The sequence below is a fragment of the Chelmon rostratus genome, chromosome 23 (assembly GCF_017976325.1).
Source record: "Chelmon rostratus isolate fCheRos1 chromosome 23, fCheRos1.pri, whole genome shotgun sequence".
In the NCBI taxonomy this organism is placed as follows: Eukaryota; Metazoa; Chordata; class Actinopteri; order Chaetodontiformes; family Chaetodontidae; genus Chelmon; species Chelmon rostratus.
Window position 1 is genome coordinate 15,658,962 of NC_055680.1, and position 60,948 is coordinate 15,719,909.

Below are 60,948 nucleotides of genomic sequence, written 5' to 3' on the forward strand. Positions count from 1 at the left end.
CGGGCATGTCTAGCAAAGGCAGAAACTAACTCTACTGGGAGTTTGCTCAACAATCGCTGAACATGTGAAGCACAAGCTAGTTCTGCAGCACCCTCTGTTGAGTTGAGTGACTGTAACATGCCGACTAATGACCGTACTCTCACTGCGAAATTCTGAAACCCCTCAGCATCTCCTAGGGCCACTTTGGGGAGGCTTAACATGGTCTGTATCTCTTTCAGGGCTAATTGATGTGGTTGGCCATACTGGCGCTCTAAGGCAGCTAATGCCATGGTGAAAGGTTGTCTATTGTGGGCATAGGAAAGGGCAATATGACGTGCAGAGGGTAGGCATAAATGATCTAACAGGATGTGAAATTTGTACAGTTCAGGTTCTTCAGCTGGTAGGAGGTTAGTGAAAGCCATCTTCAACATCGTGAACTCGTGAGGGTCATTATGAACAAAATAGGGGAATGAGGGGCCCTCAATACGTGAGGGATACCTTGGGCTTGCTGTCTGTTGTACAGAAGCTACAGGCAAAGAGGAGCTTGGGTTCAAGGGGACACCAGGAAGCTGTGTGGCGTATGAAACTGGAATCGACTGTGGCACAAAAGACATGGGTTGAAGCTGCTGCTGAGGCTGCTGGGGAAATTGTTGGAACTGATAGGAAGCTACATTACTGAGATGGTAAGCAGCCGGCGGTGGACCAGTTGCCAGAGGGTCAGGAAGGGGGGGAGGTTGTATTGGATAGGATGGGGTTTGGACCCCCGAAGCTGGCGGTAACTGATTGTGAAGGCCATAACCTGCTGGAGCTGTACCATTTGGTGGGATCATCCCACCAAAACACGACTTTATCTCTTTTCACTCTATGAACATTTCATTTTATGAAAGATAACATGATTAAAAAATGAAAAAAAGGAGTGACCAACCACATAATATACGTTAATTGATATTTATTATTTTCATTCATTTTATTGTTATTACAATGAACCAAATTATTTCCATTTCACATATTTAAGTCAAGAAATAATTAGTAAAGTTTAAAATAAAAAAAACCACAATGTAAGTTAATTGTTAATTATTATTACTACTAGAATAATTATCACGAATATACCTAACACTATACTACTACAACTATTATTATTATTACTATTAAGCACTAAAATAAAGAGTAAAACTACATGAAAATGACAAAACGGGCTATAATGTGTCTTCAAACTCTAGTTTAAGAACAAGTGTTTCAGACACCAAAAATAAAACCTAATTCATGTTTTTGTTTTTTTAAAGGAGAAACCGGAGCACCCGGAGTAAACCTGCAGAGCCAGTGTGAACCTTCACAGAGCACCGAGAGGTCCCTCCCGGCCTGTGAAGCCACGGTGTGAGCCACTTCCAGTCTTTTCATGCTTCATTGCATCGCAGTCCTCGTCGACCTGCAGCTGCTGGTGTCCTGCTTTACAGGAGCAGCAGCATTAAAACCGAGACGACAATCAACGCTGCAGAGAACCCCAAGAAAATCCACCGATCACTAGAAGTCCACTGGCCGGGTTTGGCAGCCTTCCTGTTGAGCTCTGTGATTCGGGCCTGCAACGCCTTGAGGACGGCTGCGTGCACGGCTGGATCCCGGGCTCTGAGTAGGGACCCGAGCCGGTGCCGGTCGCCAAACTGCCGCTCCAGGTCTTTCAGGGCAGCTTTACACAGTTTCTTGGCGTTTTTAACGTCTGGGCATCTTTCATCTGAGAGCCCCTCCACCGTCTGTGTCACTAGATCCTTTATCTGGTCGGCCCAATCCTTCTGGTCCCGGACACCAGGACACCAGAACACCAGAGTAGTGTCATTGACATTCTAGAGGAGATTCAGTCGCAGTAACTTGATCTGTTTTGTCGCTGATCGCTGGATTCTTAATCTTTAATGAGAGAGACAATCCTGAATGTGGGAACTGTGTGGTACTCATGGCCTGTTTGCTTTCATCATAAACGTCACAAGAACACGTAACGTCAACACTCAAGACTCAATACTAATGCGCATGCGCAGACAGACGCACTGTCAAGTCCTAAACTTGACAAATTATATAATAATTATAATTAACCAAATTATTCCCATATCACATATTTAAGTCGAGTAATAATTAGTAATTTTTAAAATTTTGTTTAAATTTAGGATTTGATAGCGCGTCTGTGTGCGCATGCGCGCACGTTCTCTCACACAACATACTAAAGCGCATGCGCAGACAGACGCGAGTCCTGAATACCAAATGTATGTCTTTTTTTTTTTAAAGCTTGTGGTTATGACTTTGAAATAACAAAACAACAGTTGATGCCAAAATGATCCGGATATTATTTCTGTGTGGCTTCAGTTGCTTTTTGTGAAATGTGAATGTAGTTTGGGTCCCTGACTACTTGACAGGCCGGCCACAGTCTGTCCGTCTGGGCAGCGGGCTGTCTGATGTGGTGGTCAGTGATACAGAAGCTTCACAGGAGACTGTGCTTTCTCCCTTCCTCTTCACCTTATACACCACTGACTTTAAGTACAACTCTGAGTCATGTCACCTGCAGAAGTCCTCTGATGACTCAGCTGTTGTCGGGTGTATAAGAGAGGGAGAGGAGGGGGAGTACAGGACACTGACAGACAACTTTGTTGAGTGGTCCGGACAGAACCACCTGAGGCTGAACATCAGCAAGACCAGAGAGATGGTGATCGACTTCAGGAGGAAGAAGACGCCTTCACAGCCACTACGGACGTTGGCACGGATATATTTCAGTGTGTGTTTGCACGTTGTGACTGTTTGGTCCAGAGGAAAAAAAAAACTGCACACGTGTGGAAAGTGGGCGACACTGCGCGCGACCAGGTCGGGGTGGATCATCACTTTCTGGCAGCACACCTGTTCCACTTCACCTCATGTTTGTCACGATCTGTAACTAAGTTTGGACTTAACTTTGCTTAACTGAACGCAACTATTTGTGCAAAATTACATATTTTCGATCGTGCAATACAAAAACACTGTATTTTATCATCCGTAGTTTATATAGTTGATTTGAATTTGTATCTTTTTTTTTATTGTCTATTTGTTCTTTTTCTGCATCTTTTTCTTTTTTATTCTTGCTGTCACAAATAGATTTCCCTGTCGTGGGCTTAATAAAGTTTTATCTTAACTGATCTTATTTGCGCAAACACCTGCACACTCACACAAACACGTAGAGCACCTGCAGAAAACGGAATTGGCACATATACTGACTTTAAATGCATTCACTTGAATGATCTTGTTCATTAGAGACAGACTTCACAGCTTTCTGCTCCGTGTACTTAATTATACAGGAACGGGTTAAAAAAAACGTTGTGTTTGAAAGCTCACCTTGAATGAGACAACTTAGCAAAACACGTTCAATGTGAAATGTTTTTTTCTGTCAGTGCATCCATCCACCAGCTTTCCATTTTCAAATCACTGTCAAATTAATTAGAGAGGCGACAATTTGAGAGATGTTCAGGTGCAACCATTCGTTTTATTGGTTCCATGATACAGGAACAGTGCCCCTACAGGAAACCAAGGAAATAGCATGCATTTCCTCTATATGTCAAACTATTATTGACCACATTATTTCCATTTCACACATTTAAGTCGAGTAATAATTAGTATTTTTTTTGTTTGTTTAAGTTTGTGTTTATTTTTTTCAAATAACAAAACAACAGTTAACAGCAAAATGATCCGGATATTATTTCTGTGTGGCTTCAGTTGCTTTTTAATGTGAATGTAGTTCAAGTCTGCAGTTTGAATAACTGATCTGAACCGCATTGAACCCACAGCTGCGATTCTATCATTATATACCTTTAGAAACTTGATAACCTTCAGTTATTCTGTCATTATTTCTTCTGGTCGCCTTTGACGCTCATTCAGTGCTATCATAATGAGGTGTTTTCTCTATTAATATATTTTTATTATTATTATTATTGCTATTATTATTTTCTGTGAAAGTATTATATCATGGCATCAGATAAATAAAAGGGATCCTCCCCCCAAAACACCACTTTATCTCTTTTCACTCTATTAACAATGTAAGGGAACACATTTTATGAAAGATAACATGATTAAAAAATGAAAAAAAAGGAGTGACCAACCACATAATATACGTTAATTGATATTTATTATTTTCATTCATTTTATTGTTATTACAATGAACCAAATTATTTCCACTTCACACATTTAAGTCAAGAAATAATTAGTAAAGTTTAAAATAAAAAAACCACAATGTAAGTTAATTGTTAATTATTATTACTACTAGAATAATTATCACTAATATACCTAACACTATACTACTACAACTATTATTATTATTACTATTAAGCACTAAAAGAAAGAGTAAAACTACATGAAAATGACAAAACGGGCTATAATGTGTCTTCAAACTCTAGTTTAAGAACAAGTGTTTCAGACACCAAAAATAAAACCTAATTCATGTTTTTGTTTTTTTAAAGGAGAAACCGGAGCACCCGGAGTAAACCTGCAGAGCCAGTGTGAACCTTCACAGAGCACCGAGAGGTCCCTCCCGGCCTGTGAAGCCACGGTGTGAGCCACTTCCAGTCTTTTCATGCTTCATTGCATCGCAGTCCTCGTCGACCTGCAGCTGCTGGTGTCCTGCTTTACAGGAGCAGCAGCATTAAAACCGAGACGACGATCAACGCTGCAGAGAACCCCAAGAAAATCCACCGATCACTAGAAGTCCACTGGCCGGGTTTGGCAGCCTTCCTGTTGAACTCTGTGATTCGGGCCTGCAACGCCTTGATGACGGCTGCGTGCACGGCTGGATCCCGGGCTCTGAGTAGGGACCCGAGCCGGTGCCGGTCGCCAAACTGCCGCTCCAGGTCTTTCAGGGCAGCTTTACACAGTTTCTTGGCGTTTTTAACGTCTGGGCATCTTTCATCTGAGAGCCCCTCCACCGTCTGTGTCACTAGATCCTTTATCTGGTCGGCCCAGTCCTTCTGGTCCCGGACATCAAATGCGAAACACTTTGTGAACAGTTTCACCGTCATCATGGAGACAAACACGCGGAGCTCCTTCTTCTGTGCCTCATGTGTGGCCTCACACCCGGCGGAGGGCGGGCCAGCAGAGACGGTGGTAGTCTGTACCGGTTCCATCAGATCTGATGTCACCAGAGCACCCGAACACCAGAGTAGTGTCATTGCCATTTTAGAGGAGACTTGATTGCAGAGTTTTCAGTCGCAGTAACTTGATCTGGTTTGTCGCTGATCGCTGGATTCTTAATCTTTAATGAGAGAGACAATCCTGAATGTGGGAACTGTGTGGTACTCATGGCCTGTTTGCCTTCATCATAAACGTCATAAGAGCAAGTGACGTCACACACTCAAGACTCAATACTAATGCGCATGCGCAGACAGACGCACTGTCAAGTCCTAAACTTGACAAATTATATAATAATTATAATTAACCAAATTATTCCCATATCACATATTTAAGTCGAGTAATAATTAGTGATTTTTTAAATTTTGTTTAAATTTAGGATTTGACAGCGCGTCTGTGTGCGCATGCGCGCACGTTCTCTCCCAACACTAAAGCGCATGCGCAGACAGACGCGCTGTCGAGTCCTGAACACCAAATGTAAGAGTCATTTTTTTTTAAGCTTGTGGTTATTACTTTGAAATAACAAAACAACAGATGATGCCAAAATTATCTGGATATTATTTCTGTGTGGTTTCAGTTGCTTTTTGTGAAATGTGAATGTAGTTTGGGTCCCTGACTACTTGACAGGCCGGCCACAGTCTGTCCGTCTGGGCAGCGGGCTGTCTGATGTGGTGGTCAGTGATACAGGAGCTCCACAGGGGACTGTGCTTTCTCCCTTCCTCTTCACCTTATACACCACTGACTTTAAATACAACTCTGAGTCATGTCACCTGCAGAAGTCCTCTGATGACTCAGCTGTTGTCGGGTGTATAAGAGAGGGAGAGGAGGGGGAGTACAGGACACTGACAGACAACTTTGTTGAGTGGTCCGGACAGAACCACCTGAGGCTGAACATCAGCAAGACCAGAGAGATGGTGATCGACTTCAGGAGGAAGAAGACGCCTTCACAGCCACTACGGACGTTGGCACGGATATATTTCAGTGTGTGTTTGCACGTTGTGACTGTTTGGTCCAGATAAAAGCAGCTGCACACGTGTGGAAAGTGGGCGACACTGCGCGCGACCAGGTCGGGGCGGATCATCACTTTCTGGCAGCACACCTGTTCCACTTCACCTCATGTTTGTCACGATCTGTAACCAAGTTTGGACTTAACTTTGCTTTTCTGAACGCAACTATCTGTGCAAAATTACATATTTTCGATCGTGCAATACAAAAACACTGTATTTTATCATCCATAGTTTATATAGTTGATTTGAATTTGTATCTTTCTTTATTGTCTATTTGTTCTTTTTCTGCATCTTTTTCTTTTTTATTCTTGCTGTCACAAATAGATTTCCCTGTCGTGGGCTCAATAAAGTTTTATCTTATCTGATCTTATTTGCGCAAACACCTGCACACTCACACAAACACGTAGAGCACCTGCAGAAAACAGAATTGGCACATATACTGATTTTAAATGCATTCACTTGAATGATCTTGTTCATTAGAGACAGACTTCTCAGCCTTCTGCTCCGTGTACTTTATTATACAGGAACGGGTTAAAAAAAAACGTTGTGTTTGAAAGCTCACCTTGAATGAGACAACTTAGCAAAACACGTTCAATGTGAAATGTTTTTTTCTGTCAGTGCATCCATCCACCAGCTTTCCATTTTCAAATCACCATCAAATTAATTAGAGAGGCGACAATTTGAGAGATGTTCAGGTGCAACCATTCGTTTTATTGGTTCCATGATACAGGAACAGTGCCCCTACAGGAAACCAAGGAAATAGCATGCATTTCCTCTCTATGTCAAACTATTATTAACCACATTATTCCCATTTCACACATTTAAGTCGAGTAATAATTAGTATTTTTTTTGTTTAAGTTTGTGTTTATTTTTTTCAAATAACAAAACAACAGTTAACAGCAAAATGATCCGAATATTACTTCTGTGTGGCTTCAGTTGCTTTTTAATGTGAATGTAGTTCAAGTCTGCAGTTTGAATAACTGATCTGAACCGTATTGAACCCACAGCTGCGTTCTATCATTATATACCTTTAGAAACTTGATAACCTTCAATTATTCTGTCATTCTTTCTTCTGGTCGCCTTTGACGCTCATTCAGTGCTATCATAATGAGGTGTTTTCTCTATTAATATATTTTTATTATTATTATTATTGCTATTATTATTTTCTGTGAAAGTATTATATCATGGCATCAGATAAATAAAAGGGATCCTCCCCCCAAAACACCACTTTATCTCTTTTCACTCTATGAACAATGTAAGGGAACACATTTTATGAAAGATAACATGATTAAAAAATGAAAAAAAGGAGTGACCAACCACATAATATACGTTAATTGATATTTATTATTTTCATTCATTTTATTGTTATTACAATGAACCAAATTATTTCCACTTCACACATTTAAGTCAAGAAATAATTAGTAAAGTTTAAAATAAAAAAACAATGTACGTTAATTGTTAATTATTATTACTACTAGAATAATTATTACTAATATACCTAACACTATACTACTACAACTATTATTATTATTACTATTAAGCACTAAAATAAAGAGTAAAACTACATGAAAATGACAAAACGGGCTATAATGTGTCTTCAAACTCTAGTTTAAGAACAAGTGTTTCAGACACCAAAAATAAAACCTAATTCATGTTTTTGTTTTTTTAAAGGAGAAACCGGAGCACCCGGAGTAAACCTGCAGAGCCAGTGTGAACCTTCACAGAGCACCGAGAGGTCCCTCCCGGCCTGTGAAGCCACGATGTGAACCACTTCCAGTCTTTTCATGCTTCATTGCATCGCAGTCCTCGTCGACCTGCAGCTGCTGGTGTCCTGCTTTACAGGAGCAGCAGCATTAAAACCGAGACGACGATCAACGCTGCAGAGACTCCCAAGAACCTCCACCGTTCATCAGAAGTCCACCGCCCGCGATTGGCAGCCTTCCTATTGAACTCTGTGATTCGGGCCTGCAACGCCTTGATGACGGCTGCGTGCACGGCTGGATCCCGGGCTCTGAGTAGGGACCCGAGCCGGTGCCGGTCGCCAAACTGCCGCTCCAGGTCTTTCAGGGCAGCTTTACACAGTTTCTTGGCGTTTTTAACGTCTGGGCATCTTTCATCTGAGAGCCCCTCCACCGTCTGTGTCACTAGATCCTTTATCTGGTCGGCCCAGTCCTTCTGGTCCCGTACATCAAATGCGAAACACTTCGTGAACAGTTTCACCGTCATCATGGAGACAAACACGCGGAGCTCCTTCTTCTGTGCCTCAGGTGTGGCCTCACACCCGGCGGAGGACGGGCCAGCAGACACGGTGGTAGTCTGTACCGGCTCCATCAGATCTGGTGTCACCAGGACACCAGAACACCAGAGTAGTGTCATTGACATTCTAGAGGAGATTCAGTCGCAGTAACTTGATCTGTTTTGTCGCTGATCGCTGGATTCTTAATCTTTAATGAGAGAGACAATCCTGAATGTGGGAACTGTGTGGTACTCATGGCCTGTTTGCCTTCATCATAAACGTCATAAGAGCAAGTGACGTCACACACTCAAGACTCAATACTAATGCGCATGCGCAGACAGACGCACTGTCAAGTCCTAAACTTGACAAATTATATAATAATTATAATTAGCCAAATTATTCCCATATCACATATTTAAGTCGAGTAATAATTAGTAATTTTTAAAAATTTGTTTAAATTTAGGATTTGACAGCGCGTCTGTGTGCGCATGCGCGCACGTTCTCTCACAACCAAATACTAAAGCGCATGCGCAGACAGACGCGAGTCCTGAATACCAAATGTATGTCTTTTTTTTTTAAAGCTTGTGGTTATGACTTTGAAATAACAAAACAACAGTTGATGCCAAAATGATCCGGATATTATTTCTGTGTGGTTTCAGTTGCTTTTTGTGAAATGTGAATGTAGTTTGGGTCCCTGACTACTTGACAGGCCGGCCACAGTCTGTCCGTCTGGGCAGCGGGCTGTCTGATGTGGTGGTCAGTGATACAGGAGCTTCACAGGAGACTGTGCTTTCTCCCTTCCTCTTCACCTTATACACCACTGACTTTAAATACAACTCTGAGTCATGTCACCTGCAGAAGTTCTCTGATGACTCAGCTGTTGTCGGGTGTATAAGAGAGGGAGAGGGAGTACAGGACACTGATAGACAACTTTGTTGAGTGGTCCGAACAAAACCACCTGAGGCTGAACATCAGCAAGACCAGAGAGATGGTGGTCGACTTCAGGAGGAAGAAGACGCCTTCACAGCCACTACGGACGTTGGCACGGATATATTTCAGTGTGTGTTTGCACGTTGTGACTGTTTGGTCCAGATAAAAAAAAAAAAAAACTGCACACGTGTGGAAAGTGGGCGACACTGCGCGCGACCAGGTCGGGGCGGATCATCACTTTCTGGCAGCACACCTGTTCCACTTCACCTCATGTTTGTCACGATCTGTAACTAAGTTTGGACTTAACTTTGCTTTTCTGAACGCAACTATCTGTGCAAAATTACATATTTTCGATCGTGCAATACAAAAACACTGTATTTTATCATCCATAGTTTATCTACTTGATTTGAATTTGTATCTTTCTTTATTGTCTATTTGTTCTTTTTCTGCATCTTTTTCTTTTTTATTCTTGCTGTCACAAATAAATTTCCCTGTCGTGGGCTCAATAAAGTTTTATCTTATCTGATCTTATTTGCGCAAACACCTGCACACTCACACAAACACGTAGAGCACCTGCAGAAAACGGAATTGGCACATATACTGACTTTAAATGCATTCACTTGAATGATCTTGTTCATTACAGACAGACTTCACAGCCTTCTGCTCCGTGTACTTAATTATACAGGAACACGTTAAAAAAAACGTTGTGTTTGAAAGCTCACCTTGAATGAGACAACTTAGCAAAACACGTTCAATGTGAAATGTTTTTTTTCTGTCAGTGCATCCATCCACCAGCTTTCCATTTTCAAATCACCGTTAAATTAATTAGAGAGGCGACAATTTGAGAGATGTTCAGGTGCAACCATTCGTTTTATTGGTTCCATGATACAGGAACAGTGCCCCTGCAGGAAACCAAGGAAATAGCATGCATTTCCTCTTTTTGTCAAACTTGGTAAAATGGCGCCATCTGGTGGAAAACAGTAAAAATGACCAATTTGAAGCGAGGGCTCTCTGTTGACAGCCTGGTGTAACAGAAGGCGTGACTCCATGATGAAATGGCTGTGGGATCAAAAATTGCAGTTTTAACAGGGACATTGTCTCGTTCATGTGCTGTGTTGCACTATTTTGAGTTTATTCTTGAGTTATTGTCGGAGCTGAGGTGGAAATTCAAAAATGATAGAAGAAATTCACACTCTGCTGAAATTCATGCCATATGTATAACACACAGCCAGACTGATCAAACACTAAACCAGATGAAGTGGAAAAATACCCCTGATGAGGCACAAGTGTTCAGCAAGCAAGCCCAAAGCTGCTTCCTTATGTAGCTTGTTAGCTCCAGTAGCGAGAGCAACAGCAACGATAACTTCACTGCTGTCGCTTTTTAAACACAGGACACAGACGCACGCTAAGATTCACCTGGCTAGCTAGGCTGGGTTTGAACATGTTTTATTACTCAGAGCCGTTTGGCAGTGTTAGCTAGCGCCTCTTGCCTAGAGTAACTAGCGAGTGGCTAGCTTCTGCTGCTAACAATGGCTGAGTAATGAGCTCACAACCAAGTCCAGCTAGTAGTCGTTATCCAGGTAGTTTGGTCGCATGAGTAGCCTTATTAAGCTACATTACATGTGACTTTTTTCCTTAATAAACTGAGTATTTTAAAAACAATAGTTCCTACCACTACTACTTTATTTAAAACCATCTAATTCACTTTAACATTGCATTGATGAGGAATAACCAATATGTTTGGCCAACGCAATGCTATCTCAGGATGAGGTTGCTGGACTGTAATATTCAGGACAGAACCGATAACATGAGACATAGCCTAGTAGCACCGAAGACTGGTTTTCATGTTGAAGTCTCAACTTAACCTTAATGTAACACCATCCCTAACCAACTGCAGAGTGGGCTATAGTCGGAAATAGTATTTTAATCGGAAGGAAAACCTCTTTGAAGGGGGGACAGGATTCGACACAGAACGGCTTCCATGTAATGTAGGCTGGCTAGCTAGTGAGCTAGTTAGCCGGACATGCTAATGGTTTACATTCGAGGATAAACACACTGTTGCATCTATTCCTCATGTTCTTCTCTTGTATTATTGGTTTTAGAAAGGCTACAAAGAGACTGGTGATGATTTCAAATGTTTTAAACTGCTGGTCAATAAATATAAACTTGAATGAAATAAAGGGATTTACCATTTTCCTCCCAGAAGTGTTTCCTGGTAGTGTGGAAAAGACTGAAAATATGATTGATACTTTGATGAGTTTGTTGTGGCAATAAATGCCAATGCAAAAACACTAAACTGAAAAATGCTTTTGTCCAATATTTGTCCAAATGTGCTGATACAGACAGCAGCTAGTTAGCTTAGCATAGCACAAAGACTGGAAACAAGGGGAGACAGCATATTTCCTTTTACCATAACAAATGAAAAAAACAACATTCTTGTTATCTCTCTGTTACTCATGATTTTCTTCATTATTGATTTATTTTATATTTATTCAATTGATCCACAGTCATTTAGAAAAACAGCATCAGTTACTCATGAATCAATAAGATAGAAAAGATTGAAGTCAACCTCCAAATTATTTGAAAGGCCTGTCGAGGTCTTTCAGTACAGTAAATGTCCAGCAGATGGCAGCATTACAGCACAAACTCAGAGGACAATCAAACATTGGAAATGTTGTGTGTAGACATGAAGGAATAATACTCATGAGTCATTAGGACCTTTCTTAACATGTCTCAGAAAATGTATAAATGCAGGCCCTCATGAACATGTAATGCTGAGACGTTGTAGCTACAGTCAATACATTTTTGGGGAGTATTCATTCATCAGAGTGCATTTTCTTTATAGTTTTTGGCTTTTTGCCATCGTACCTCAGAGAATACTGAGTGTGCGCACGCTAATTTAAGTCCTTCACTTATAAAATGGTGCAAATTCATGATGTGGAACAACACATCTTCATATTAAAGCCACAGCTTGTATCAAGCAATGAAAAAAGGGAAGTTCAAACCCAACATCACAGCATCACCTCCTTCATAAAGTCGGTGCTGATAATGTGCATGAGGCCAGCCTTTGTTTGCCCTGGTGGACACTCATGTTTGAAATGCACAGGTGGCCTTATGTGTTCAAAAATAATGCACAAAACACAAAATTACTCTAGAAGTTAAAGCCATGGAGGCCAAATATTGGAAGGTTTCTCCTTTCGCTTTTCTTTTTCTCTGTGTGGTTGCTGCAGCTACTGTTTTGGTTTCTTAAGCCGTTTGAGGCTACAGGCTTTCTTGGCTCATCTACTTCCTGATTCGCATTGGCTGAGCTGCAGAGACCAGAGGTGGTCCGTGTGTGTGCATCCAGCTCTGTTGTCTCGGCTCTCTGAGATGTTTAGAGCTACTCCTGCCTGCCGCTTCCTGGACAGACATGCTCGTCTTTTGTCTGAGCGTGTTTCCCCGGCTTCCCCGCACAAAAGGTGAGTTTGGGACGCACAAGAGCGAAGCACAAAAGCAGCTGGGAGGTTCCTCGGCGGCGCGAGAGCCCATCCCATTACCAAAAAAAAAAAACAGATTAAATGCTCTCTGTCCTGCCAAAGTGTCCTCAAGCAGGATCCAGAATCCCTGCAGGATCGGGGTAAATCACAGGAGGATCATCAGCTCGTGTGCAGGTATATTCACACATGAGCCACACTGTGAAAGTGTGCAGATTCTGGTCCAAACAGGATTTTTCTAGCTAAAAAGTTTGTGTAATAAAGCTATAATATCTTTGATGAATAATCCCAGTGACTCGGAGGTGAGATTTGTATGAAGAAACACCTGAGAAGCCCAATTTAGGGCAAAAGAATCTCCCATCTACTGATGGTTCAACACGAAAAGGGATTCATTCAGCATTTATTTCCTGTTACTTCTTATTTTATACTTTAGGAGTTGTGCCAGCAGACGGCTGCGGGTTTGTGGGCCCTCGAAATCTCCGACTCACACAAATAAATCAAATTTCCTGACTAGAAATTAGAGGTTGAGGACAGTTGTTCCTCCACCTCCAAAGTGGTCATACATGGTTTGATGCTTCCTGCATTCGTCCATTCAAACCTTTATTCGCTCCTCACTGTCGGACAGAGTGACACGCAGAGGGCAGCAGCTCCACTCGTCTCAACATGCCTGCTGGCACTGCTGTGAACGGCGGAAGGTTTTGGGCGAGCTCTCTCTGCAGCGGTGCAACATGATCGTCGGGCCTGTCGTTTATATTATCGGCTAAATGTGCAATAAAAGCGTGATTATCGTGTCAGCTCTGATGTGGTTTCCGTCGCCAGCCTGTGGCTCACACTGAGCTGCTGAATGTAAACCAATAATAATCAATCATTCATCTTTAATGAATTCATATATAATAATTCATATACTGTGATTGATTATGTTACGTTGAAACGTGTGCACATGATATTCTCGATGGCGCCATCAGTTATTCACAAAACCCGTCAGGATGCAGACGCTGAGGCGGCGTCTCCGTCGTGACCTGACGCCCGTTCAGTCCTCATTCTGCCGGCGTGTTTCAACCCCCCGATGACATCTCGACGTCATCTTTTTGCCGGGAACCTGAGAGCGGGACGTGGCCTCACCTCCCCTCATGGCGTGTGTCAATGTCAGCCATTATTCACAGGCGGGGGCACCTTCCCTTCCAATACACATCTGATAAGAAGACGGCGCCTTTGGCCTCTGCTGTGGAGGTTTCCTGGAACTCCCCCTCCCTCGCTACCTAAATAGGAAACCGTTCCTGTTGATGGATGCTGCCGAGCATCAACAAGGTCAGCCTCCCGCCGGGCGTCACGGAAACGAGATGCGGGCAGGTGAACCTCTCTCGTCGTGGGGAAACCATCTTGCGGCGTGTGTGCGGGATTCCAGGCATTTTAAACGCACCCCCTGACGAAGCTGCGCTGATAGCTGAAGAGTCGCGCGCATCAGATCCGCGAGGCGGGCCCCGGTCCTCAGGCCGCGTCGTGCACATAAACACATACTGGGCGTTGTTTTGAAACTCAAGCACCAGTCTGCGTCCCCAGTGGGCCCACTGGTTCGTCCATCAGTAACGAAACCCTAGCAGGTCACATGCTGGTGTTGAAAAGCCCCCCGCTTGGCGCCCTCATCGTCCACACACTGACACAAACACTTGCACACATCATCGTGTCTCTGCGTCCCTCCGGGCTCTGGCTGTGGGGGTCTGTCAGTCAGCAGGGGGGCGACACGGGGCGCACCTGGGCCAGGTGCATACGAGCCGCGAGCACACATTTTTTTGGTTCCTTTTCTTTGTTTTCACGCTCATCCATACAAGCTTGTGCTGCTTGTGCTGCTGGGCCGGCGGCGTGAAGGGGGTTTAATCTCCCAGGCGCCTGACACGCAGCTACTCGGACACGCCATTTTTCGTAACGCAAATATTTGAGATGTGCTGTGTCTTATCTTGGCGTGGCGGCGTTCGGGGTTTGCTCTGCGAGCCGCTCCAAAGAAGCTCGTCGCCTCAAATCAGAATGTCAATTCAGGAGAAAGGCCGGGTATCTTGAAAACACGCGTGCTGACGTGCTGAGGAGCCCAGCTGTCGTCAGAGGAAGTTTCTGAACGGAGACCGGAGTAAAACTGAATATCAAGCTTTGATCCATGAGGGCCTTCAAAGCCAAGAAACACACGTACTTTTACTAGAATGAGCGATACCAGATGTGGCCTCTCAAACTCGACCCTTTCTGTGCGCTCGGCAACGAGGCCGAAAAGCTTCTGTCAGTCGGTTTCTGACCACTCACGCCGTTTCAAGCCCAAAACCGGCGCCTTGTCAGGTGAAGAGGAATCGATGTTTGCCTTCCTGTTCAAATCTGGGCCTGAAACACCGTTCTCTTTCTGGTTCAGAGTGGCTGCAAGTCACCTGGAGACAGAAATTTACGATCAGTGTGAAGACTGTGGGTGTGATCGAGTTCTCAGAGACACAAACACTTTAAGTGATTAGTCAGTTTCCTCTCATATGATTTAAAAGTCGTGTAAAAATAGTTTAATGGACGAATCTATAACTGATCTTAGTATTATGGTGATATTGACATTGTGTGTGGAATAAAAAAGGCAGCTGTTTATTTTATTGATGTGCAGGCAGAAGGCAGGAAAGTGGAACAGCCGCCTGCTGCCTGTGGTGGATCGGGACTCTCCTCTCAGCTGACCGCCCCTCATGACCAAAGTGAACTTTGGATTGTTTTGACGGTTGGACTTTGAGACGCCGGGCCGGTCACCTGGCCCGGATAAACACGGTGTGTCATCGGCCGGGGAAAAAAAAACTGCTCGTCTGCGAAAAAGAGCCTCAGGAATGAGGAAACGAGCGGCTGTTTTCTCGTCTCAAAGGGTCACGGCAACCCAGCGCAACGCACCGGTGGTTCGGTTTCCACGACAACACCGGTGTGTGAACACCTTCTTTCATTCATAATGCAGTCTGGATTTTATTTGAGGGCCCTTTTGTTTATATGACTGGGTTTAATCTGCATCAATAAAGCAGACATTAGAGTTTATAACAGGGACTAAACAATAATATAAAACAAATTAAACTCAGATCTCTGACTCAGCAGTGTCCAGCTCTGGACTGAGCGGATTGACATCAAAATGATCAGCAAAATGAGGCGCGAATGTGTGATGTGTATGCGCCACATAGGAGACAGGAAGTGTATACATTTTTAACATTGGTGCAGATTTATTGGGTAATCTCAGTGAGATCATCTTTACTGTTGTTCATCAAGAAACTGTCACAGGAAGTTATTCCTTTGTTCCCAGGGTCCGACGTTCCCAGGGTTGGCATGTGTCAACAGTATATTGAACCTTACAACATTTGTCGATACTCTCTGAACTCACGGCATGAGGTGCAGGCAGGTGTCAGAGATCTGGGCTAGCTGTTTTCAGCCTTTGTGCTAAGCTAATCGCTTGCTAGCTCCAGCTCTGTGATGTTTCTTAACCCAATGGCAGAAGATGGACATCGCCCAAACTCATCATGAGGTTTTTCTTAAACTTTTTCCTTTAAAGGTACCAGCTGTGAGCGTGTTAGCATGCTAAATGCTACATATTAGTTAGCATATAAACATTAGCAGATTGTTGACGTATAGCTCTGACTCAGATTTCCTGCCATACGAAGGATAAAACATTTGTTTTAATTAACATGTAAAGATCGAATAACAATAATAATAATTTCCATCCATAAAACAAACGTGTTTGTTTATCTGCGGCTCACAAACATCCCAAACAAACATCAGGACTGCTGTCTGCAGTGTTGGACTTGGTGACGTCACCGCGCTGAGCCTCGCTCCTCACTATCAGTGTTGTTTTGAAAGGTTTTATCAGACTGAAGCTATCGGGAACTTTCTCAACCTGTTCATGAGTCATGTGCTGCTTCAGTGTGCAGGAACACGTTCAAAAACATGTTTTCAGGTGGTTTTCTTCTTCTTCTTCTTCGCTCCTCCAGGTGCTGAGGTGAACTCAAGATGCATTAGAGCCACAGACATGAGTGTGTTCAGCAAACACACACACACACACACACACACACACATAAAAAAGCCAGCAGAGACCACAGCGGTTACATGAACACATTTTTATTGCAATAGCTCTATCGAAAGCAAAAAAGTCTTGATAAATATAAACACTATGCCGATGCTCAAATCGCTTCTGAGTACCCCTCCTACCCCCCCTTTCCCTCCACGAGGAAAAACAAGAGAGAAAGAAAGAGAAGGAAATAAAACAAAAAACGGGGCGCCTGCCGCGGCGCCGATCAGAACATGAAAAAAGCGACAACTTGAGTTTTCCTTATTTACAGAGGGAGGATTTCCATTTCCACCACAGTTTGCTCTTTTTTTCAAACTCTTTTTTTTCTTCTTTTTCGTATATAGGACGTACGTCGCTGAAAAATAATGCACATACGAAGGATACACACCTCCACAGTATTTTTTTTTAACTCTTTCTCTTTCCTGTAAAGCTAATAAACAACAGCATTCAACTCGGAAACTAAGAACACAGGGAGCAGGGTAGAGTGGGATTTGCTTTTTTTTTTTCACCCCCCCACCCCCTCCACCGAAATCCTCCGAAGTTTCGGAAGCATTCAGGGAAAAAAAAAAAACAGACCCGCGCCCGCTAGCAGGGCTAATGAACATCCTCTTCATCGTCGTGGTTGCCTTTGACAGCATTTCCAACCGTTAACTGTACTACACAGCAGCAAATAAACTGTAATATAGTTACAAAAAATAAACATTAGGCAGAGGTTGTAGTTCATTTCTTTATACAAATAACTGCAAAATGCCTATGTACTCTTAAAAAAAATACTACCCTTGTATCACTTCGTTTTCAGAGAAACAAGGTCGCCCCGATCCAACAAAACAACCAAAAATAAGATGATTATTTTCCCTCTGTAAACTACAATACAATATAAACCAAAAGATTAGAGGAAAAAGGAAACAAAAGTTTGCATAATGATGCAGTACCCTAAGTCTTCTCTGCGAGGATTATATATATTTATATATATATATATATATATATTACGTAGGTCTCATTTCTTTCTCAATTCTCCAACCCAACAAGAAAAAAAAAATCATAACAGCTGATTCTCAACATCAGAATTGATAACATCGAGGACAGTTTTGAGGTTGAATTGTTGCCAAAATAAACACAAATTCTGCGTAAATGAATTCAGTCATGACACGGAATTAAACAAGGGGTCAAATTCATCGTGAAGGCGATCGGACGTAAACGACATAGATCCATTTTCGAACAAAAAAAAAAAAAGAAAAAGAAAAAAAGCTTCAAATAAATTAAGGGGGATTCTTCCAAAACCCACCAAAATCTAGCTCTACCATTTTTTTTTTGTTTTTGCCGTAGCGTTAAAAAACTCAAAAGCAACACGTTGCTGTAGCAGAGAAAGTCCACAAAACACTTTCCGAACAGAGGGAACGAAAATGCTCTGGTTTGTCGCGCAGCCTAAATATTCGTAGATTCCGTTTGTTCGCTCGGAGGGACGGTGGGGAGGGAAAATATGTCTGATTGTGGGTGGGTGGGGTGGGTGGGGGGCTTCAAGACTCCGACCCTCCAGAGGGAAATCATAGTTTCACCTCTCTGTACCGATGCTCGCATTAACCTCCACGTTTTGAGCCACACAGACACTCCTGATGAAGATGAGCATCTGTGTCCTGTTGGGCTTCGTCGTCTCTACGGGTTGAAATAAAGGGAGGTGGGACGCAGGGAAGGGGTGAGGGGATTTGGAAATTAGCTTTAAGCGGAGCTCCTTGTGGGCGGGATTGTGTCAGTCCTTGATATTGATTGAATACCCGGCTCGATGCAGTAAAACTCCGCCTGTCTGTCAACGCAAGTGAAGATTGATGAATCCTTCAGCCATCGAGCAGAAATCACTACTTTCAGCTTCTCAAATCGAATTTGCTGGTTTTCACTTATTTTTAATATCATTTAAATTAAATATCTTTGGATTTTGGACAATTTGTTCGACAAAATAAGGCGTTCACTGTTTTTTAAAACTAATTTAAATAAAGAAAAAATAACAATGTCTTTTAATGAAATGACTTTGGATTTCTGCAGTTTGTGTCTTCAGACTTTAAAAAGTTGTTTTCTACGGGCCAAAGCTGTGTTTGACCCTCACATGTGCACCAGCAGTGATCCAGCCAGGACAGCTGCCAATCACAGCCAGCTGACCTTCGGCGTGAGATCACAGAGCCGCAGAAACCCTCCGCCGCCGCCCTCTAAACCAGACTTTAAGTAAGATGTAAAGACACCTCGGCCTCCCCCGCTGTGTGGGAGCCCGAACGCGACGACAATGACGCGTCCCACACAAGCACAGCGACAGTGACAGGCCTTCATCCGTCCAAACAAGTTAAAAACGCCAACAAAAAGAGTGGGCCGATTAAAAAAAACAAAAAAACAAACAAAAAGGAAGCAGGGCAAAGATAGATTAGACGACTGAACACTGAACAATTGCGATTCCGTGGGCTACATCAGCTGTCAGTCTTCGTCGCTCGAGCACATTTCTTTCTATGAAAACAGTCGTGCGGGTAATAGTCGTGGGAGAGTAGCGCGAGTAGAAATGCTGAATATGGGCGCATCGGTCTGTTAAAGTGTGAGAGAGAGGGAGAGGGGGAGAGTTGTAACGGGGCAAGTATGACCAGCGCGCTGCACCTGGGCCGGCAGCTCAGGTTACTGGAAACCTCCGTACGTCACCCGCGGCCAATGACGAACGGCCCAGCACGCAAGTGTGTGTGTGTGAAATATCCCGGACGTCATCGAGAGCCGCTGACAGAGAGCAGGACGGGGGGAGGGGGGTGGGGGTGGGGGTGGGGGGGTGCACGCAGGAGTCGCCCTCGCCTAAATAGGCCTGCATGGCTGCCGGTGTGTGCGTTATGAGAGGAGGCATGGGGGACGCCACATGACCGGGACATGTGTCCTTGTGACGTCTGCGGACGCGCCACTGTCCTGCAGCGTATGCTCCACTAGCACGGATCTCGTGTGTGTGTGTGTGTGTGTGCATTGGTCTTGTGTTTGCATCCCAGTGTCAACGTCTGTACTTTGTGCTTTCACCCTTCACAGCGTTGCAGCGTGTGTGTGTGTGTGTGTGTGTGTGTGTGTGTGTGGCGCCACTCTCCCTCGCTAACCTGAACTGTGCTACGGACCGTATGAGGTAAAAGCCTAAAATATATTTTTTAAAAAGAGAGAGAAATATCCTCTAACCTCGGTTTACTAAACAGTTCCTCGCGCAGAAAACTGGAAAACAGAAGCGAGCATCAGGGCGAGAAACACCGGCCATAGCAGCTGAGTCTCCAAAACCTCCACAAGCCACTTCAATTACTTCCTGATGTCCTTCAATGTCCTTACTTTTTTTTCTTGCCAGGTGTTAGATGAGAAGATTGATCCCACTCTAATATACGACTGTTCAATATGCAGCTAGAGCCAGTTAGCTTAGGCTAGCGTAAACACTTGAAACAGGGGGAAACGGCTAGCATCCACCCATCAGCTACTCTAAAGCTCACTAATTAACGTGTTGTATCTCGTTTGTTGAACTCAAGTGTAAAAACTACAATAGTCCTGTACATAACACACAGGGTGTTACATTAAAACGGCTAATTGCCATTTCCACACTTTGGTTTTCGTCTGGGTTTAACAAACAAGATACAACATGTTAATGAGTGCGCTTGTCAGTGCTCTACAGGTGTACTTTGAACTTTTTGCTCTGGTAGCAACAGCGTGCGGCTATTTAAATCATAAACTAGCAAAACATTTCTGCTGGGTTACATGAACAATAGCTAACTTACGCTAACGTTACTCCGCGTGTTAACTTTCTTATCCGGACCACGGAGGTCCGAGCACGACGCAAACCTGATTCGTCTATCCCTTCAAACACCTCGGTTTGATTCAGTCGTCGGCGAAGTGGCTTGAAGAGGAGACAGACTTAAGACGAATCAATCTTTCCAGCATTCGATTGGTGGCCGGCGTCCTTTCCCCGCCCCGCTGAGTACCGTCTCCGCCGGGGGACGCGAACAAAGAAATGTACCGGAATATCTGCAACAAATAAATAAAATGTGCGACAGGGTACGAGGAGAGTAATGCTTTAAGGTTTCTTACCGGCGCAGTACCGTAGCTCTGCTGCCCGGCTGTGTTTGGAACTGTTAATCCAAAAGGGGGGCCGAGTTCTGTGCCGTACCTGACTCGGAGAAGCATGGGAACAAGCTCGGTACCTGTGCGACGCCGCGTGTTGATCCAGCCACGAGCTCGCACCGTTTAAGGGGCAATGCATTCAAAAAAATATACATTTCTACTACAACTTTGTCCACAATGTAATAACTGTACGGTACCGTGTGGAGGATGGATTATGCACGGGGGGGAAAAAATACAAATTCATATTTTAAGTTCAACATACGTCTGTACCTTAATGCCTTTTCTTAGTATTCCAGCCTCCCTTTTTAATACCATATGGAGAAGCAGAACCACCTGATAATAAGATCTGTGGTTCTGTTGACGCCCCCCTTAAAGTTCACTGACCACTGTCTGTTGAATAAGTCTGTTGGACATTCGGGGGGGGAAAGCAGCGCACACTGGCAGCGTCGGTTGTGAGGGAAGGAGGTGATTTAAAAAAAAAAAAAACAGGACAGGATATGCATATAAAACACAAGAAAATAAAAGATGAAAAACACTTAAAAATAAAAAACTGCAAGCGTTTGTGTCATCTGTTGTGACGTTGTTGTTGTTTTCTGCATCCAGAGGGGAGCGGCTTCTCGGTCCGGGTGAAGAGGTCAGAGGTCGCCGGCGGGGGAGGCCAAAGGTCACAGGCAGAGTCAAGTGCCCAGAGCAGAGAGATGATGATGATGATGAGGAGGAGGAGGAGGAAGGGGGTCGGGAACCTCTATCGTCCCGTCGTTCAGTCTGAGGGAGGAAATCAGACAGAAACAGATCAGAAGTCAGCTTTCAGTGTAAACATGGAGGCAAAAACACAGCAAACATCAGGCTGAGGTGTGATTGAGCCGCAGACACTGACTCAAGCTAAAGAAAAAAAAAAACACACCGATAACAATATAATGACTGATGTTAAATGTTCTATATCAAAAATTGTGCAAAAGTAACACGAATCACATACATTTACTGAATAACTACATTTTCTAACGGACTTTGGCTGTTCACGTACTCTCCTGCACACCTGCCTGAATACAGGCGTGAAAAAGAAACTTTTCGACCCCATTCACACCTGGTGTTAAAGCGTGATCTGTATCTGGACGTGTTGTCCGTATAAGGAAGCGCACGTTTTTTACAACCTGGACTTTATTTGTAGCATTTATTACGCCCATTTACTCACCCAGACAACTTTGGTGGCATTTGGAGTCGTTTTGAAGAAATTAGCCCCAGAGGAGCGGCGCGTATATCCGTGTAATGCGAGTACTCGGGGCATCCATGCGCAGCCTCTATATAACGCATAATCTGCGACGAAACTCGTTCATATTCCAATATTTTGTTATGATATGCTGGTGCTATTCCCCTCTGAGCCGGCGGTCGTCTAGTTTAGCTGTAGTTTGGCACAGCTATGGTTCGTTATTGCGTATTTGTAGCCGACCTCTGCAGAGTTAGCCGTGTTGTGGCTGGCTGCTCGCAGCGCGCGGCGTTCGGAAATGACATCATCCACGTCAGAGGTAGTTGTCTAGAGACGCTGGATGTTGATAACATGCCACCACGGGCTCAGAGGGGAATAGCACCAGCATATCATAACAAAATATTGGAATATGAACGAGTTTCGCCGCAGATGATGCGTTATATAGAGGCTGCGCATGGATGCCCCGAGTACTCGCATTATACGGATATACACGCCGCTCCTCTGGGGCTAATTTCTTCAAAACGACTCCAAATGCCACCAAAGTTGTCTGGGTGAGTAAATGGGCGTATTTAATGCTAGAAATAAGGTCCAGGTTGTAAAAAACGAAAGTTATCCTTTAATGCTGCGAGTATGACGGTGTGTGCTGCACTCGTCTGCACGGCTCATCTGCTGCTAACAAGGCGAATAATTCTGCCAATCATAGAGCAGCCGACATGCTGGGGGTGCAACACGCACATTTCTTATAAAGAGGAAGGAATAACTTAATGGGTTACATTTGCCGAAGGGGGACAATTAATCAAGACGTTGTCATTTACAGCTTTTCTTAAAAGTTTATAAAGTTCGGCCGAACTCAACAGCTCACAAAACAGTAGGATTTTTCAAGGGAGTCTGGGGCCGATTCGCTGCCAACTCCAATTACTCGGGCGCAGGTTTCGCTCTGGAGGACAAAGAGCTGATCTCAGAGAGGACGACGAGAAGGCATTAAAAATACCAGGTGTAGACACAAAGGCAAGATCGCATCCGTTATTGTCCGAGGAACGGATCTGGTTACAGATCCCGCTTTGATACCAGGTGAAAATGGGGCGTTTCTGCACACGGACACAATGATCGCAGCATTAAAATAAATAGCAGTGCTTTTAGCTTCTAAACTGTGGTGATTTGCTGCTTTTCTTCATCTCATGTGACAGTAAAATGAGTATCTTTGGGGCTTTGGCTCGAGCAAAATAAAGTGATTTTCTTTAAGAAATCACCTCAAACTTAAGACACTTTCTCTTTTCTCATGTTTTATAGACAGAACAGAATACAGTGACAGCTACTGTGGCTGACGCAAAGAGGACGGTTGTTTTCTATTTGCCTGACCCACACACACACACACACACACACACACACACAGAAAGAAGCTGGAATGTGGCTGGGTCACTGACAGCGGTTTTGGACTGACAATATTAGTTGTTTTTGGACATTTCGAAGCCAAGCGGTGCTGACTAATTTTGACTGGAATCTGTCTGGCTTTGGACTCGGCCTTCTAAACACAGCTGCGGGAGGGCGAAGACCTCGCTTCTCCCGCTTTGTGGGGATTTGGGGCAAAACTGCACATGTTGGCGTCCTCCCACCTGACAGCAGGGTTGAGCAGCGCCCAACAACGCGCTGATCGGTGATGTAAAAGAGGCCGCGATGATGGAAACAAGCCACAGATTCCCTCACAGCTCACAGTCACAGGAGTATTTCAGTTTACTGAGGTGTGTTCGAGCTTTTCAAAGACGCAGCACAGATTAAGACCTCTCTTGGCGGCTTGGCTCAAACTACTCGCTGTATAAAAAAAACTGTTTGTCTGGTAAATAAGTGAGCGTGGCCGGTGAACTTTGGATTCGGTTTGCTGCCAGCAGACACACACACACAGTTTGTTTCCTGCCCTGCTATCATGGCCGGGCCCGGGCTGTCAGGTCGGCTGTTTTGGTGCAGTCCGGCGGCCCCGAGTGACCCTGGCGATGGCCGCCGTCCAGTTGGGTTATTCCACTGAGAGCGAGGCTTTGTCTGACACAACAATGTGAGCAGCACGCCACAATACAGATGCTTTGACAGGGGGCACTGCTGGAATGCCGCTCCTCTGTTTGTTAGCCACGGGGATGGAGGGACGGATGAACGGACGGACTAATAGAAAGACACAGAGCAGAGGAGTAACGGTGCTCACTCTCAGCACCGCCTAAACACCATCTGCTCCGACCAAATTACAGCCAAAGGCAGAGACGAGCCCATCCACCGCTGGACGTCTACTACAAACACTCCACGCCAACAGTTACCAGAAACTGAGCCAGGCACTGACCGCAACTGGGGGGACACAAACAAACCTGGCAACCCAAACAAGTTCTGCCAGCGAGAGGAGGCGGAGGAGGAGCTACGCCTCCTGCTACAGTGATACACTGCGGCCTGCACCAAGACAGGCGCTGTCCGCCAAAATAAAATTCAAACACCGCGAGTTCGACACACTCGCAGACCTAAACAAAACTCAATATTTACTTGACGGTGTAAAACATGTCAGAGGCCGAGAGGAAACGAGTGGACGCACAAAAGAAACTGAGCCGAGCTCCTTCAAAATCAGCCTCCTCTTCTTCTATGGTTCTCAGCATTACACTAAACTGTCATACTACAGCTAATCCCATCATATACATGCTTTTATTTATTCCTTCATGATTGTTCACCACGAATAGCTGCATTTCATAACAGTATTTGATGCAGTGCAGTAGTTTAGTCACACCTATTACGTATATACTAAGTGTTTATTGTTTAGTAATGTATACAGATGGTCACCACATTGAGTCTTTTCATTGGTGAGCCTTTTATTTTGAAGCAGTCACAGGAAATGCACTGTTTTCATCACCGTGGATACACAATGAGACATGTACCTTTTCAGCAAGTTCTTAAGCCAATCAGATTTAAACGTCGCTGCGAGGATGCAAGAAGTGTAAGAGACACGTCTGCAAACGGCATTTATGTTTGTTTCACTCAAATGACGAAGGTTACAGTCTCCTCATCGCTCCACACAGATCTAAAATATATATACATCTGAGACAGAGACAGAGACAGACGGAGGGGAGACACAGAGAGAGAGAGAGACAGAGAGAGACAGACAGACAGAGAGAGAGAGAGACAGACAGACAGACAGACAGAGAGAGACAGACAGAGAGAGAGAGAGAGACAGACAGACAGAGACAGACAGACAGACAGAGAGAGAGAGACAGAGAGACAGACAGACAGAGAGAAAGAGACAGAGAGAGAGACAGACAGACAGAGAGAGACAGAGACAGAGAGAGAGAGAGAGAGACAGACAGAGAGAGAGACAGACAGACAGAGAGAGACAGAGACAGACAGAGAGACAGACAGAGAGAGAGACAGACAGACAGACAGACAGAGAGAGAGAGACAGAGAGAGAGACAGACAGACAGAGAGAGACAGAGACAGAGAGAGAGAGAGACAGACAGAGAGACAGACAGACAGAGAGAGAGACAGACAGACAGACAGAGAGAGAGCAGGTTGAGGTCTTTGGGGTTCTCTGCAGTCCAGGACTTTGATCAAAACAACGCTCTGAGGACAGGAGCCTGGCTGACCTGAGCTGACCTCAGTTAAACACACACACACACACACACACACACACACACACACACACACACACACACACACACACACACACCACAAAATCGGGTTATAACAACACAGTTGGGCGAACACCTGCATTAGCTAACAGCTTGTTGTGCGGTTGCGACACAGGCAGGTGTTCGGAGCCGTGAGCGTCTCTCTCTCTCTCTCTCAGCCTCTCTGTCCTTAAACCCCATTCACCCAGCTGGGGCAACAGATGAAAGGCATCATGGGAGCGAGCGGCGAGCGTAACGTGTTGACCTAACACGGGCTGGCGTGACAGCTGGGGCGACGGCCTTTTAAGTGCAGATCGGGGGAACGAAAATTTGATCGGATCGTTTCCCTCCTCCCAGATCTGGATCGCCGTTTTGTTAGGGTCGCTGTAGCAACGAATGGGCGCGGGACTCGTCATCTTTGGATTATTGCGTCGATCGGGGGGATTCCAGACACGTACGACTTCAAATCTGTATCAACAGACAACAAATGAATCAGACCTCTGAACCGCTGTCATTTAAAAAGTCATCAGAGACGTCACTTCCTGTGCCACAGGCTGTAAAACAACCACAAAAAAAAGCCGCGTCTCCGAATGCATGCATGTCAATGGAGGCAGGAGGTCCACCCATCATCAAAAGTATCAGAACTCGCTGAATTTTCAACTAATCTTCCAGCAGACTGTTACAAATGCCACGCATGTATTTATGAGGCAGGATGCTTGGTTAGATTAAAAAAGCAGGGTTTAATTTCGCTCTGAATTTTAAATAGATAAAGATTTAATCGACAAAAGAGACACAAAACTTGATTTAATAGAGCAAAACCGTCATGTGCTGTTGTCATTAAATCAAATGAGTAATGTAAATCATGCACAAAAACAAAAGTCACTTCTAATTCTAGCGTTTTTTTGGCCCATTTTGCAAATCCTGGTGATCACTTTTCTTTTGCAGACAGACAATTAGACAGTGTTTTTATAAACAAATACATTTTAAAAGAAATCTGTGGACAAATGAAATCATCGCCATCTCAAAGACTTCTGCTCAGACTTCTAGTTTCCTGCAGCATGAAAACATTTTGGATTCATTCTAGTTTGTCCGAACCAGCAGCCGCAATCCAACACGCGAACAAAAGTTGCGTCGCTTTAAAAGTCGCTTTATCTCTACAGCGTGTTCGAGAGAGGCGGCGAGAGGCTGAACGCAGGAAAGAGAGAGAGAGGCGGGATGGAAGGAAAGAAGGAGAAACGAGAGTTCCTGCATGTTTGGGAGCAACAGGAGCCTCGGCGGTTGAGTAATGCTCAGGACCACCTATGAAATCCACACTGACGAGGAACTAAAAACTCCACATAGCTGACAGTGTTTAGGTCCATTTATTACTGACGAGACGCAACATTTCCCCTTGAGTAAGCACGGCGGGAGGTTAGACACGACTCAAGGAGCTCAATCTTTGCTTGGGACTTTATTTAATCTGCATGAAAAGTTCATCAAAGTTCAGAAAACCTTTCTGTAGAGGAGGACAACAGCTAATAAAAGCATGTAAAATGTGCAAATAAAGATTCTTTTTTTAATTGTCTAGATTAATGAAAAAAAAGTCACAATTTCTTCCTAAAGCCAAAGGTGACGTCAGACAGTAACTCTAAATCTCAAAGATATTATCTTTACCGTCACATGACATGAAGAAAAGCAGAAAATGCTCACAATTTAGAAGCTGGAGCGAAAAATTAAGGAGGAATTGTCGCCTGGAAAATGACCTAAACGATGAATCAATCACCAAAGCTAATTTTCTATCGATCAGCAGGTCACCAAACTTCCTCGAAAAGCAGAAAACTGATCCCACGGAGCGGCTCTGAACTGAAATTCAAACTTCTGGGAAACACCTCCTTAAATTCTGTAATACTCCAGGAATCCACTGACCAATGGGAACCCTGCTGGCACCAACACGTCCAGGGTTACGGGATCAATTCCCTGTTTGGCTCGATGGACACCGGCACTGCTGGGTTTATAGATTCCCATGCCTCTCGGTGCAGGCCACCCATGCTAAAAGCACATCCAGCATGTCAGTGCTGTGAATTAGGGTGCTCATCGTACGGTGCGACTTGTTTTAACATTATTTATTTGCTAAAAGGACGGTAAAGTGGGCATCAAAGGCAGGACTTCAGCCTCCGGGGGGCTTTTACAGAGCTGCAGTGACAGTCCCAACGGCTGCTTACACTCAAAGTTGCTTTGTGTGCTATGCATGATGGTTAATAATTCTAACATCTGTGGGCATATATACGAGGCCATCTGAGAGAGAGAGAGAGAGAGAGAGACCTCTGCCTGCAACACACACACGCACACAGAGCAAAAAGGGGGGTCCTGTTACGAGCATGCCTCAGACCAGCCCATAAATTCATGTCAGTCTGGAAATAGACCTGTAAATATAGAAGGGCCTGGCCGTGGAGGTGGGAACGAGAGCGGAAAGGGCAGCCTCGTACCATCTTCTCTCACATCTACCCCCCCTTCCCACCCCTGCGCCTCACACTCTGCCTAACCCTTTACCGCAGGGGGAGGGAGCGGGAGGGGGAAAAGGGCAGGTTCCCACCGCTGTCACTTACATCCTCTCCTGACCCAACTCTAACCTTCTGCCTTCTTACATCCACCTGATCTAACGGGACTGAGGGTGGGCTCTTTCCCATAATCCTCCTGTGTTTCCCCTTTGATTAGTGAAGGCTGCACCACAATGAGCAAAATGTTGAGAATGTATTGCTTTCCATCTGGCAAACCTGCATTTACAACCTTTAAAAGGTGATTCACCATGACATGACACATTAAACTGTTTGATCCAGCATCTGATAATTAATTAACCCCCTGATTACTAACTCTTCATTAATATTTGAGGCTATAATATGCCACAAAGTGGAGAAAATGCTGATCAAAACTTGACAGAGCCTTCAAACTGCTTATTTCTTTTGAACTCAACTCAATAAAACACCCAAAATATTCATTCACACTGATATGAAGCATCAGATCTTCGCATTTCTGAAGCTGGAACCAGACGAGCATTTTGGTGCATAAAAACACATAATTGATTATCAAGACAACTGTCAATCAATTAATTCCTTTCAACTTTAAGTAATAGATTTATAATACATTTGCAAGCCAAGAGAAGGTGTTGTACAGCGTTAGACAGCGCTGCAGATGCAGGATCAAACAAAACACGTGAAAAAAGGTGCTTTATCCACAGTGTTCGGCGCACAAGAAATCTCTTTTATCATCACAGAACAAAACAAGCCTGCGAGTGGCAGGGAAGTCTGGGAGTTGCCCAAGTTGCCCAAGTGTCGAGGAGAACGAACACGAAGCAGGCATCACGCTCTGAGTCACCGTCTTTATGATCCGAAAGCCGAGCCGCGGGGACAGCGTGGAGGCACGGCGCCCATCCACCCCGCTCCTCGGCCAGACTCACTCAAAACGAGTGAAAACGTTCAAATCCAGCCGAAACAACCGCCTGCAGCTTAGTTAACAGTTCCAGAGTAACATCTTCAAGTTAGCAACAGTCCAAAACACACAAAGATAATCTGACTTCATGAGAAGCAGCAAAATGTTTGACATTTTCTTTAATAAATCCTGATTTTCAGGAAGTGTTGATGATTCATTTTCTGTTGATTAATAAGTCAATTAAGCGACTCCACGTCACACAACAGCTGCATGAAATGCTTTCAATTCTGTGACACAACAGCTCAGTTCAGTTCAGTTCAGCAGTGTCGATGTTGACGTGCAGGAAACAGAACGACAGCGCAGCCCAAACGCAGACAAACACAAGATGAAACTAACCAGCAGGGAAATGTATAAAACTGCTGAAGCCCACTGCAAAAACCTTAAAGCTGCAAAGATTAACTGAACAGATATTATCTGCAGATATTTTGATAATTTACTCACTGTTTCAATCATTTTTTTTAAAGCAAAATATGAAATATGCCCTCTTTGAATTGTTGGAAGACGCCAGCTTGGGCTGCACAAAATGGAAAAGTCCTGCTCACCTTTACAGCGAAGTAAAGACAATCTCAAGCAGTATGCTGCTATGTTTTTATGTCTCACACACACACACACAGTCAGAGAGCTCCAGCGTGCTAACAAGATCTCATCACTTCAACGAGCTCTCAGAACTGCAACCACAGAATAATGCAACTTTTTGACAAAGTCACTGATATTCATTAAATCCTGAATACTTTCTTATTGAATTGGTTTCTCTCATCCAACAGATGATCAAACACTCTTTCTAATGCAACAGTGTTCTCATACTACTACTCATAATAGGATTAATAAAGTTTTATTTTATCTTATCTTAATGAGAAAATGTGCCTACATCAGAAAATACAGAATTTAGAAAACTTCAAATGGAAAATGTGGGAATAAAGCAGATTTCATTGGATCCTTGGTGACAGTTCCACCCCTGGTACTTCCAGTTTCAGTAAGTCCGTCTCAGCTGATGCAAATGCACCGAATTCATGCTTGATTTAATATTTATAGCAGCGTTTCCGAAGCTTGACAGCTGGACTGAAAGCTGGTCTCCCCCTCCCCCCTTCTCTCCTCTGGGTCAAGGATCCAGGTGTGCCTGTATCAGTTCAGCACCGCAGCTGAGAGGAAGTGCATTCCTGAGTGATGATGATGCGTTTCCTCTCAGCCCCGCTGTGTGCCTTGACACGCTGCCGCCGCAATTACGGCGCCACATCAAAGGCTGCCTGCCATGACTCAGCACGTACAAACACACACACACACACACACACACACACACACACACACACACCTACTTAGAAGCAGAGCATGAACTGTAAACACACCGACACACACAGACTAAGACTGATCATACTCAATGAGTGTGTGTGGATTCATTTCTGAACTCTACCTTGAACTGCATCAACCAACACACACACACATACACACAGACAAACACACGCACACACTTAATGAACCTGCTGGCAGTGGGTGAAAACAAAGTACACACAGACAGACGGACAAACACAAACACACACAACAGGATGTGTTCCAGTGCTTTGAGTGTCAGTTGATCTCCTGCGTTAGCAAGCACACATTCCCATTCTGCAGATTTAACACACACACACACACACACACAAGCTCTTTCATCTCCGTTCAGCAACGCGATAAACAAATGAGTCAGTCGGCGCTCGCAGACGATCCTGACTCATGCTCATGCAAACACGCACGAACTGGCGGAGAAAAACGGCCGTCCGGGGAGGAAGCGAGGGGGGGGAAAGGAGGGAGGAGAGAACACGGGAGAGTACGAGTGGGTGAAAGAGAAAAGGAGGCGATCAAAGAGGAAGCGAAAGACTGAAAGTGGAGTGAAAGCATCACCCTGATCCGTGCACGCCGTCTACGACGCCGACCGTAGACCTGACCTCAGCAGTGACACACACACACACACACACACACACACACACACACACACACACACACACACACACACATCCATGTCTGGACGCTCAGATGTGTCTGAGCATCTCCATGAAAAAACATCATCGCTGCCTTTAAAGCTGCAGCAAACTCATGTCTCACTGCTGGCTGCTGCTGAACCACACCACCAACATCTACACCCGCTGTACAATGAGGGTGTAATGGATCTGAAACCGAGACCAGGACCCATGCTCACGTGTGGAACACAAATTTTAGCAGTGCACCAGCTGTAGCATGCTAGTAGGTTTGCCACCATTAGTCAAGCTAATTTGGATTTATGTATCTACAACCAAAATACATTTCTGCAGGTTGTGATTAAAAACTGAACCGTTCTACACACATGAAGATTATGGATCTCATTTAAAGCTCAACAGTAAAAACAATCCGAACATCAGTTTGCATCTTTAATGCGATTTTGCATACATTTGCTTTTTTGTGATATATATCAGTATCGGAAACATTATTGACATGATAACGATTTCAACTACACGCCCCTGTCATGGATACTAGTGTGCATGTAGTATTGGGAATTTTGTGTCCTAAAAAAACATCTAAAACAACTATTAATATCCAAAAAGCTTGCACATGATCTTTTTATTTGCACTGCATGTGTATTCAGTGAAGTTGCATTGTGTTTACCTTAATTAGCCAATGAATGGATGAGCTGATGTACAGAAAAACAACTGATGACTATCGCATAATATAATAATTGATTAGCTCATTTGTAAAAAAGAACATACATTTCTCTTATCATCAATACTTTGTGCTTTTCCACTGTTGGACAAAACAAATGAGCAATTTTATGACGTCCATTTGGACTATGACAACTTCCGATGGTAATCTGCAGCTGGTTTAATAGACTCATGATTTAATAACTATAATAATATAAAGATTACACTAATAGTTGGTCTACTTGAGAATTTGCTGCGTGGAAAAAGGAGCTAGACAACATGCATAAACAGCATCCTCAGTCAGCTTTTAGTGAACAAATAAGACAGAAAAACCACAAGAAGCATTAAGGAGCCTGCTGCGACGCAGAAAATAGAAGAGCAGAAGAAGAGATGAAGCGCATCAGGAGTAATTTAAGCAACAACACACCCTTAAAAACCGGACACTTCATAATGTTTTTCCTGCTTCACTCAGTGTTACTGAGGGTCTGCTCGTGACCACTGACTGTAACAGACGACTAAATGATTTTTTAAACATCGCACATCTGTTTGAAGCTGACTGATGCACCAAAAGTTCAGGCAGCAACTACTGAAACTCACCACCAAAACGGCGAGGATATGATGACTGTTCACGTCTTCGACAGTGACTTACAGTGGTAATAAAGGACTCCTAAATTTCTGGTACATCAGAGGACAACTACATCACACCTTAATGAGTGAAACACAGGTTATATACTTATTAACAATTATTCAAAGCTGCTTAGTTCATAAAAACTACATATATCTGCAACTTTGGACAAAAACGTCTGGTTACAGCTTCTCAATCGCTGCTTTTCTTCATCATAAATGACAGTACCTTAAATATTTTGGGGGTTTTAGGCTGTTTGATGAAATCTCGACTTATTATTATTATGTTATAGACTAAACGATTGGAAAATTATCTAAAAATAATGGCTGCAGCTCTACAAACTTTGGCCTCAAAACTGACTAGAGCATTTAATTAACACCGCAACAATCTCGACAAAAAGTGAAGGCGATGAGCTTCACCTAACCGCTGCCAGGTTCCTGCGCCTGCGAGGTGTTTCATGTGTTTTGTCATCATACTAACTGCTCCTGCTGGCACTGCACTCAGCCATGTTTTGTACACATAAATATATTTTGTCAAAGATGTAGAAAAGTGTCTCGAGTGACAGCCTTACGGCAGACAAAAGGGGCTGTGAACACGCAAACACCCACAAATTAGTGCACTCCGCACACATGCTGACACAAAGAAAACAGCGGCACGTGCACAGACAGGCACAGGCAGACGCCAGCAGCTACAAAGACGGGAAGTCAGGGCCTTTTTCGGGTGACTCAGTCCACACTTGACCTCGGATAAACCTCGGTTCATTCAGCGAGCTAATTGTCTACCAGTCTGCTTGCACACGACACACACGCAGACCTCAAGATGAACCACATATTGGTGCCACTTCCTGTACCAAAACTGTTACAGCCTGGGCTTCAGCTCCCTGGACAGACGCCTTCAAAGACAACGGCTGGCTGCTGAAAGCGTCTGAAGGCGGCCTCGTCGAGATCACAGAGACCTGATCTAAAATAGATTCACTAGAGAAGCTGCAAATTGATATAATGCGACTAATAATAGCACACAGCACTTCGGGTTATTTTGGATTTCAGAGAGGAAAAAAATATCCGCGACACTTGTTCTCCTTTACTCACACATGAAAGCTCGCTCTCATGCACGCACAAAGCAAGAAAGTATGTTTTTCCACATGCAGGCTGGCCTGTGCACACTCCAGAAACCCAGAGAAAGGTTTTCCTACCAACTATGATTCAGACTGTAGAAAATAACCTTTAAACAATGGCAAAAATTAGCATGATTTGGCTCTGAGTTTCCCAACCTGACACAGAAACAACACAGAAGCACACTGAAAATAAACTCACCCTTGGTTGATGTGGCGACTCCATCAGATTTGGTGAAGTCTATACTGGCATAGGCTCCGTTCTCCAGCAGAGGCACCGTCCCCGCCGCCGCCGCCGCCAAGCTCCCGTTGCTGCTACCAGCTCCCGACGTCACGGCTCCCATATTACTCCCGTCCTCCCTCAGCTCCAAGGCAATGTAGTTCAGGCCGTTCTGGTAGCCCACAGACATGTCCCTGCACATTCTACCTGCCCCAGCCCCCGAGGAGGAGGAGGAGGATGCTGAGGTTCCGGAGGCCATGCCCATTTCCATGGATCTGACTGGTGCATGGTGAGCCAGCGAGTCTCCTAGACCCTCCATGGACACCCACACACTGTCAAATGATGCTGAGCTGGCCCATCTGGAAGCCTGACCCTCTGTTAAGTAAGATCCATTGGGGGCCGTGGGGTTGACCAGTGTGGAGTGGGCAGCTGAAGATGAGGGGCCGAGTCCTCCTCCAGAGGGAGTTGAGTTAGAAGAGGACGTGGAGGAGAATGTCTCGGAGCTGTGTCTCCTCCTGCCTTGGGGGTCGGCCCGAACCACCTTGGGCTCCAGCTGGTGTGTCGGCGCCCTGCCTGGGCTCAACGGAGGGAGAGGAGGGGAAATGGATGAGGAGGCGGCGGAGGGAGCGTGACCATAACGCCCCTCTACCACACAGAGATGCTGCAGCATGGCCGTGGGGCTCGTTTGCGTCCTCTCACCTCTGCTGAGGTTAAAGTTCATGTCCGTGTAGTCGTCCCCCATTGACCTCCAGTGACCTCCGGCAGGGACTCCAGGGGAGGCCAGCGCCCCAGGATTGCTAGCCAGGGGTCGGATATAGCTGGGTGGGTTCCAGGGAGCGACAAGGCTGGGTCTGGGAGACTGGTTTTTAACCCGACATTCAGCGCTGTCCTGCTGGTCTGCCCCTACCTCCACACTCATATAGTCCTGGTGAGTTTGGGGCTGGGGAGGGGAGCGACGGTGGTCACTGGATTCCAGGGAAGGCGCTTCGTCTTGGGCGGAGAGAGGATAGGCAGGGGGTTGTTGTTGGTGGGGGTAGTGATCTCCAAACTCAATGTTAATATACTCTCCGGGACTGGAGGGCCCTTCAGATGAGCTGACAGTGGCGGGGACTGAGGTGGAGGTGCCTGCAGACGCTGTGGAGGGCTCACTAACCCGCAGCGGGCCATGAAAACTCCTTCTGCCTAAAGGGAGGCGGTTGGGCCTCACGACGCGTCGGTCGGCCATTGCTGCAGTCGTATGGTGAGCTCCATAAGGCGGGGGTGGGTGAGAGGGAGTGGAGGTGCTACTACCTCCCCCACCCCTCTTCTCTGGTGTTGACATGGAAGCTGTGGCAACTGATGAATAAACTGGCTTGGCAGGAGAACTCATAGGAACATACTCCCCATACTCTTTCTCATCCCTCTCTCTGGTGGGGGCCTTGTAGGAACGGGGGAGGGAGAAATAAGGACTGTAAGACTTTGGGGTGGCCTCAGGTGTGCCAGGTGTGTAATACCCACTCGCCTCATTTGAGAGCTTGCGCCCCCCACTGCTGCTGTATGACATGTCCATATATTCCCCATTCTCTGGTCTCTCTGCTATGCTGTCACTCCCACCAGCACCTGCCATGCTGGAGCTACTGTGAGGGCTGGGGGAGGCCTGCCCTGGAGAAGGGGAACTGCCACTGGCCCCTGGGAGCATCATCATGTAGCCGTGGGAGTCTGTGGAGGATTGAGGCTGGAGCTGGGGGTGGTTGTGGGCTGAGCGGGGACCTAAAGCTGGACTGTGAAGCTGAGGAGAATGGGAGATGGGATGGGAGTAAGAGCTGGGTTGCATAGGCATGTAGTCGGGGGGCGTGTCCCGCGGCGAGGCAGCCACGCCACACATCATGGGCATGTAGCCGCTGTCTTCCTTGGCGGAGGCGGAGGAGGAAAGGGGCGGGCGCTCAGCACCGGCCTCCGTCCTGGAGAGTGTGGAGGGGCGGCTCTGCTGGCTGTGCTCGGAGCAGGAGCTGTAGTCAGAGCGGAGCGAGGAAGAGGAGGAGGACGGCCCGCCGCGGAGCAGCCCACTGCCGAATGGTAACACGACATCCGACCCCTCATCCAATGAGAAGTTGGTCTGGGTCATTTTCTGGTAAACTGCCACTCCAGAACCGCCAGTTGCACCACCAGCTGGTCTGGAGAAAGAGTGAGTCCTCCTCCTCAGTGATGATGAGGACGACGAAGAAAAGCGATCATCCTCTGTTGTTGACGTGCTTTCGTCTCGTGGCGTGTCGCCCCCGCTGTTGTTTCCAGAGCCCCCGCCGGTGCCGAAGACCTCCCGGTTCCAGCCCATGGCCATGTAATCATTCAGACAGTTCTCTTCTCTGATTGGTGGGGTGTTGCCCAGGGAGTCTGGCGTATTACTCCTCACCCGGAAGTAACGGAAGTCACCAGGACTGGAGCCGTACTCATCTGAAGAGTTGAAGCCGCCGTCTGATGGTGAGCCGCATATCGAGGCGCTCGATGGGCGGGTGAGAGTGTCGGAGACTGAGCCATGGCCGCTGCTGGAGGAGACGCTCACTGGGCTGGTGGTGGAGGGGAAGTGGGAGACTGGCAGCGAGGCGGAGCGGGCGTGGTAGGTGGACGACGACCCTGGGATGGCTCTGACGTAGCGTCCGCTGCCGGTGCTCGTGCCAGCGTTTCCTGTGGCGACACCGCTGCCGCCACTGCTGCCACCCCCTTCCTGGCGACCATGGTGGGCCCGTGCTGAGTTAAGGTGAACCAGACTGCCTGTGGCGGAGCGGAACGGTCGGTTCATCGTCCCCTCGCCCTCGCTGGATGTTCGGAAGCGATAACCACTCGCCCCTGAGCTCTTACTTGACGGCGGCGTGCCGACAACTGACTCCGTCCTCGACCGCCGCTGCAATCCTGTCTGGCTCGGTGGCAGGTTGCCCAGGTGGCGCCGCGTCGTGATAAACGGCATGGGGTTGGAGCCCGACGACTGGCTCTTACTCCTGGGCCGAAACTCTGCAAAAGCTTTCAGGGCTTTCATCGTCTCCAAGATGGTCTCGTGCATGTTTTGGGCCACGACAGAATCATCCACCTGCATCCATATCTCCCCGGGCCCAATGGAGGAGGAGCGACCCACCTCAATGAAAAAGAAGCTTTCTGAATGTCCACAGCGTCTGATATTCATCAACTGAAGGTTCACACAGGGGGTTTCAGAGTTCAGCTTAACGAGGTGAATGGTTTTAGTTGAGAGGCATAGCCGGTAAACACCTGTGAGGTTTTTAGTTTGACCCAGTCCTTTAGGTTTCACATTCACCTGCCACACCTCTTTAAACACAGTACCAGGGGTGACCGTACCATAACCATCATCTAAATCATCAGAATCCAAGTGCCCTTTTTTACCCTCACTCATCAACTCACTCACAGCTACGTACCAGTCTTCTTGCTCCTGCTCGTTTTCAGCCACAATGGCAAAGTACTCGTCCTTAGTATAAAGGGCAATGAGGTGTTTGTTTTTGGAATCCGCCCTTTTGTTTACCGTGAAGCACTGGTAGAGGTAAATAACCCTTTTCGGGGGAGACGGGGCGACCGCTAAACCGCTGGCGGCGGCCGCGGCAGCGGAGCGCAGGCTGTTCCTGAATTTCTTCTCGCTGTCGTAGTACTCCAGCCGGCTCGGCCCGAGGTGGCTGGCAGCCCGAAGCACGAAAAACCTCTTGTGTCCGTGTTTTTGCTTTCTTAGATAGCCACATTTTCGAATATCGTCCACAACGTCCGAGGTATTAGCGACGTTCACAGCCGCGTATACATGGCCGCTGCTGCTGCTGCTAGCGGCGGAAGAAGCGGCGGGGTCCTCGGCGGTGTGTACCTGGCTGAGAGACGAGGAGGAGGCTTTCCTGCCCGGGGACTCTGCGATGTTTTCGCCGGAAGGATGCTGCTGTTGCTGCTGCTGTTGCTGCTGCGGGGCCAGCTGGTAGTGATGGTGCTGCTGTTGATCCTTTGGCGGGTGATAGTGGCTGAGGTGTTGGTGGTGGAGGTGGTTGGAGGGCGGCAAATGTTGATGGAAACGAGAGCCGCCTCCTCCGCCGCCGCCGCCGATATTAATTAACGGGGAAGGGGGTTCCCCGACCGAGCCGTCTCCGTTTTCGGTGGCCGTTGCAGATTTCGTCCCCACGTCCCTCTGCTGCGTCTCCACCATAAGCATCGCTGCCTTACCTTCCTGGTAATTCGTGAAATTTGCCATCAGAGAATACAATCAAAGGTCACTTTACTAGCAAGCTAATCCGAGTGGACCTAGACCCCATTCTTGTTTTGGGAGACGAGCTCCCGAGTCCGGGTAGGCCAGCTAACGTTGACTCGCACGGCTCAGATTTGCAATCCTCACGGACCGGCTTGGTTATTCCGTCAAAAAGCAAGTCCCTTTGCCCTTTCAGCAGCGAGGCAGGTATTCCAATGCGGGCTTTTTTCACGAAATGAAGCCTACCGTGTACAACATGACCACGTTCAGCCGTGTTTCTCTAATCGGGAGGATCCGGCTAGCTCGGTTAGCAATCCGTTCCCTTCTCCTCCTGTACACATCTCTACGGGCCAGAGCACAAACAACACATGACCCTCTGCGTCACAGACCAAACGGGAGGAACAAAGAGTCAGACGCGGGTGCTGATTGGCCCATCATTTTGACTGACATTCTTTGACAGGAGTTTGCACTAATCGCTACAAGATATTAGCGCTTGCGTCAATAGTTCTGCCCAATCGTGTAGCACGGAGTTCTACCGAAGTTAAAATAGGCGGCGATATCGAAGGGCTTGTCTGGAGTCTGCTGTTAGGTTTTCCACCAACTGTTTAGACGTCTAAAACTGACCCCAGACCTGTAGACAGGCTACAGAGCTAACCGGAGTCTTCCCCTTGTCGCTGTGAGCAGACTGGTCGTGATTCAGTGTCTATATTTTGGTTATTTATTTTACACCTTACTTGAAAACCTTCAAAGTAAGTTTATATGAGCCATTTGCTATCAAAATGGAAAATATATTCTAAAATATGTGACCCACTTCAGACACATTTTTACCTTTTTACCAGTGGTTGAAAATAAATAAAAAAAAACAAAAAAAAAAAACATGAGCAGCTTTGAAAACAATATGCATTGTTATTGATTAATTCTAATATTAAATAGTTCAAATTACCTAAATTACCTCTAACTGCAACACACTGCTTACACAATAATGCATCAGTAATAATACTGGTAATAATAGTAATAAGGAGTACTTATACTTTTGTCACTTCAAGTAAATTTTTGTGTATTTTATGATGATGATTATTCTAATATTATAGGAAGAACTCTGCTGATACAAGCGCTGATACAAGCTTGTGCTGAAGAAAACTTTATTAACAAGACCAGAAGTATCAGACCAGATGCTGAGAGAGCTTCAGGGTCAGGTCACTCTGCCGTTAACACACAGACAATACAATATATAGCATGACGTTTTGTCTTACTCCACCCATATCTTCCCTAACTCAAAAACAAGATCATGTTCTGCGAATTGTCTTTCCGAGGAATGTTTTCCTCTGCTGTTACCAATTATACCTGTCAACATATATCCACCTCTATAGGGGATTTACGTCCGAATAAGCCCCTATGTACACATTACCACGTCTGGTTTCCCTCTTGCCGATCTGCCCTGCCTGACCTCACGTACCACAACTAAGAGTGGCCTACATTTTAAACATCAGTTTACCTGTTGTCATGCTTAATCTGACATGTGTTTGATATTTGATTCACCTGATCATATACCTCAGTTATTAATACAGCGTGCAAATATAAATGCAATGTGATTCAAAGAATACAAATAAAAAGAGAGAACAGAATGAGACACAACAAATAAAACTAATTTTTAAAATGAACAGAATCATCAGTAAGTAAAGGTGACATAAAGTACAAAATGTATTTAAAGTTTCTTTGTGAAAGTAGGTTTTAAGATATGAGTTTCAGTTTTCTTTTGAAAGATATCAGCTGACTGTACTTCTGTTAGTAAGTCACACTTTGAATGAGTTTTGTTTGTAATTGAGATCAATGTAATGTCATTCACACAGGCCACATCAATGCAGCTGTGGCTGGATTCATCTCTAACTAAGAATCACTTTGTTTGATCTTATCGATGTTGTGCATGTAAAACCTTATTCTGCACGGTAACCTGCAACCAAAACACAGCGTTTGTCTTAATGTAGAGTAGCTACAAAATGAAAAAGAACCTCAAAAGTTGTGAGCTGATTCATATGTGTGCTTTATCTCCGTCTCCAGTATCCTACCCTAATGTTGAACATGTGTTTATCATCTCTTTTCCACCTGTAGATAAAAGCTTCTCCAGTTTCCTTAGATCTTTTACCCAAATACTGAGAATACTAACAGCTCCCCAAACTCTGGACCTCTTTCCTGCAGTGCCGGAGGTTTACTAAAACACATCGCTGCTCCAGTCATGTGAGAACCCTCTGGTGAGTTTGGGTGCTGGCCAACCACAGTGTCAGCAAGGGTCAAGCCAACTGGGGTGACCTCACACGGCCTGCATCCTCTTTGGCTAAAACCAAACCCCGCTTTGGCACAGGTGATGGGTTCAGATCAAATCCAGGTTTGTTTACACCATACCATGTACGGCATCGGCCACCCACCACACTTGGACTCCCTCTGGAGCGATATTAAGTTTTTTTCAGGGCAGCTACACAACGCTTATTAAGAGAGCGTGCATGTGCGACAGCCGAGATTCAAGCCCCAGCTGTGTTTTCCATGGGAACCTAGATGGAGTAATTGAGGAGGACAACCCCCTCGGCCCAGGGGAGGTATCCGTGTTCTTCCACGCCTCGGAGAATGCCACGCTCGGCTTTCCGAACCTCTACTACACTTTGCATGCGACAATTTGCTGGGACCTTTTATCTCAAACACCTTTCAGCATCATGAGTGGGATCATGTGCGGTGCAGCTGGTCCCAGTGGGAATCGTACCCTTCACCCCGGCAGAGCTGGTGCCATGTTGTACCAGAGGACCACCTGTCTGTATCTGCCTCTCAATATGTCACTGTCAATACGAAAAACTCTTTTGCAGCTATTGCAAATTTATTCCTGTCCCGATCCATAGTTCTTCATATTCTCTCCAATTATTTTTCTTGCTGAATATTTTTGGAATATTTTCTCTGCACAATTATACAAAATTAAATAAATACTTTTACTTTTTGGGAAATTTATTTCTTTGCAGGAGTTAAATGAGACACTAAACTTCTGTTTAGGCGACAAAACAGTGTCCACACGAGGTCATGCTCCTGTTTCCAAGGTCACCTTCAACCTCAATATCAATTTAATGTTTGGGTGTTCACTTTCCAAGATGTAGCCTAGCTTAGCAGTTAGCTGTGGTGCCTTCCAACAACTCCAAAGCTGCCATATTGTACCTAAAGAGAATACACATAAATCACACACACAGAAGCAGAAAACAAACAGAGCGGTTAACAAGCTAGTTTAGCGCTAATTCCAGAACTTTCTCCACATCACAGGACATATCTCTGAGTTGGTCAGCTATTCAGATAAGCTCTGTGTTATGTTTATTGATGCTAAGTTGGTATAGTTCATCTATCACTATCAGATATATAAAGGTAACCGCAGCAACACTGCTGTTGCTAAAGTTACGTTAGCAGGACAGAAATGTCACTCTTTTTTGACCAATTTGGACAAAACTAACAAAAAACCTTCCCAACAAGAAGCTGACAAACATGAACACAATGCCAAGTTGAACTGATGAGTTTCAGCAAAATGGCAATTTATCAAATGTGACTATCAGGCTACGTTAGCTTTGACAGCTAATCTAACTGCAGTACCACATTTGCACATTTCTTTGACTCTCGTATAGCTGACCAGCTTGCTAGCTAAGAGGTTCCCACATCTATTTGGGAGTAGCTGGAAGTTTTAGGTTTTTTTCCCTTTTTTTATGAAACTAGCATGTCTTCTCTTCTCTGCTATGAGTATTTGAGCTAAGCTAGGCTAAATATGTCCTTGTCTTATTTATCATTTGTGAACACAGATATAAAATTGTTATCAATCTTCTCATGTGATGCACAGTTTCCTGAAATGTTGGCATATTTTTTAAAATCTGCCAAACCTAGCTTAGCATTAGCCTGGCTGACTATACCGTGGATACCTGTGGTGCACCTTAGGTGAACTTGACTCATCTCATAATTTGACAAGTTTTATTGAGACAAAACACAAAAAAAATGTGATTTCAAAGCGTTGTCCATCATCTCCTTTTGCGTTAGCCTCTTTCTCGCACTCACTCTCTCACCTCTTTAACCTCTTGTTACGGAAAAACGGGACAGCATTATGAGAGCCGGAATACCGGCCTGCAGTCTCTCCCACAATGGCAGCTAGCTACCAATCGAGCCGACAGGCAACCCGACTCTTCCCCGGGGAAATATCAGCTGCTTTTCACAGGAAGCCCGGTTCCGCTAACCTCCGTCTGGCGTGACACCAGTCAAACCTCTCATCCGCTGCTGTGAGAACACTAAGCGAACCTAACCTTTGACCTTTCACCCTGTTTCACTTTTAATATTAACGGAGGAGCATTTCAGATTCTGCCTGCACCTCTGAAATTCTGCAGAAACCCAAATCCTGCTGAATTTCCTCAAAATTCAGAGAAACACAAAACACTCCCTCACTTCAGGTTAAAATCAGATTTTCTCACTGCTACAGTGACGCCGTCACGCATCACTGCTGAGTAATTTCCCAAATAATAGGTGTGGTGCTGGGCTTTAAAATAAAACAAGATGTTCTATGATTTCATGAGAATTAAGACACTGTTTTCAGTTGTTTGACTGTGGGAGTGAGACAAGAGCCAACAAAGACACTGTCCTCTCATAGGTGTGTGTTTGCATGTGTGTAGTAGCTTGTCGGCTGAATGATGCAAATTTTGCATCGGTTCATTAATGTGGTCGATGTGCTTTGGCGTCAGTTGTCCTGGTCTACAGACACACAGGAGGGAGATACAGTAATGTCATGTGGGTTGATGGATTGTGATTTAATTTTTAAGATTGGGGAAGAATGTGACAGCAACCTTTGTGAGCGTCTTTCTCTGGTGTCAATTAAACAAAATTAGCTGCAGAATAAAAAGATTGGTCAGTTCCCTTGAAATGGTGTAATTTAGTGTATATTTTATATACAGAGCAATCCAATATTTTTCAGCATACCCTTAAGACAAAACAAACCATAAAAACCCAACATGTTATATTAATTAAGCATTGAGCACAACAGTGTTTTTTTTCTAACTTAATAATAACACAGTGTTTGAGTGGTTTGTTGATGAGAATTGGGGTGTTCATAGGCGACCTGTATCTGCCCCGGGACCCTCTGACAGGTTCATATGATCATGTTTGTTCCTCTCTAAAATAATTGAAAAGTTTTCAGAATAATTAAAAAAACTGTTGAAATTCATTTACATACACACATATTTGTGAAGCTTCTATTTTGCTGTTTATTTAGTTGATTCTCCCAGTTTCTTCCATCTTTATGGCCACCTCATGGCTGAACCTCTTTCTTACGTTTGCCTCCTCTCTCCTCCTTATTGACACATTGACACCACCGCGCCCTCTGCTGGTCGCGACTGCTCCCTGCAGCAAATCCTCTGCTGCTATTGTACTTGCAACAAAGGAGCAGAGCCAACAAAGCTGAAACACACACACAGGAAACACAAAGGAAAGCATGCGTCCCTTTGTTACAGCCTCGCTCTGTTATTTCAGAACAAGCACAGTTGCGACACCGCTGCTGCTGCTGCTCTTGACAATGCAATTTAAACAGACACAGACAGACAGTTTATTTATCCAACTGGGAACAAATAGCTTAAATCTGCACATCTTCAAAAGCACTCAGTCCTACATTGATTTTGTGATCAGTAACATCCAAACAAATATATTTTCCAGTCAACCTCTGTGCTGTGTATGATGCAGAAAGTACACATTATAATATATTTCCTGAAAGTAGCAAGTACTTACTATATATTTATATAATTCATGTGTTCAGAAGTACTTGTATGAAAGTGGTGATCACCTGAAACCGCTTAACATGTAATCAGTGCAGTTTTCTGACAGTAAACATATAGACATTTGAATCTATGTGCTGGTGCATTCAAAGAAAATATGTAAGAAATAAATTGAATGTGAGGTTTTACAGTACATTAACATTGTGTTAGGCATCTTTATTATTGCTCATATTTTGGCTTTTTACACAGTAGCTTCAGTTTAAGATTTTAAAGTCTTATGATCTTTTTAAGTTTAGCTTGTTGTTTTGACCGTTTATTGTCTCCATGAAACTGCTTTTTTGGTTTCCTGCCATTATTTTTTTTTTATTGCAGTTGTGACCTAAAGGTTTGTGAAGCCAACTTGAGGGGAATAAATCCAGGTGGAATGGAAGATCAGTTTCCACACATGAATGCATGTCAGTGTGTATTTTCAGCACTGATTCACATCACATTCACTTTCCCAATTCAACCTATTGAATCTATAGAGAGAAAGGTGGAAAATTCCAGCAATATATATATATATTTCTTCTTATGTTTTTAGCCTGAAATAAAAAGGACAAAAAAAAAAAAAAAAAAAAAAACTTAGCATCATGCAGTGTTTCTTGCTCTAACTAAGCTAAACTGGCTGTAGCTGCAGTTAAAATACAGTTTGGAACCAAACCAGGCAACCTAACTGACAGCAAGAAGCAGGAAGTAGATGCACCCGACTGTTGTTACTTCCTGCTTCTAAGAACAATTAGTGTTTTTACCTTTGTGTTTGTGTACAGAGAGGAAACAGTCGGGTAGTTCCTTCCCTCCCTCCCTTTTCGTGCTAAACTAAGCTGATCAATGAACAATTCCTGTAAATATAACAAGCTGCTTATTGATCATGAACTTTCTGTGATGCATGCCGTAAACTAATTCCCTCATATTTAGAGTTAGTCATGTGTCTGCATGTGTTTTGTGCTACAGGGTCTTGACTTGTGGTGTATTTTTGATTAAAAGAGTCTGACTGGACAGCAGTGGCTCATGTTTGCACGAATAATCCTGGCCTAATCTCCCATTCCTCAACATTATCTAATCTTTCCAATCTATATTCCTCCTATTCTATATCACCATATCATAATCTATACTAACCTCTTTCTGCCCCCAAACAAACTGCCATTAACGCCTGGATAACCGTGTAAATCCGCAGATAATCTCAGCTCTGCGGCCTCCACACGCGACAGCTTGTCGGGAGCTCGTCGCTGACTGCTGGACGACATATAAACTACACGCCTGCGAGATGTTCGAGAGGGATGGTGTTTCTTAACGATGCCTGTCAGCGTCAGCGGCCCGAATGTGTTTCCACCAAGCAGTGCAACCAGTAGCCGTCTGGTTAATAAGCTGTTTGTGCTCGTTGTGACGTGTCTGACACGGTTTTCTAAGGTTGATTCTATTTTTTTTAAGATGAAAAATCTTAAAATTTTCACTGTCTTTGGGCAACAAACTAAATAAATTATGCTGTCTACCAGAATTACATTCCTGGAAGTGAGAAGAAAGCTTTAAAAACTATTTTCAGACCATAATTGAGGGCAATAAAACGTTGCAAAAAATATAATGCAAGTTATTTGAAAAAATGTGAGTATTTGTAGACACTCCCTCACACACGCACACACACACACACACACACACACACACACACACACACACACACACACACACACACACACAGTTTTCCTGTGGCAAGTCGGGGATTTGGCCTCAGTATTTCTAAAATTCTGGCTACAGTTCTGGATTCAACCAAAATCCAGTTCACAGATCCAGTTTCACTATGTTTCAAACACTCGGCCCTCCTTAAGAAGACACACAACAAGTGTTGTTTTCTCAGCATGATTTGTTTCCTGCTGCCACCATGAGAAGTAAAAGCCATCGAGACAGCGCAGACGGGGAAACAGCGCCACCCGCAGGCCTCATCAAGAGAAAGGATGGAGACCCTCACAGCCCCGCCTACACTGTTTGATTGACGGGTGGTTTTCTGGGAGATGCAGTGCAGAAACATGACAGGGGTCCCGAAGTAAATGTGAGGGGTCATGAGATGATCGATAGGATAAGAAAGAATCTGTGTGTGACAACATACACATGCATGAGCAGTAGTGGAAAGTAATAATTACATTTACTTACATATTGTACTTAAGTACAGTTCTAAGGTACTTTTATTTTACTAGAGTATTTACATTTCCTGCTACTGTACACTTGACAGCTTTAGTTGCTATTTAATTTGCAGATTTGGATTAATAACCCAAAATGTAATAACGAAATAAATAATGATGTATTCTTATAGATTAAGATAAAACTTTATTGATGCTTTATTGGGGAAATTCAGAAGAACTCCAGCAATGACTTTTACTTGTAACAGAGTATTTCTGCACTGTAGTGCGGCTACTTTTACTTTTTTTTTACATCGTCCACCACCGTGTGTGAGCTGGAGTTGCATACATTCAGTAAAAAGAGGATGGTAAGCTTCCTGTGTGTTTATGGATTTTAAACAGACCACCACACACACACACGCACACACGCACACACACACACACACTGAGGATCAGCAGAGATAATCCTGCTGAGCTGCCAGGAGGCTTTCTGTAGCTTAAACAAACTTTAGTTTATTTTAGGTTGCGCCACCAGGGGGCGCTGTGAGCTTGTTTAAAAACCAGCCTCTCAAGCACAGTGATAAACTCAATTACCAAACGTCTTTACACTGAATTCAAGCACCAAAGCATTTATTGCAGTGTTTGTGAGGCAGGTTTGGTAACAAAAATAAAGTTGATTCGATACTGTCACTCATCTAAATCTAAAGAACACGATCATTTCCAACTATAAGCACAAAATTAAAAACATAAACCTGTCTGAACTAAATTTAACCAATAAAACATCAGAGTACATTAAGCGTTTGTGACGATGACATAAAATCAGAGAAGGAAAGAATCTGCTTCCTGCTGTAAAATGAAACAACCACCACTAATCCGACCTCAGATGCAGTTGAGATTTGACCCTCTCTCACGGGAGCAGACCTGTGGACTATCTGGACTATCTTAGTCTTTAATTATCATGAGGGGGTTTGCTGCACGATGTTTTTAATGGTGATTATGAAATATCATGGTTGACAGCAGAGATATGACAGGAAACCAGGTGAACCAGGGGCGTAGTGGTTCAAGGTTGCCCCATTAGACCTCCAGGCCGATCTGCAACACTGTTGCTAATTCATCCATTGAAGTTATTCTTTTAAACATTAATGTGTGTTAAACCTCTGTGAATGTAGACCACATGAGCCTGGTAATAGCCTGATCCGACAGATGCAGGCTGTCCGGAATGAAAATGTCAGGCCTGACAGCTGATCGCTTTAGCTCACATCTACCAAAGCTACATCTGAGACGCTTGTGACGTCGACCAATAGGAGCTCAGAGCGCTCTTCTGCTGCAAACGCGGCGAGGCGAAGGAGGAACGATGACGCGTTGTGGAAGCCAGTATCACGTCGCTTTGGATGCCTTTGTTTGTTTACATTCCTGATCACCCCCGTCCTGATGACATCACACAGGTGGTCAAAGACGAGGTGCTGTGATTGGCCGGGGACCAACGTGTGCTCTGTTCTGTCTCTCAGTCGATTCATGGCAATAATTTATGACTCTTTAACTGCCTAATATGAGTACCTGAAGATCAGTGATTAATTCTGGCAGTTTATTTGTGTTTTTCCAATATCAACAACTTGGCGCCACAAAGCCAAGATGCCAAAAACCTCCATAAACAGGAAGTAAAAACAAAAAGGTGGAGCCGTCTTTTCTTCCCTCCTTGAATCACCTCTCTCCTTACCTCTCCTCCCTCCGGAGAGGGGAACAGGGAGGGGACGGGGGAGGAAGTGAAGGAGAGATTAGCTGCGTTCCTCTGCTGCTGATGGGCGGCGTCTGTAGATCCCTGCTTCGCTGAGTCACCGCTTCTCAGCCTCTATACATAGTTCAACATAAGACTTCATCTAGTCAACTCAAGCTGTTAACACACACACACACACACACACACACACACACACAGTGATAATCTGAACGAACACTGTCATCGGCCTTCGTCTCCTCCTGGAAACTTTTCTCGGTGGATGGTCACCAGCCAGGAAATGATGCTTTCCTGTGAGACACTGGTGCAAAATGACACTCTTTGTCCTTGGCGTGAAGCTCATGAGGGTCTTCGTCGATCACTTCTGATACAGTTCAAAGGTCATAGTTTTCTGTGGTCGGTCTTAGCGCTGACAGCCCGGCCCAGCAGTGAGAGTCCTGCTGGAGCTCCAGGTCCAGGTGCAAGGTGGTGCACTTCACAGGTGTGTCAGTGGTGCGACAACATGACGTTGTCGTCGTCGTCGAGCGCCTGGAGCTGACTTACGACGCGGATGTGAGAGATCTTCTTCACCGCCTTGTGAAACACCTGCTTCAGGTCCTTTGACTCGTCCTTTGCGACGCCGATGGGGGAGCTGAGAGGAGGAGAGGGGGCGGGAGGGAGTCAGGAGGAGGGAAGACAAAATTTAACACAACATGGGAAAAATGCTGCCATAAAACACTAAAATAACAGAATCATTAAAGTGACATTTTGGAGAAAAAATTTAATCGCTTTCTTGCTGAGCGTTGGATGAGAAAATCAATCTTATATCTGGGACTAGAGCACAGATCTGGAGCCAGGAGGTGATTAGCTTAGCTTCGCATTAAAAACAAATAGGACACTGCTAGCCTAGCTTTGTCTGAGATAAAGAGAATATACCACCAACACTGACAAGCTAATCTCCAGAAAAACTGTCGCCGTTGTGCATTTCTGCAAACCACAAATATATTGAAGCTTTATGTTTCTTCATGTTCAAACGTTACATTTCTTTACAGTGGAAATCTCAGTTTTATGTTGTGTCAGTGCTGTGGTTAAGGTCTGGTTAGGGTTAGGCACAAAAACTACTTGGTTAAGGTTCGGAATAGATCATGTTTTGGCTTAAAACATCCAGTTTAGCTGGAAAAATGAGGTCTCGTTAAAGATACCCAGGTTTTTGTAAAGGAACACAGCTTGAAAAGTGATCTGCTGCTTGCCTGGCTACGCTCTAGCTTGCTAGATACGTGCAAATTTAGCAGATCTGTGTTTTGCATTTTATTGTGACGACAGAGCCTGTTCTCCACTGCTTTCAGCCATTATGCTAAGCTATGCTAATCACCTCCAGGCTCTACTTGATGCAGAGATGTAAGAGTGGTGATCTTAGCACCTATTCCTGTTATGACCTTTCCTGTGATCACAGAGGATCTGTTATCAATCACAGTGTTGCACCTGTTCATCTAAACGCACCTGTTCCAGATTTAAAGAAGCATCACCTGATTTAAGATTTTATTTCAGCCCATCGCTGCTCACAGAATCCAGTGATGCTGTTCTGAATTCAACCCTGACCTTTTAACTGCAAACTCTCCTCTCGTGATAAACATATAAATAAATATTTGAGGTTTTCGAGCGACAGCAGCAGCAGCAACATGTTGACAGCCAGATGACACATTTTAAAAAAGAACTCGTAAAGTAGAAGAACTGAGTTTTGTAAGTGACCAACAATTCAAAATGGTAATGCAGACGTTTAAAGGTTAAATTTTATTTTAAGGACAGAATCCCCACATCCCTCGCCTGAAAGGACGAGTCAAGTTGCCGACCGAGCAACTAATGTTATACATTTTTTTTGGAATGCATAACATTACCTCAGTTTTTCTTCTTTGCAAGTAGTTCCTGTTGTTGTTTCTCGGCTTTCCGTTTCTTGTACTGGGCTATCTCGGCCATCTGCAGCCCGTGAGCCATTTGCCTGTTGGACAAAGTTAACAGCGTGAACGTAAAGCACACACACACAAACACTAATCCTAAATCAACTCAGCTACTTGTGCATTGCTTGGCTGGACTACTTGTTGTAAAGAGTCTGGAGTTCTGCATCTATCCTGTAGGGGGCCTTAACGCTGCTAATATAGGCTGCTGGTTTCACTCGTGGTGGTGCTGAACATCACAACAACACTACCACAGCCATCCTTCTCAGAGTTAGATGAGAAGATCGATACCAATCTCATGTGTGTGCGTTTAGTAGAGATCTAGAGCTGGGAGGCGATTAGCCTAGCTTAGCATAAAGAAAGGAAGAAACAGCAAAAATGCATGAACGCACTAAAAGAGGAATTATTCTGAGGGGTTGACGGCAGACGTGAGCAGACAAAGACGACCAGCGCAGGTATGAGGGAGGCACAGAATAAATGAGGAGGAGGGATGAAGGAGGAGAAAGGACAGTTGTTCCTACCCGGACTTGACTTCTGGAGGAACGGGCAGAGGTTTGGTGAATCCGTCCCTCCCGACGAGCCAGTACGTCTCCTCGACTGCTTTCCCCTGAGAAAGAGGAAGTCAAAGATGGTGGCAGTGAGGGGCTGTTCTTCATCCACATGCAGAAACATCATTTGCCTGGTGAAGGGTCGTACCTTGACTTCGGTCTTGCCTCTCAACTCGAGCTTGTAGCCGAGGTTTAGGTCCCGCAGGACCTTCACTGTACTCTGGTGGACGTGGATCCTGTAGGCTGCAGCAAACAAAGCGATCTTCATTGTAATTTCCAGGCATCAAGAAGACATCATAGTAGTGCCCACATGTCACTTTGATCAAAAACACAAGAGTTTCTAATTTTGGTCATGTTCACCAGACCTCTCATTTTAGCCAAATTTAAGACAACTTGTGCTTTTTATGATTTCAGAGTAGAGTTGTGTGATATGACCATACAATATATATGCAGCTAATGATTACTTTTATTTCAAATGAATCTGCTGATTATTTTCTTTATTAATGATGAATTGTTTGCCTAGAAAATGTGAGAAGAGACAATTAAATGCAAATGTGACGTTTGCCTTATCGCACTCGCAGCCGCATTTTAAAAGTTGGCTCCATTAGATGTTGAAAAACGACACAATAATCGATAATCAAAATAGTTTCTCAATCATTTTCCTGTTGATCTAATTGTTTCAGCTCTAGAATCTAGATTTATTTCTCTGTCAAGTATTTTATCCACAGCGTCGGCCATTGCTGTCTGGTTATTTTTATCCATAAACTGTAGCTTACGCAGGCCGGTGGACTCCATACGAGAGGCGGTGTTCACTGTATCTCCAAACAGACAGTACCGCGGCATGGTGAGACCTACAACACCTGCTACACATGGACCTACAACAGTCAAACACACACACACACACACACACACACACACAGCTACAGGTCATTAGTTGGAAAATGCATCATCACAAAGCTGAAAACAGGCTGATTAATGCACATTTGATATTTTAAGTATATTTAACTTATATACAACTTTGACTGCAGGACTTTAACTTGCAGTGCAGTATGTCCAGTGTGGCATCGTTCCTCACCTGTGTGCAGTCCTATTCGTATCCTGACAGGGACGTCAGGCATGTGTCTCATTTTGAAGGTTCCCACCGCGCTCAGGATGTCAAGGGCCATGTTAGCTATCTCTGCAGCATGGCGGTTGCCGTTAGGGACGGGAACACCCGACGCCACCATGTAAGCATCGCCGATAGTCTCCACCTGGAGTAGAGAAGAGTGATAATGGGATCTAATGGGACTGAACGCCTGACACCACAATATTTGCGGCAGCAGAGGTGAAAGATGGGACACAGCACCTTGTAGACGTCGTGGTTTGCTATGATGGCGTCAAAGATCGTGTAGAGGTTGTTGAGCAGGTCGACCACCTCGATGGGTTCGCTGTTGGCCGAGATGGTGGTGAAGCCGACGATGTCGCTGAAGTAGAGCGACACATTGTCAAAATACTCCGGTTCAACGGTGCCGCCCACCTTCAAAGCCTCGGCCACAGACCTGCAGCGTACAAGTGTATTTTTGATTTGTGCTTTAAGATAGAGCATCTACAAAACAAACAGATTCATGCACATTTTCTGCAATGTGTTTATTGTTAACCCTGCTGTGTGTTTCCAGACATTGCCTGACATTATCCTCCAATCATCAACCAGCCAGTATCATAATTTGGCACCCATATGTGTCTGCATGCAGTAAATCTTTACATATATACAACCTTCTCTTGCAAGTGTGCAGATGTTTTGGTGTGTTTTGTACGAGCGAGTCTACGTTAGCTTACGGAGGCAGCATCTGTGTCAGCAGCTTCTCTGTCTTCTGCTTCTCGATCTCCAGCTCCTCCGTCCGCTCCCTGATCAGCTCCTCCAGGTTAGACGAGTACTGCTCCAGCATCCTCAGCATGGAGTCGATGATGTTGGTCTTCTTCCCCTTGTTGATGTTCTTAAACTGAGCGGGCGGGAAGGAATAAAGGGCAGAAATAAAATACAGATATATATAGCAAATACATTTTACCAAAGCAAAATAGACCATTTTACACCCAATATGGTACAGCTATCCAGTGATTTGTTCACTATGGCTAGTATATATCTATTCGTTGTATCTGCAGGTCACACACTTGAAGATGTGGTTAACTTCACCTGTTTCTGAATCTATACTGGCAGTTAAAGTGGTACCACAGAATCCAGCCCACCTGGTCAAAGATCTCGTCAAAGGCCGGCCTCTTGTCCGGCTGCTCGTTCCAGCACTGCTTCATCAGCTGGATGCACTCTAATGGAGCGTAGTCCGGACTGACCACCGGCCGACACAGAGGAGGAGGCTTACGCAGCTTCTCGATTATGTCTAAAACACAGAGAAACGTCGGCCGTGATGACAATGTCGGCCAACGAGGGAAACACTCTTCAGATCAAGATATCTCCACTTCTCATCAAATGGGTTCACATGTCTAAGATTTTAGGCAAGAGTGTGTTAACATGATAGCTGATTGGTGAGACTTTGACCTAAATGCTAGCTCCAGAATGCTAACATGCTAACAATGTTCAGATGGTGATGCTTAGGTGTTTAAATTCACCATGTTCTCCATTTTAGTTCAGTGCATGCTAACGTTTCTGATTAGCATTAATGCAAAGTACAGCTGAGGCTGGTGGGACTGTTGTTCGTTTTGCGGGTATTTTGGTCATAACAACCAAAAGTATTGGACAAGTGATGGCGCAGGTCATCCTCATGGTGGCGCTAGAGGGAACATGATGGGATCACCAAAGTCAGTATGATTCATCCTCTTTGGACTGAAAATATCACTACCGACATCATGACAGTCTATTCAACATTTGCTGGAATACTTCTGCCACAGCTATGCATGCTATGCTAGCGCTATTGTTAGCGTAACATATAATAGCTCAGTTTTGAGAGGACAAACTGTATTGTCAGAGAGTTCAGTTCCTTCACTGCTGTTTAGGGGACAGTTTGGATGTAAGTTTTAAAGTTTAACTTGTCACAAGAACTTAATTAATTTAATTCCTGGATTAAAGTAGTTATCTTGCCTGTGGCGGACAGGTCCATCATGCAGAATGGAGGCCCTCTGATCACCACCTCCTGCATGACGATGGCAAAGCTGTACACGTCCCCGAGCATGGTCCCGTGCAGCCCCGGCTGCCCAGAGATCCTCAGGATCTCTGGAGCCGTCCACAACAACTCTGGAACCCACAGAACAGCGTCAGTTTTCTGCTGTAGCGAAGGTGAAACAAGTGAAGGTGACCCCCGGATCGTCATCTCTCACCGTCTGCAGGTGGTTCGATGTAGGGGAACCGCTGAGCCTCCAGAACCTCGTTGTAGCCGTAGTCCGTGACCTTCAGGACAAAACGTCCGTCCACCACACAGTTACGGGACTTCAGACGACTGTGAGACACTCCGCGGTGGTGGAGGTACTTCATACCCTGAGACAGAATACCAGCAAGTCTGACTGTTTTCACCAGTTTTATAGACTCGCCATCTTATAGAATATGATGTTTTATTATAAATGAAACTGTAGTTTAATTGCAGATGGAGGGAAGGTTATATATCATGTTCACTTCCAGCCCTTCCTGTCACACGCCACCGCCACCTCCACTTGTCTTATCTGCTCCTGTCCCGCCTTCCCTCCCTGCTGACCTTAATCAAATCCAGCAGCAGAGACGACTTGAACATCCAGTCCAGTTTGACGTCTTCGTTTAGCAGCAGGTCCTCCAGACTTCCTCTGGAGCAGAACTCGGTCACGATGGCGAACACGCCACAGTCGTGAAAGAAGCCCAGGAAAGGATTGACGTTCTCGTGACGCATGTCCTTCATCTGTTACCACAACAAAACCCAGAACTTCATGATGCCGGTTTCTTTTATTGGCTGCGTTTTTCGTGACTTTTGTTAATTATAAATATATACTAGATACTAAACAGATACGATGTCATGTACCAGTTCAAACACATGGCTGGTTTTGGGGTTGATGTTGCTAAACGTTCCATCAGGGAGTCTCTTCAGCCACGCCCAGTCACCCTGGAGGAGAGAAACCCCAAACAGCAGGTTCACAATATAACCCCAAACCATTAAAAGTTAATGGCAATGGAACTCTTTTTCTTACGGGTATATAGGGAAAATTTTTAATTAATAATATCACCATACAAGTTCTGCATTTGATTACTTACATTAAGAAAATATTTTTTGTATGTAAGTTTTCTTAAATTCTATGTTTAAACATTCTAATTAGGGAATTATGTCATCAAGAATAAGCTAATTTGCATACATTTCCAGACAAGAAATGTGAATATTGGATATCTGTGGAGATCCGCAGCCTCCCCTCCTTTTCCCTCGTTTGTGCTGTCATGTTTTTCCCTCCTCTTGTCTCTTGTCTGTCTCTTCCCTGTCTGGCTCGTTTAGTGAAATCTCTGCAGGGCGGGGCCAACAGGTGGGTCCAGCCTGCTCGCCAATTGAGCACAGGTGTGTTCACTGAAGCAATTAAGACCCACCTGACTACACAATATATAAGCTCCAGGAAATCATCCAGTATTCGTCAAATCGTCTGCCTCACAGTGTGGCAATGACAAAGATCTCCTTATGTGTTGAGTCTTTCTTTCTGTCTGTCAGTGCTCAGTTCCCTGACATTATTTTGTGTTTGTGCTCAGGTAAATCAAGCCACCTGCTCTTGTCTGGACCCAGTCTGTCTGCTCACCCTGTGGCCGGTTTGCTTGCTGAACTTTCATTTAACGGTTTTACTTACTTACTTCAACCTGCTAAAGTAGATATCACCAAGAAACTTTCCAAGTTGATCACTTAGATTAAGACAATTAGTTTTTGTGTCTGTATGTCTTTACAGTGCAGTCTGTCGTCATTGAGCTGCGTGTATTAAACTTGCTGTTTGACCTCGTAAATGACGACGTTGGAGTTCTCGTAGGTGGCCGGTGTTTGCGTGGAGACTGGCGACGTGACGCTGCGTTCTGACACGCTCCTCATGTTGCTGGCCCTGCTGTCGTCCAGATTCAGCTTCTGTAAGGAGTCAGGTTCAGGATGTGAGACAGGTGTTCAGATTGAATAAGTTTTAAAGGCAACCTCGGTAACACAAAAACTGCCAGTTTTGATGTTTATGTTTGATCCTGACACTTCAGGAAATGAAATGAAATTCATGAAATTGACACTTCCTGTTGTGCGGTTTTATTTCTATATCGAATGCAATCAAACAGGAGCTGACCTTGTTGCTAAGTGACGGGTTTATAAATGTGACATCATCCAGAGTCAGCAAGATCTTGTTTGGACCCCTAACCAGTCGAATCTGATTGATGCGTCTCCTAGGCAACAAGGGACAAGTGGAGAGACGGGGGTGAGTGAATCAGTCCTGCAGTTCACCAGGAACAAGAAACATATCTGTGACTGATAACAAAACAAAAACTAGCCAACAAACAACCACGTTTTCTTAATAACTTCTTTACCTGTAATTCATTTTCACTTAATTTGTACCTGATGCAGTAAATCAACGCCACTGCAAAAACAGATGTGGCCATCGTTCCGAAGAACATGCTGATGGTCGAGAACAGATCCACCCCTGGAAGACAAAAAGAAGAGTTTTGATGGAAAACATTGAAATTGAAAGTTCTGAAGAATCAAAGAAACCTGACTAAAGAACAGGTGTGACATTTCTAATGAGACAGGTTGGACAGCTGTGCACTGTACAGCTAGAGAACATATCTGGACGAAATGTAATATAAACAATCCAAGCTAATCAGTTTTTTTGTGAAGTATACATGCAGTAGAGTCTGAGATCACAGTTTAAAGTTCCTAACCGCCTGAGCAGATGACTCCAGGAGTAAACCAGCAGGAGGAGTCCTTCCTGGGCCGGTTGCCGCGAGGGAAGTGGATGTCTCGGCCCAGGAATCGCACCATACCGACCTCCGTGTCGATCCTGTCAAGCGGATTGATCAAGTTATTAATGCAAAAAAACAGCAGCACCTGAGATGGCACTGCCTGTGTTTGAGTATGGGTGTAGGCGCAGTCCTGTATACCTGTATGTTGGCTTCAGCTCCCAGGAGAGTCCATCTGTGTCCAGTATGAGGTAGTCAAGCAGAGCTGCTCCGGAGCCATTGGTTTTGATGGGATGGCTGAAGCCCTGCAACGTAAATAAGATATGACAGAGGGCACCATTGCAGCGATTTTTTTCTAAGATGGGTCACCAGTGATTTACTGCATATTCCAGTCTTCATGACTGTAGAAACTGTGTCTTCTTTCACAATCCTTTTAGTACCTGGAAGGCCAGGTTGCGGGTGTGTGTTGCCAGGTTTCCCCCAGACATCCATGCCCCTGATAGGCGAACACGATGCACCACATGAGCCATGAAAAGGACGGAGCTGTAGATGGTGCCAAAGAGAGGAGACACCTGCAGGACACACAGACAGATTTGAGCTCAAACCGCCTTGCTTGAGGGCATCACAACGGCGCGCAGGCCCTCCTCTCCTCTGTAAAACCTTCATGCATCACCTGCTGTGGCTTCAGCGTCCTGGCCACCTCTCTCCTCTCCATGGCCTCTCTGTAGGCCTCGTAGAACGACACCTGGGGGGAGTCAATGGTGATGGTCAGCATGGCGTCGTAGGCCCGCAGCAGTTTGCTGTTGCTCCTCAGAGCCGGGTAGGTGACGTTGCGGTAGGGCAGGCTGTAGAGCAGGGTGTCGTAGGGCACAAAGACCAGCGAGCCGTCGATCATCTGCATGTCATAGGCCGTCTCCAAGAGAAGCTTCTGGGCTTCACCGCCGATCAGCGCCGAGTGCATGCAGAGGATCACAACTAGGACGAGACATGAAAGTTTGCTGCAGGTGACGCGTTTCTAAAACTGAAGCAATGACATGTTGGGGTAGTTGTTTGTAGGAAGCCCCTTTTTGAGGCTCACCTCGTATTTCGCTCATCTTGCGGACTTTGGCCAGAGTTCGTCTTATTCCGTGAGGTGTGTTTTCCATAAAGCTGACCAGCCTGACCGGCAGACCATGGCTCCTCAACGAATCAGCTACCTGGACAGGATAGCGACAACACACACACTGACCAGAGGGATCTAGGATCTAGGCAGATACTAGCCAACGAACCAATGACTGTTCTTTGCAGACATGTGAGAAACTAAAAACATTCAAACCTTGGTGGCCGTCTCCACCCAGATGTCCTCTGAGGAAGAGATGATGCCGATGTGGGCCCACCTGAAGTAGTTTATGATGCTGAGCAGCACCGAGGTCGGCCTCTGCATGGACCGGGCAAAGGTTGGGTGGCTCCGAACGTCATCCAGCTCGTAGCCAACACAACCCCATGGAAACAATACCTGGAGGAGGAGAGTAGAGCAGAAAATTGACATTTCACAGCTGGAAAGAGAGGAAAAAAAATTATTTCATGGTATTTCTACATATACACACATAAACCTCAACTCCCTCTAAAACACCACTCGCACAGAAACATCACTCACCTTGTTCCAGCCTTTGCTCAGCATTGAGGCAGCATCACAGTATCCGGGGTTGGCTGGACCAATGAACCCTGTGGCCTTGGTGTAGAAACCCATGAAGGCCTCCAGTGCTCTTGATGTCTCACATGGCTCCTGAAAAGTGACAATAAATTCTTAAATTAACCAATCCTGTGGCTGCACCTCCTTAGCTTCTGTTTGTATTTTTAGTTTGGTTTGTAAAATCATCTTGCAGCTCAAATGTTCAACCAATAATGTGCTTAAATGCTTCACCGACCCAGTTATTTATGCAGCTTTTGGTCAAACCCTGGTCTAAGACTTAGCCATGTAAAATCCATGAAGAAAGATAACTTTGCTCACCAACTGGAGTTGAACTCAGCAGCACCGCTGTCAATGCTACCGCTGATGGCAGCTTCATTGCAACAATGCAATGCAATGTAATATAGCATTTGGCTAAAATGTGGCCAAATATAACCTAATATTTAATGGAAATCTCATGCACTGCAGCTGAGTAAGCTGTATTTTTGTTGTTTTGCTGGTACGTTGACCTTCTCTAAGAAATATCATGAGCACTGAATGCCAGAAATGGTTCGCTTTGATATTTCAGCCCTGGACCGGGGCTAAGCATTTGTCGTTTTTTTGTCAGTCAAGTGTTTCTTGTGAACCAAACCCTACCAGAAGGTTTTTATGTGCATGTGTTATACAGTTGTCCTAGTTGTCTTTTAACTTTAGAGAGAGCCAGGCTAGCTGTTTCCATCTGTTTCTGGTCTGTGTGCTTAGCTAAGTTAACCACGTCCTGTCTCCAGCTCTGTACTTAATGCACAGACATTAGATTGACACAAAACATCAAAACACATGACATATGATGCTGTTTGATCTGCTACATTCAGTGGTTTATTTCACATTATTTTCAGGTTGATGAAGCTGAGATCAGCATCGTACCTGCAGCACAACATAGTCGAAGGTTGCAGCGTACGACAGCGAGGGGTCTCTGTTGATGCGGTTGACGGCGAGCTGAGCCGCCACACTGGGAAGGGCCTTGGCAAAGAGGGGGTCGCATCCCCACGGTCCCACCACCCCAACCTGAAACGATGCTGCCCGAACTGGGCAGGGCAGTAAATACGTGGAGGCCAGGAGAACCAGGAGGAACCAAAGGGGTCCATGGAGGGATGGAGGGGGTTGAGGAGAGAGATACATGGGTAAAAGACAGGGAGAGGAATGGAATGGAGGAAAATAGTTGACAGGAGGAGGGAAGGATGATGGGTCGACTTCAGGAGCTTTTCCTGGTGTCTACTTCCATGTTTGACGTACGGTGATGAAGGCACGGTGCCATGATTGTATCTCAAGGCTCATCAGCTCCAGCAAGAACCTGGAGGAAGACGATCTGAAGGTGCTGCTTCCCTGGAACAACGAAGGATTTGGAGAAAAGTAAAAGTGAAATTGATTTGTAGAGATACTCTTCCACTGTGACAGCTCATACATCAGAAGCTACAACTTAAACTAACTATAAAGTAGAATAAAATGGAAATACTCAAGTAAAGAAGTAGCTGTACTTAGTTACATTCCGCCACTGGGTTTAGCTTTGATTTTTCTGATATTTGACATTTAGCTGAATTTATAACATAGTTTAGCCCTTGACTCAAGGTTATTTGAAACCTTTTGGACTGAATTTTAATAAAATCAATAATATTTTGACTTTTAATGCCATTTTAATAGAAGCCAAAGTCTCACAGGAGCAGTTTTAGTGACTTCAGACTCAGAGATTGTACCCGGCTCAGTCAGCTTCAACAGGATTATCTGCTGTGACACTCTCATACCTTCATTGTACCGTAATCCTCACAGAGAAAATACAATATCCAAGTGGGTCGGGCCCAAAAATGTAATTATTGCTTGATCTCCTTGTGAGGTGAGCAAGTTTTTGAGACCCTTGAATGACTGTCGTTTTCTTAGATGTTAGAAATGTGTGAAGATGCAGATCCATGAGTCAGAATGTTTGCATGTCTGCAACTTAACGAAATACATTTAAGTACAGTAGAAATTCAAGATACTTCTACCTTATTGGAGTGTTTTCGCAGTGAGGTATTAGTACTTTTACTCACTCCTCCATCACTGCATCTCATCCTACAACATATACTGCGTTTCCTCTGTTGTGGTTATTTTGGTTAAAGGATTCGTACCGTTCATTGATGAGATGGACGGGTCTTCCTCCTGCACGCAGGCACCACAGCGATGGATAGTTTCATCACTTCTTCTTTTGTTTATATCCAAACGGCAGAAATGCGATGAGGGTCCAGACATGTAACTCAAGGAGGTTTACAGCTCATATGTGTGTGTGAGACGACCTAGAACAAGTGTGTGACCTGTCCTGTCAGATTATATCAAATCCAATCAGGACCTTTGCAGCTGTAAGCTGCAGTGACTGAGGTGATGATTATTACCATTACTGTTGTCAGGTTGGTGTAACAAAACTTTATGAACACATCAGTGCAGGTTTTACCTTCCAATTTTGTCCAGTGAGACATGGAGACGTTTGATTTACTTTGTGTTTTTACATCTTTGTGTGCAAACCAGACGACTGAGAGGTTCATGTGGTCCAACACACTGGTCTGAATCTACTGTGTTTTATATGCACAAATGGTTTTTAATTACAGTTTCACAATTTTTATTATAGGCAGCTGATATGATTTTAAAAATACCCTATGCTATGGCTTCACTCATGATTCTCGGCTGCTGCAGAGGAATAAATTATCATATCATTTGAAGCACTTTCATTCATCTGTAAGTACAAAATAATGATATTTACTTGTGTCTACATTAAGTTGCATGCAAACTGCAGATAAATTTGTCCTGCAGGGCTCCTGCATGGGTTGTTTTGATTGGCTTTCATGTTGCAGATTTGATGAAACAGACTTTTGTACTTTTCTAAATGCACCAGTAGTAAGTGAGTTAGATTTCTTTTTTATCTTTTAGATTTAAATGTTGTTTTGTGATTAAATTTACAGCAATGAAAAACAGTAGATCCGAGAATTATTAAGTATTTAATGCCCAGTGAGTACAGGATGCAAGACATTAAACATGAATGTTTAACACTGTGCTTTGTTCCTGTTTGTTCCAACATGGTATTTTTTTCTGTGTAGTTTTAACTTTTTTTATTTATCTTTAAGTAAATCCTTTTCTGGTTAAGTTCACCTGCATCCTGTGAAATTAAACACATCTCGGTGTCAAAAACAAACATATTCAGCTAATGAGAGTGAAGGTTGACCCCTCTCTCGCAGTTAGTTTGCACTTTGCATGTGTCCTCCATGTATCACACATGTCTTTCTACAACACAGCA

General features: G+C 44.7%; 2 protein-coding genes across 4 annotated transcripts; both read right to left on the minus strand.

The window, feature by feature from the left end:
* Window positions 1–17,373: 17,373 nt before the first annotated feature.
* Window positions 17,374–38,328, minus strand: LOC121626635 (insulin receptor substrate 2-A). Its single transcript, XM_041965248.1, has 2 exons — window positions 33,792–38,328; window positions 17,374–21,675 (listed from the first exon to the last, which is right to left on the minus strand). The coding sequence occupies exons 1-2, from the start codon at window positions 38,014–38,016 to the stop codon at window positions 21,671–21,673; spliced, it is 4,230 nt and encodes a 1,409-aa protein (XP_041821182.1). The 5' UTR covers window positions 38,017–38,328; the 3' UTR covers window positions 17,374–21,670.
* Window positions 38,329–46,182: 7,854 nt separating this feature from the next.
* gc2 (guanylyl cyclase 2) lies at window positions 46,183–59,923 on the minus strand. Of its 3 annotated transcripts, XM_041964624.1 has the most exons (25): window positions 59,792–59,923; window positions 58,557–59,015; window positions 57,621–57,749; window positions 57,300–57,479; window positions 57,063–57,180; window positions 56,658–56,959; window positions 56,425–56,556; window positions 56,186–56,289; window positions 55,967–56,085; window positions 55,644–55,728; window positions 55,378–55,474; window positions 55,053–55,175; window positions 54,108–54,188; window positions 53,811–53,987; window positions 53,440–53,596; window positions 53,204–53,356; window positions 52,357–52,505; window positions 51,949–52,112; window positions 51,479–51,671; window positions 51,209–51,383; window positions 50,910–51,008; window positions 50,282–50,376; window positions 50,107–50,192; window positions 49,529–49,629; window positions 48,166–48,285 (listed from the first exon to the last, which is right to left on the minus strand). In XM_041964624.1, exons 2-24 carry the CDS (start codon window positions 58,809–58,811, stop codon window positions 49,530–49,532), a joined length of 3,273 nt encoding a protein of 1,090 aa, XP_041820558.1. In that variant the 5' UTR covers window positions 58,812–59,015; window positions 59,792–59,923; the 3' UTR covers window positions 48,166–48,285; window position 49,529. The 3 variants fall into 3 exon arrangements, with proteins under 3 accessions (XP_041820557.1, XP_041820556.1, XP_041820558.1); XM_041964623.1 differs by lacking the exon at window positions 49,529–49,629 and having other exon boundaries at window positions 46,183–48,285; window positions 57,621–57,746; XM_041964622.1 differs by lacking the exon at window positions 49,529–49,629 and having other exon boundaries at window positions 46,183–48,285.
* Window positions 59,924–60,948: the final 1,025 nt, after the last annotated feature.

Bases quoted from the DNA above. Each gene is read 5' to 3' on its own strand.
- LOC121626635 (XM_041965248.1), bottom strand. From the start codon at position 38,016: ATGGCAAATTTCACGAATTACCAGGAAGGTAAGGCAGCGATGCTTATG.
- gc2 (XM_041964622.1), bottom strand. From the start codon at position 58,811: ATGTATCTCTCTCCTCAACCCCCTCCATCCCTCCATGGACCCCTTTGG. The intron at 55,475-55,643 runs GTACAAATTAAG...CTTGTTGCCTAG, and splicing joins GCGTTGATTTACTGCATCAG to GAGACGCATCAATCAGATTC. The intron at 52,506-53,203 runs GCAAGATAACTA...TCTGTGTTTTAG, and splicing joins GATGGACCTGTCCGCCACAG to ACATAATCGAGAAGCTGCGT.